This window comes from Saimiri boliviensis, chromosome 4, assembly GCF_048565385.1.
Source record: "Saimiri boliviensis isolate mSaiBol1 chromosome 4, mSaiBol1.pri, whole genome shotgun sequence".
NCBI lineage: Eukaryota > Metazoa > Chordata > Mammalia > Primates > Cebidae > Saimiri > Saimiri boliviensis.
Window position 1 is genome coordinate 17,331,819 of NC_133452.1, and position 72,089 is coordinate 17,403,907.

Below are 72,089 nucleotides of genomic sequence, written 5' to 3' on the forward strand. Positions count from 1 at the left end.
TAATGTCTTAACTTTAGTTCATCTTAAAGTTATGCACAAGAGCATCCATTCCTTGCATCTTTCATGTTCTGGTAGGGGCTGGCATTCCCTGGCTTGTGGCTGCTTCACTTCAATATTCAAGACCAGTATTTCAAAATTTCTTTCAGTTTTGCTTTTACATCACCTTCCTTTCTTTGTGTCAGTGCCAAATCTTCCTCTGCCTTTCTTATAAGGACACTTGCTATAGTAAATAAATACTACACACTTATAATAAATCCTAATTGTTTTGAATCTATATTTGAAAATTTTAGTTTTTAAAAAACTAACTTCAAATTTTTAAAAAAAACTGAAATCACATTTTCTAAAAACTAGCTTAGAAAAGTTTTTCTCATTAAATACTTTTAAATACTTATTTATTTTTATTGCATGTCATTATTTCATTTTTGTTTACATTATTTATTCATTTTGAACTTATTTTCTAAAATTTATTTATTATGCTTTAAGTTCTGGGGTACATATGCATATTACACAGGTTTGTTACATAGGTATACGCATGCCATGGTGGTGGTTTGCTGCATCCATCACCTCATCATCTACATTATGTATTTCTCCTAATGCTATCCTTCCCCAATCTCCCCAACCCCTGCTATTCTTCCCCTAGCCCCTCACTCCGCAGGCCCCAATGTGTGATGTTCCCCTCCCTGTGTCCATATGTTCTCATTGTTCAACACCCACTTATGAGTGAGAACATGTGGTGTTTGGTTTTCTGTTCTTGTGTCAGTTTGCTGAGAATGATGGTTTCTAGTTTCATCCATGTCCCTGCAAAGGACATTAACTCATACTTTCTTATGACTGCATAGTATTCCATAGTGCATATGTGCCACATTTTCCCTGTCCAGTCTATCACTGATGGGCATTTGGGTTGGTTCCAAGTCTTTGCTATTGTGAACAGTACTGCAATAAAAATATGTGTGCAGGTGCCTTTATAATAGAATGATTTATAATCCTTTGGTTATATACCCAGTAATGGGATTGCTGGGTCAAATGGTATTTCTATTTCCAGATCCTTAAGGAATCACCATACTGTCTTCCACAATGGTTGAATTAATTTGCACTCCCACCAATGGTGTAAAAGCGTTCTTATTTCTCCACATCCTCTCCAGCATCTGTTGTCTCCTGATTTTTTAATGATCGCCATTCTAAATGAGATGCCATTCTAATGAGATACCATTCTGGTATCTCAATGTAGTTTTGATTTGCATTTCTCTAATGACCGGTGATGATGAGCATTTGTTCGTATTTGTTGGCCACATAAATGTCTTCTTTTGAAAAGTGTCTGTTCATATCGTTTGCCTGCTTTTTGATGGGATTGTTTGTTTTTTTTTTTTTCTTGTAAATTTGTTTAAGTTCTCTGTAGATTCTGATTATTAGCCCTTTGTCAAATGGGTAGATTGCAAAAATTTTTTCCCATTCTGTTGATTGCCAGTTCACTCTATATTAATAGTTTCTTTTGCTGTGCAGAAGCTCTTACATTTAATTAGATCTGATTTGTCTATTTTGGCTTTTGCTACCATTGCTTTTGGTGTTTTAGTCATGAAGTCTTTGCCCATGCCTATGTACTGAATGGTATTGTCTGGGTTTTCTAGAGTTTTTATGAACTTATTTGAAATCAGTAACAAAGACACTTTTCTCTGCAGCTACTTTTCTCCCAAACATTAATTAATTGTTTGCATTTATTGAAAATACCACCCACATCAGAACTAATTTCCCATATATACCTAGTTTTATTTTAGTATTATTTTATTTTGTCGATTAGCATGACTTTTAAATTTTATTTTAGTTTTAAGACCAGTTTGATATCTGCTAGGACATGGACATTATGTTACCTTTCTTTGTCAGAATTTTTATGGCATTGTTTCTTAAGTTTTATTTTCACTTAAAACTTAAGTTTTAAGTGCATGTAAGTTAAAAGACAAACAAAAGCAAATACAGTAAACAAAATAAAAGTCTGTATGTTAGGATTCTGGCTGAAATAACACTGAATGTATAAATTAATTTAGATATAAATTATCTTAAAGTGTTAGACTTCTTATCCACAAATAAGACAAGCCTTCCAAACTTACTTGGATATTCTTTTGCATCCTTCACTCTGTATTTTGTTTTAAAAAGACATTTCTGCAGCCTAGGCTACATATTGAAACTCCATCTCTACAAAAAACATAAAAATTTGCCAGGTGTGGTGGTGTGTGCCTATAGCCACAGCCATTTGGGAGGCTAAGGTGGGAGGATGGCTTGAGCCTGGGAGGCAGAGACAGCAGTGAGCTGATATTGCACCACTGCATTCCAGCCTGAACAACATGGCAATATTCTGTCTTCAAAACAAAAAAGACATTTTCTTGTGCTTTGATGTTTTAAGTTTCATGGGGAATATGCTCTTCAATACTGTAAAGTAATATTCTCTGTCCTATTTCACATATTTCATCTTAACCAACTTTTTTTTTTTTTTTTTAACTAGGTACACCCTAACATACCTTTGCCTGCCCTTTTACTTTCAGCTTCTCTGAGCCACTTCATTTTAGGCAAGATTTATTGATTTGCAGTTGGAATTTTTTGATTCAAAAGAAGTTTGCTGTTTTGTGTATGCATGTCACCTCCTTGAATTTATTTCTATAAAGAATGTAATCTATTTTATTTTAATGCTGTTTTATGCTTTCAATTTTTGTTTACATTATTATTTTCTGTTTCTACCATTTGCTACATAACCTGTGCTTTATTTGTCTACATACTTATTTTCCCCAAAAAGATCATCTATATTCAATTTTACCAGCAGTTGCTAATATAATTTCAGATAATTTGCTTAGATACATATTTCTCAATTTATCAGCTTCAGAAATAAAGCAGTATCTATTGAATCCCTGTATTAGTTAGAAGTCTTTTGGCAAGTTATTGTAACCTAATCTAATGTTGTTTATATAAAAATGAAAATTTGATAAAATGTGATTGTGGTATCTAGTGGGTTCCAATAAAATTTCATTACCAATGAAGGAGAGAGATATATTTAATAGCTAGGCTTCAGGAACTGCAGGGACCAATGTAACCAAATGCAAGTCTGGATGCTTCCCCCTTGCAAAGTCCTATTAACAAGAGTGTGGTCTGGTAGAAAGTGATTTTATTAAACAAAACAAAGTCACGTGTGATTTTATTAAACAAAAGGAGATATGGCTAGACTCCCATGCAAAGCGACCACTTCAACTTTGGGGGGCAAGGCAAAGGCTTATAAAGGGAAAACTTGACATGGATTGTATGCAAGAATTGTGCAGATTACAATGTCTGTGTGTCTTGTTCCAGTGGCTATATTGGGTTTCAGTCCACTGGGGAGCATGGGCTGATGTCATTTCAACAATGGCCACGTTGACTAGCCACTTTGAAGTAATCTCTGGAATTTTGCACCTGGGTCTGGGTTTGGACTTTCTGTCTCAAGATGAGTCGCTGGAATTTCTACGATGGCACATAATTAGATGCTAGCATACATGCTAGATAAATGTGAAGGGAGTATATATGGTGAGAAAGGAAGGAACATGGAACCTGTTTTAAGGCTAAGGAAAATGCATCTGCAGTTTGCTGCAAGGTTATGTCTTGAAATCCAAGAGAAAGAAAAACACAAATTTTAAAATGTATTTTGAGGTTAAGCTGCCTGGTTACACTAAGAATTTCAATGTGATTGGCACATCTAGTTTTTTCTGCCTCTCTCTCAGGGTTAGTTTAATTCCCTTCTTTCCATGTTGAAGAAAGGGGCTTTTAAGTTTTACTTTTTATGGTTTTAGCCATCTGGAAGATATTTGTCTGATTCTGTCTGCATCCCTACACTTTGCAAAGGCTACTGGATCTACTCAAGTCTACTATTTGCCCAATTATAATGTGGTGGAATCTCTTGTGTACTGAAGACTATTTTGGTCTGCTGAGTACCTACTAGGAAATTTTCCTGAGTTGTGTGGCCACTGTGCCTTGGATTTCAGCTTGGTTCTCTGCTTGATACTTTGATGATTTGGTTATAAGATATTCAGTAAGCTACTTTAGTGATAAGACATTCATATTTAAGAGCAATCATTTAACTTCTGAAATTTTTCATACATACACATAGACATATACAGACTTAGGTGTTTATGTTTTTGCTATAACACTATATATGTATTCCTCAGGTTGTAAAAAACCAAGAGCTAAAAATAGCAGGGCTTCTAGAAAAATAATGTTAAAGACAAACAAACAAACAAAAAACCTGTGGAAATTTGTAACCAAAGCACTAACCAAAACAATAGCAATCCTAGTAATAATATTATCGTGGTTAAATTTCCAAAGAACATTTGGGCCTAGCATCAGACTAAGTCAATCCCTATAGCTTTGCATAGCATTCTTTAAAGCAGTTTTCAGATATTGTTAGAGTTCTTTTTCTTAATTTGAAAAATTCTATTCCTAATTGCTTTAAAACATGAGTGTCTCTCCAAACTGGATATTCAGAGATATGACAGTTTTCTCCACTTAACTCATTCTCCACAGATCACACTGGGTCCCTGAGCTGGAAAGCACATGTTCTCAATTCTTGATATCCCAGTTGATCATCAGAATTCTACTGTACTTCGTTGCTATTCTTTGTGCATACTTTTAAATTAATTTATTATTTATCTATTTATTTGAGACAGGGTGCCACTCTGTCACCTAGGCTGGACTACAGTGGCACAATCACAGCTCACCTCAACCCCCTGGGCTTAAGCTCTTCTCCCACCTCAGCCTCCCGAGTAGTTGGGAATACGGCCTCCCTAGTATCTGGGATTATAAGCCTGGCTGGTTTTTTTATTTGTAGTAGAGATGAGGTCTTGCTATGTTACCCAGCTGGTCTCGAACTCCAGAGCTCAAATGATCCTCTTGCCTCACCCTCCCAAAGTGCTAGATTAAAAGAATGAGCCACCACGCCCTGCCTGTCTGTGAAATTTTAATGAGTTTTTAGTTTTTCCTACTTTCAGTTTCGTTGAGGGGATTTTTTTTTTTTTCGACATAGGATTCCTTGTGTTCCTTTTCACCAGTGAATTTCTTAATTTCTTTCTCATAATGATTTTTCCCATTGACCTTGTGAGCACTTTATGTAAAAACATTAACTCCTTGTCATGCATTTTGTCAATATTTTTCCTCAACTTGCTCCTCAGCTTTGAACAAACACCTTAGGCTATTCCCATCATAAACTACCATCTTTTACTCTTAGATTCCCATTGATCTTTGGCTGTTTGACGTCTCTTACTTAATGTCACCTACTCCCCATTCCTTCTGCCCAACTGTAGTCAATAATCTGATTTAAGTTTCAGACCTCTTGCTCTCTATTTTAGCTAAGAAGAGGCTTACCTATGAATCCTGGTTTTCTTTTCTTTTCTTTTCTTTTTTTCTTTTTCTTTTTCTTTTTTTTTTTTTTTTTGAGATGGAGTCTCACTCTGTTGCCCAGGCTGGAGTGCAGTGGATCAGTCTCGGCTCACTGCAATCTCCATCTTCTGGGTTCAAGTGATTCTCCTGCCTCAGTCTCCCAAGTAACTGGGATTACAGGCTCATGCCACCATGCCCACCTAATTTTTTTATTTTGAGTAGAGATGGTATTTCACCATGTTGGCCAGGCTGTTCTCAAAATCCTTACCTCAAGTGATCCACCCACCTTGGCCTCCCAAAGTTCTGAGATCACAGGTGTGAACCATTGTGCCCAGTCTGAAGCCTGGTTTTTCCATAAAAACTCTTCCTAGTCTTGGGGTCTCTGAGTCCCTGGCACTCTGAGAATCCCACAGTTCATAAACATGCCCATTTCTGCTGTAGCTTTTCAGTAGTGTCAGAGTGACGGCCATTGGCATCAGGGATTTGTCACTGGCTGTGGTGACACCTGCTGGTCCTGCAGCTCTAGCTCCTGGTCAGCATCTATCCTTTCCACAACATACCTTACAAAAACAGTATATATGCTCGTGCATTTCATGGCCATTCTTTATTTTACCTTCAGCACAATGAGATTTCATTAAATATGTTCTTCCAGCATGGCTTCAACTCTTAGAACCACTGTCAAGCTATAGCTACAATGTTCTAGCTCTTCTATGGTTACAGACACAATGCCTGTACTACAAGTAAGAGAGATGACATTTTACCAAAACAAAGCATGAACAGCTCACTTTTCAAATCAGATTAGGCTCATACTTTGTGTTTTCCCACATCATCTCCACACAGGGACAGAACTACAGTGTGTAAGGCCCTGGACAAATGTTTTTTGTACATCCCTATCCTGTATTTTAAAAATTGGTTAAAAATGTTTTACAAAATTCATGGGCACATATGAGGTATAGTGATCTTTCCATAAATATTTTAGGTGAACTGAGTAGTCCTTAGGTAGTTATCATCCAGAGAGCACACATGAAGATTCTTCATTCTGAGTGAAAGTCACCCCAGAGCAGCACATAAGTACCATTCTAACTGTACAGTATCATGTGATTCCATGAAAAGAATACATTCCCATCAGCAACAGTGACCTGATGGCCAGACTGTCCTCCAGAAACTTGGGTTCAACCATGGAGACCCCATGGATAAAAGATCTGGAGCGCCTGAGGCATCTGGTTGACCTGTCATGTTAGATAGAGGGTCAAAGATCACCTGCTGAAAGGGAAAGAATAAAAAAAGACTAGCATCCACGCAGGTTTTGGTCTAGGCTCATGTGCCCTGTCCAGATGGCATTGTCAGTCCTGGCCAGTTCTACACACTGAACTGTGATTTAGAAAATTTCAAAGAATGTATTCTGACGTGTGGGGCCCCACGCCACATGGGGCCCTGATCATGGGTCCCACTTGCCTGGGTGAGGGTAGAACTATTCCAGTGTCTAAACCGTAAGGGTCTATTTCTCATCACCCATTCTTTGAACTGGTATGAGGGTGCAATTTATTTATTTCAAGTTGTAATGTCATAAAAAGATATGAATAATCTTAAGTAATGGAAAGTATTTTTTGTTTTTTTGCTTTTTGTTTTTTTTTTTGAGACCGAGTCTTGCTCTGTTTCCCAGGCTAAGCAATGGCGTAATCTCGGCTCATTGCAACCTAGGCCTCCCATGTTCAAGAGATTCTCTTTAAAATTTTTCTCTTTGGTGAATTGCTTGTTTTGGTCCATTACTAATTTATCTAGTTGCAACTGAGTATTTTCCATATCTGTTTATGTGTGCTAATCCTAACTTCAAGATATTGGCCATTTTTGCCATATTTATATGAATTAACTTTTTTCTTCTTTTTTGTTTTTGCTTGTTTTTAGACTTTGGATAAATTTATCTTTCATGAACAGAATCTTAGAATTTTTTAAATAATCAAAACTGTTAATATTTTCCTTTGTAACTTATTTCATTCCTTTGGTCCTTAAATGTGCCCCTTTTCTATTTCATAGATTTGCTAAACATTTATTTCAAACTTCCTCTATTTTTTACATAATCATTATTTAAAATGTTTATTCTCTAAATAAGTGAAGTAATTATGTAATTATATATTTAGATAGTGAGATAAGAATCTAAGTTCATGTTTTAAATAAATAATTTTCTAATTATTCCATCTGTGTTAATTTAAAAAACATATAATATTCATTTATGATGTTACCCTTTCTTCACTATACATTTTTATATGAAAAAGAATTTGTGTCTCAGTCCATTCATTTACAAATAGTCCGGATTAGGTTTAAATATCAAAGTAGAAAAGAGACTTCCTTATTCAATAAATTTTAATCAGCTCAAATTCTATAGTATAATTTTTCATCTAACATGTTCAACTGATTTAATCTGAATTTTATAATTTCTTGACTTGTTTTTTGGAACAGTGTTTGCATTATTTCATAAGTGAACTTTGAATAAAAATTGACATCAATTTATTTTTATTTTATAATCCACAAAACATTTCAAATTAAAGAAATACAATGTTAAAGTCTCTAGTTTTTGCTTTCATTTCACATTTCATGTACTGCACAATATTTAGAAAGAGTCATTCTGACTGTTTTATATCTGGGATGGGGTGCAGCAACAATTCTGCCAGGTCGTTAAGCGCCCAGAGGATTTCTGCTCTTCTTTTACTAATATGGGAGATATAAAGCAGCTTTTACTCCCAACATAAATTGTCAATAACAATTATAACTGTTGATTTTTCATGGTGGGCATTAAAGATGCCATGCAAGTAAAAAAAAATAAAAAATAAAAAAGCCTCATTACCAAGTTAATTTTTTCTTGAAATCTTACTTGGCTGCTAAATTTCTTTGTTGCAAACCAACTTACAACAAATTTGTTATTCTGTTAGCTGTTTTCCCTTTATGTTTTCTTTCTTCTGTCTTCTCCTTTCCCCCTCTTTCCCTCACTCTTTCTTTCTGGCATGTTTAATTAGAGAACATCTTCTATAAACATTATTAAGAATAATTGTCCTTGAGGAATGATATGTGAAATGAAAATAATAAAGAAAATGCCACATGGAATCTCTTAGTCTTGAACCATGTTCAGACACTATTTAGCTCTGACCACTGCAATAGGAAATGAAAAAGAGAGTACTTTTTCGCTGAAAATTTCAACGTTCAAAGAAACAAAGAAATGGCCACATTTCCCATATTCATAATACTGGAAATGAACCACAGGCTTTTTGAGTAATACTCCAGTGAACTCATGTCCTTAAATAAAAAGGGCAGCCAGAGACATCTGCCCACTGGAGTTCTCCTGTGCCCACATTTAGGGATGCATCCTCCCTTACAAGGGCAGCCACCTGTGGAAATGGCTTCTTAAATAACTGTCTGCATCAAAGACCATATGGCATGGCTTAATCACTGTACAAAGACTGCAGAGAAGTTGGAACTGAAATCCATAGAGAAACAAATGAGGGATGATGCTTGATGACTAAGAGTCAATCCAGGAAAGAGAATTCTTCATGGGTATAACATCTATTTCAATAACAAACACTCCCCCAGTGACTCATATCTATTTATCTGTGAAGTTACAAAAGAAGATCCCCAGAGAAAGTACTTTCCAAGTTGCTAGATGTAAGTTTAAGAAAGAAAACTTTTCCCTTAAGAAAAATGTAAGTTTTGTTTTAAACTTGAGGCTTATTTTTAGGTTAAATGAGTTGGATTTTTTTCCTGTTGCTTTTCTAATAACATAATGACAACAATGAAGAAAAGGTAAATCATCATGTTAGCAAATCCAAGAATTTTGCTTCAAGGAAGTGGATAACTATTCTTGGAAAAAGTACATAAAGAGTTTGTCCAGAAAATATCGTGGCAGAAATGAAGCATCCAGTGACACCAAAAGAGTTCAGTTTCCTGTGCTTGAGTCTCATACTTCTCATAATGAGTAAAATCAAGGAACTTAGAATGTCCTCTGTTCTGTCATTTTGTGCCCATATATTCCACTAAAAATTCAAGATTGGCCAGGCATGGTGGCTAATACCTATAATTCCAGCACTTTGGGATTTGGGAGGCCAAGGTGGGAGGATCACTTGAGCTCAGGAGTTTGAGACCAGTGTGGGCAACATAGTCAGGCTTCATCTCTAGTAAAATTCAAAAACATTTAGCTGGGTAAGGTAGTGCAACCCTGTAGTTCCAGCTACTTGGGGCACTGAGATGGGAGGATTACTTAAGCCTGGGATATAGAGGCTGCAGTGAGTTCTGATCATGTCACGGGACTCCAGCCTGGGTGACAGAGCAAGACCCTGTCTAAAAAAAAAAAAAAAAAAAATCCAAGATTGTAAAACGTCAGTATGATTCACTTGCCGTTCTGAAGAAAGTAAAATCCAAATTCCTTAGATCTTTTTTTAAAGTGACCCAGTGATTTTTCTCTCTTTATAGTCACATTGGAAGTGAATGAGGATTGTAATCCACAAATACTTAAAGTTTTGATTTTAAAGTATATGTAATGCAGCTTAGCTGATTCTTATATTAGAATCACTATTTTTAATAAGCCTCACATTGAATACAAAATGCATAAATATAAAACTCTTGGGGGAAAATATTACATTTTTTTGAAACAAAAGGGAAAACGTGCTCAAAGAAAATGTGTTTTACATTGTAAGGTCCAACTTGCACAATCATGTTTCAACTTGGAACTTATTAGTTATTTGGGCCATGCCCTCAAAACTCTGTTTAGCCGATTTATGATTTCCTTTCAGTAAAAGACAAGAAAAGAAAGAAACACCAACCAAAAGCACCCCACTCAGGAATCTGGGAATGCCTTGATGATAGACTCATAGGCAGGTGGGGGCAGGGTTGAAAGGCCTACTCGAAGACTGTTACTGGACCAGTGGAAATCAGGATGGCTCAGACTGTGGGAAGTGCTGATGGTGGGAGAGATACTGGAAGAAGCGAGAGTCACCAGGTGACTCTCAGTTTCCACAGGAAGTGGTGGACATTGTAGAAAGGGATGGAAAGTAGAAGCTCTGAAACTTGATTTTCTTGGAAAGGAATTTGCTTGTTCCAGGGAAGCTTGTCGCTGGAAAGTGAGACTGGCCAGGCTGAGGTTGCTTCGACGTTCACAGCCACTGTGGCGGTAAAATCCAGTTCTGTTGAGGCCGTGGGTGTAAGAAGACCTAGGTCTCCTGCTTGAGCTCCACTGTGAGATGGGAGCACTGGCTCTTCTTCTTCGAGACAGAAAAATGAATACAGCCCAAATAAATCCTCCAAGTACCAGCCCGATTGCCATGGATACAGTGAAGGCCATGATAAGGTCCTCTGAAACAAAGAAAACAAATTGCTAAATCGATTTTTAATTAGGTTTTCAACTAAAAAGAAGGGGCAGCATATAAACTGTAATTCATAGAATTCATGATTAATCCAAATATACTTTGAAATAGGGAAATAGAAGATAGTGTTAGGTGGATATGAACAAATGGAAGCTGATAATGCTTCCATTTATTCAAGCCAAAAGATACAAAATAACACTTTCAGCTGCAGCATTTCAGGTCACTTAAGCTGTTTTATCACCTTTAAGAAATAAAAGAGAAAAATAGTCTCACTTGATGTCATTAAATTACGGTGTTTAGTTCATACATTTTTATAGAGTTGCAAATGTAGCCCAAAGTTGATTTCCTTTTGAGTTACAGTAGTAACTAATGTGCCAGAATTTTGTCATCACTTTAACTTTGCCTTTTCCTCTGTCTGCTTTCATCAATCACATTGATTTCTTCCACCTGCAGTCTTCATGATGCCTCACTTCCTTTGCTCTTTCTGAGATAGGAAGTGCTGGGGTAGAACCATCTGGCCAGCTGACTGATTTGTGTCATATTTCCTGAACTCCCAGACAGTCACCTATATCTCTGACTCTTTGATAACTTGACCTGTGCAGACTACTGGGCTTTTTCTTATTTCCCAGATTCCAGCTCATGCATCTATTATGCCCTTGTGATGATGAAATTCCTGTCACCTGGACCTCCATAGAGTCTCTGCTACACACCAGTATTCTTCTGTAATTCACAGAACTTGTAATTTGTTCAGATTTCCCTTTCCGGGGACAAAAATGGCTTTTCCTAATGGAAATGCTACCTTACTGCATCTTGTAAACTAAAAACATATTCTTGAGTGAAACTGGGTAACGGAGTCTCACCCTGCCACACTGCTTTGCATAGAAAAACTCTGGATATTAGAAGATTCCTCCAGCCTCATGGCCCCGACATTTCCCCACCATGATCTCACCCATTGTCCCCCACATTTCCCCTCCATGATCTAATCCACTAGTCATGTTGTTTTCTCAGTGTCCAAAAGCCTGTCATTCTGTCTAAAACTCTGTGCTTTTCCACATTTTTTTTCCTTATATCTGAATTCGATTTTCTAATCTTCTGTCTGTAAAGTTCATTCTTCAAGATCTACTTCAAGTATCACATCTTCAGTGAAGACGCCTACATTTCCTAGACAAAAATGAGTAAGTAGAAAGGTAGGCTACCTTATCTAATTGCTTATCTAGGTATTCTGTATTGAGATAGCCATAGCCTAGAGATTAGCTGATGGGTGTTGTGAGACTCAGGAACAGGAGAAGAAAAGAAGAAAATAGCCACAAATGTTTCGCTGTTCTTCCCATCAAGAGATAAGAGTCCGTTTCCCCACTCCTTGAATCTGGACAGGCTTCATGACTTGCTTTCATGAGTAAGATGCAATGGAATTGAAGCTATACAAGTTCAAGGCAAAGCTACAAGAGGCTCAGCTTCCATCCTTCCTGCTCTTGGGAGCCTTGCCACTGCCAGCATATAAGTAAGGCGAGACTAGCCTGCCAGATGACGAGAGACACATAGCCCAGGAACCCCTATTGCCCTAGCCAAGAGCCTGCTAACCTGGACATATAAATGGCATCATCCTAGATAATGCAAGTCAACTCACCAAATGATTGTGGCACATGAGCAAAGACCAGCAGAAAACCCCACTAAGCTGATTCCATCCCAAATTGCCAATCCACAGAATTATGAACTAAGATAATTATTATTATTTTAAGCTACTAAGTTTGGAGGTGGATTGTTACATTCCAAAAGCTCCCTGATGCAGGGTTCCAAACTCAGCTCTATTCTTAATATGTTGTATGATTTTTAGGGAATTTGTTTAGACCCACTGATTTCATTATACACACACACACACACACACACACACACACACACAAAGGGAGTTAGATTTTATGATTGCCAAGGTTCTTTTAGACATATTGTTGTAATCTATGATAATATATACACTACCTAGAACACAGAAATAACAAAAAAAATCTAATGTTAATAACTATAAAGGAATAATCACTGTTGCCTAATTTTAGTATATATCTCAGTGTCTTTCCACCATATATTGTCACATTTATTTCCTGTGGAAAAGCTGTATTTATTGTGTTCTATTTTCACAATTATCCGTACAATTAGTTATGTCGAAATTCTCTAAAATTTGGTTTTAGGCAAAGGACCCAGGCACCTTTTTTAGTGTATTATATCTCTTACTCCTCAAACACCCCAATAAAGGAAATGCTAGTGTTATTCCCATTTAATAGTTGTGGCTACTGAGAGGTACGTAACAAGCCTATAGTCTCACAGCTGGTGAAGGTCAAGTAAGGATTAAAGACCAAAGCATCTTAATAGCTAAATTGCTTTTTTGTTTCTTAAGTGTAAGGCAAGAAAATATTAAAATAAAATAAAAATGAAAATAAGCAACATAAAGTGGACAAAAATTGTGTTGATTCAACACCAGAGTGTCTTGTAGCCTGTTATGAACAGAAATATTTGAGAGAATGATGGTTAAATAATATTGTGTTTTCTACAGATATATTTTCATGAATCAATAGCCTTTCATGGAGACTGTTAAATATCAACAAGTTTAGCTATGAACTCATAGAAATGGAGTTTCAGCTAAAACAAGCTCTTAAAAATGTATTGCACACAAATTCCTCCTTTTATACATATTGAAACAGAAGCTAAGGTTTATGTAGTAGAATTAACACTTGATTTATTTTAATAATTGATTAACAAGTATCACTGGTTAGGGAACTACTGATTACACTCATGTGTGATATAAATGAGAAGACAAATACTCAAATTTACAAACTATACATACTTGCTCTTGTGTGTAAATGTACCTAACCACTACGAGAGTCTGACTGAAGATTCTAAATATCTCAGTATACAAGCAGGCATAATAGATAGAATTTAAAAAGAGATATTTCCACAATGGTTGCACTAATTTACACTCCCACCAACAGTGTAAAAGCACTCCTGTTTCTCCACATCCTTTCCAGCATCTGTTGTCTCCAGATTTTTTAATGTTCACCATTCTAACTGGCATGAGATGGCATCTCAAAGTGGTTTTGATTTGCATTTCTCTAATTACCAGTGATGATGAGCATATTTTCATAAGTTTGTTGGCTGCATAAATGTCTTCTTCTGAAAAGTGCCTGTTCATATCCTTTGCTCACTTTTTGATGGGGTTGTTTTTTTCTTGTAAATTTGTTTTTGTTCTTTGTAGATTCTGGATATTTGCCCTTTGTCAGATGGGTAGTTTACAAAATGTTTTCCCATTCTGTTGGTTGCCAGTTCACTCTAATGATTGTTTCTTTTGCTGTGCAGAAGCTGTTAAGTTTAGTTAGATTCCATTTGTCTATTTTGGCTTTTGTTGCCATTTCTTTTGGTGTTTTAGTCGTGAAGTACTTGCCTCTGCCTATGTCCTGAATGGTATTAACTAGATTTCTTCTAGGGTTTTTATGGTGTTCGGTCTTATATTTAAATCTTTAATCAATATGGAATTAATTTTTGTATGAGGTGTAAGGAAGGAGTCCAGTTTCAGCTTTCTGCACATGGCTAGCCAGTTTTCCCCAATACCATTTATTAAACAGGGAATCCTTTCCCCATGCTTGTTTTTGTCAGGTTTGCCAAAGAACAGATGGTTGTGGATGTGTGGAGTTATGTCCAAGGCCTCTGTTTTGGAAGACAATGTGGCTATTCCTCAAGGATCTAGAAATAGAAATACAATTTGACTTAGCAATCCCATTATTGGGTATATACCCAAAGGACTATAAATCATTCTATTATAAAGACACATGTACACATATGTTCATTGCAGCACTGTTTACAATAGTAAAGACTTGGAACCAACTCAAATGCCCATTAAGGATAGATTGGATAGAGAAAATGTGGCACATATACACTATGGAATACTATGCAGCCATAAGAAAGTATGAGTTAATGTCCTTTGCAGGGACATGGATGAATCTGGAAACCATGATTCTCAGCAAACTGACACAAGAACAGAAAACCAAACACTGCATGTTTTCACTCATAAGGGGATGTTGAACAATGAGAACGTGTGGACACAGGGAGGGGACCATCACACACTGGGGTCTGTTGGGGCATGGGGGGCTAGGGGAGGGATAGCAGGGGGTGGGTAGATTGGAGAAGGATAACATTAGGAGAAATACCTAATGTAGGTGATGGGGAGATGGAGGCAGCAAACCACCATGGCACGTGTATACCTATGTAACAATCCTGCAAGATCTGCACATGTACCCCAAACTTAAAGTATAATAGTAATAATAATAATATAGCCAACTAGCAGCCCTTGGAACTGCTCTACCTATAGAGTAGCCATTCTTTTATTACTTTACTTTTTAAATAAACTTGCTTTCACTTAAAAAAAAAAAAAAAAAAAGAAAAGAAAAGAAAGAGATTTCCTTGATTTCAGCAAAATAAAGTTAAAACCAGAATCTGAAAGGAGAACATGTATTCATTTACCTAATGAAAGCTTTAAAGATTCCAAGAGTCCTTATACCTGGTCTCTGTGTATGCCCTTTGAGTCTCTCATCTGACAAATCAGATATTCCCAATATAAATATTATTTATGGTGAAATAATAGCAAACTTTAGATTCAAGAAAAAAATAGAAACTATTTAAGTACATAATCAATGAAGAATAATTTCTTGACTATTAAAGTGACTTGAGGCCAGGCGCAGTGTCTCATGCCTGTAACCCCAGAGTTTGGTAGGAGGTGAGAGGACCGCTTGAGACTAGACCAGCCTGGGCAATGTAGTGGGACCTGTCTCTACAAAAAATAAAAATAAATTAATTAAATAAAATACAGTAATTGAGTATATTAGCAAAGATGACAATAATACATGAAGTGAGAAATATATTTATATTTCAGATGACTGTTTTATTTACAAAATACATTACTGCTCTGATGTAAGAAAACTAGAATAATATCCAAACTCTAATGGACAAGTTATTATAGAATATATTAGACCATCACAATCTTCTTAAACGACAAGTTTCAGTTTGAGAAATAAAAGGATTATTTTTGTGGCACTAAAACTAGGACAACATCTGCATGACAGCAATTTGACAACAAACCTATGTAAAATGATTAAAAAGCACATTATCTGTGGCTTGGTAACACTTCAATCTGATACTATAAACCTATTGCCTATGCCCAAAATTTGGGGAAATGACTTAAAATGTCATCAAATATTTGGTTATACAAATATCCAAAAAGGATTAAATAATGTATTTAAAATGTACATGAGAATCATAAAAATAATATATACACATAATAATAGGTTATTTAAAATTTGAATATAAAGTAGGATAAGATGGAGGTGCAACAGAAATTATAAACATTACAGAAAAATTGCTTTTGATATGCATTTGTTTAATTTTTGCTCAGTTGCCTATACATATCATGAAAATGACTTTTTAATCCATAAAGTCAGTAAAATACATACTTCAGAAATTGTATTAGTCTGTCTTCACACTACTGATAAAGACATACCTGAGACTGGGCAATTTACAAAAGAAAGTAGTTTAATTGAACTTACATTTCCACATGGCTGAGGAAGCCTCACAATCATGGTGGAAGGCAAACAGGAGCAAGCCACATCTTACATGGATGGCAGCAGGGAAAGAGAGCCTGTGCAAGAAAACTTCCCCTTATAATAACTATCAGATCTCGTGAAACTTATTATCATGAGAACAGCATGGGAAATTCCTGCCCCCGTGATTCAACTACCTCCCACTGGGTTCCTCCCACAACATGTGGGAATTCAAAATGAGATTTGGGTGGGGACACAGCCAAACTATATCAGAAATCATTGCAAAAATTCTTATACATTGTAGAATATTAAAACAGCTACAAATAATACTGCTGACAGAAGAATTTCTAAGACTTCCTGAGATATATGGTAAAATGCTTAGTTTCTTAAGCTCCCTTAAGTCCAAACACAAAGGCAAACGTAGAAATGCAGAAAGGCAATGAGAAAGAGACGTTGAGTCAAACAGCGGGGTGGTTTTTCATACACATTTTTTTCATTTAATTATAGTTAATAATTTTTCTGACCCACCCACACTGTAGAACTTAAAAGCTATGTGATGAAAGCAGCACCTACTAGTCATACACTTTAAATTTCCATATATGTAATTCCATTCTGGCAGGCTTTTGACAATGTATTTTGGGAGTCTTTTTTAAAACCTAGTGTAGAAGAAAATGTAACTGAAAAAAAAAGACACTGGCACAGATACTGCTTTTCAAAAAACAATATGCCTTCTTAGTTCTCAACAATTTTAGGAGAAGAAAAATGAGCCATATTTATTCTTATAATTGCAATATAATAGAATTAATAAGACCAAACAATTACTTTTTAAAATGTAGCTCTCCTTTTGAAAGCAGAAAGAAAAAATTCTAACATTGGTAAGGCATGCCATATAAATTAAATATGTGTTATCCCAATTTGTAATATATACCTACAAAACTAGCAAGTAGATGGCCCAATGAACACTGGCTTTTACTGCTAATAGTTGTGTAATTTACTTAAGTAATTTAAACTTTATTGGCCTAATAATAACAGCCACATTCATGTCTTTCAATTTAAGACTGTAATATTGAGTATGATTTTCAGTAAATATAATCAATACCTCAAATTCCATCCGCTGGTATTAAAATTTAGTAGAGGTCACCATCTAGTGGTGGCCTTGAGTTGAATCATTCTAACTCTGAAAGTGATTTAATCAGTGACAGCAGAATGGGACATTGTTTAAAACATTCAGAACCCTTTACAGTTGTTAAGAATCATTAAGTTCAACATTCACCAGAGCAGGCCATGAAGTCCTCAGTATCTTAGAGTGTATAGGAGAATGGTTCAGGCAACAGAAAGACTTTTGACAACAAGGATTTTTAGGGAGAATAATATTTAGGGCATAGAAATTTGATTAATTATAATAATTTAAGCAGCCAAGGAGTATTTTCCATTATATCTCATCTGCCAGAACATCTTATTGGGTCTGTTTTCACAAACAAACAAAAAAATCCAGAATTCAACTTCTTCTCACTACCCACTCTGTGACTTCACTGATCCAAGTGATCGCGTTTTCACAGATGTTGATCTGTGACCTGGACTATGGCAGTCGTCTTCTAACTGGTCCTCCTGGTTCTGTCCTTGCCCTATCCCTCACCCCCAAACAATGTGCCCAAAATGCAGTAGTTAGAAAGAACATTTTAAAATGTAAGTCAAATCGAATCACTCTTCTGTTTTAAATCCTCCACTTCTCCCAGAGTGAAAACTCCTAAGAATGTACTAGAAGTTCCTACTTGATAGGCTCCCAATTATCTGAGACCATTTCCTCTACTCTTCCTCTGGGTCACTCAGCTCTGCCTGTACTTCCCTCCTTAGCATTCTGTAAGCACATCAGATGAGCTCCAACTTAGGGCCCATTACTGGTTGTAATGTACTCCTAAAATTCTTTCCTCAGCTATCTGAATAGTTAAATTCACATCTTTTGCTTATACGTAACTTTCTCATTGAGGCCTTCCATGGCTGCTATACCTAAAATGACACCCAGTTCCACCTCTGAAGCCTAACTGGAACTCTTGATTTTCTTTTTTCCTTCCTGGTTAATGGAAACTAAACTCATTAACTTATACTCTTTAAAAAGTGTGAATGAGTTGCATAAGCATTACGAGCTGAAAGTGCAATTGTGTTTGAAAGCTAGGAGGATAACGTATATCTGGAATGTTTAAAAAAGCTTCATGGAAAAAATAAATTTTAGATGCCTTTTTTGTGAATGGTAGTGGTCAAATATGCAAAAGTTTTGGAGATGTAAAAATAGTTTTGATCAAAAGCATAAGGCACAAGCCATATTCTGAATATAATTCATCAACAGTATTGTTAGAGGAGAGGGTAAATTCAAAAGGATCAAGGTAGCACACCCCTTTCTGTATATGATAGACTAACATGTATCAAACCACTGAGAGCAAGCATACAGTACAGAATAAAATATTCTCTTAAATTTGTTTGAAGCCGTCAGAAACTTATCAAAACTGTTAAATCAAAGGAGCAAATTCCAGGAGAAAAGAAAATCTCTCATCACAATCTGTAAAGAGAAACAAAAATAATTGAGTAGAATGCTGTGCAATATCAGTAAGTTTAGAAAACGTAAGCTGCTGTTCAGGAGCTGCCAAGGAAGTTGGACCCTAGGAAACATCCCAGACTCTGGAATTAGGCCCCCTAGGATCTACTCCCTAAGATTAACCATAAACAGGAAAAAAATCAGACCTCACAGAGATAAAAATATAGATCAATCCCATGTTGGACTGAGGTGATCTACCCCTAACTAAATGCCAGCAGGAAAGTTTTATATATACATATATAGAATAGAGAGAAAGTTATATATTTAAATAAATTTATATATCTAATAATGTTATCATATATATATATATATATATATGTGTGTGTGTGTGTGTGTGTTATAAATAATAAATTACAAGTCATCCTACAAGGCAAGACCAAGTAAATGAAAACTAAAAGAACAAATAGATAATGGGAAAAATCTGTAAGTTATGAAGATATTAGAATTATGAGACAAAATTATTAATATGTTTAAAGAAAATGTCAATTGAGAATGCAATTATTGTGGAAAGTAGTATGAAGGTTCCTCAGAAATTAAAAATAGAACTGCCATAGAATTCGGGAATCCCTTAATTCAGGAATACATTAAAAGGAAATTAGATCAGAATCTCTACGAGATATCTGCACTTCCATGTTCATTGCAGCATTGCCACAATAGCCAAAATACGTAATCAGCCTAAGTGTTCATTATCACATGAACAGATAAAAACAATATGATGACATATATATGTACATACCCACACATACACACACACACACACACACACACACACACCACGGTTTCTATAATGGAATGTTATATTTCAGATACTCTGACTTATGATGAAGTTATATTCAGATAAACCCATCCTACATTGAAAATACCGTAAGCCGAACATGCGTTTAATACCCCTAACTTACCATACTCCATAGCTTAGCTTAGCCTGCCTTAAACATGCACAGGACACTTAAATTAGCCTAAAATTAGGCAAAATCATCTAATGAAATCCAGCTTTATAATAATAAAAGGTAGTATTTTATAATCATAATAAAAATAATAAACCATGATCAAAATTCAAAGTACAGTTTCTACTGAATGTGTATCACTTTCATATCATCATAAAGTCAAAAAATTGGAAGTTGAGCTATCATAAGTCAGGGACCATCTGTATATAATAAGGGAATATTATTATTCAGCATTAAAAAAAATCCTGTCATTTACAGCAACGTAGATGAACTTGGAGGACATTATGCTAAGTGAAATAAACCAGGCACAGAAGAACAAATACAGCCAGGCTCCAACTTAACCATGATTGGATTTGGGATTTTTTGGCTACGATGGTGCAAAAGCCATATGCATTCAGTAGAAACTGTACTTCAAGTAACCATATGACCATTTTGTTTTTCACTTTCAGTATAGTGGTCAATAAACTACATGAGCTATTCAACATTTTATAATAAAATAGGCTTGGTGTTAGATGATTTTGCCCTACTGTAGGCTAATGTAAGTGTTCTGAGCACATTAAAGGTAGACTAAGCTAAGCTATGATGTTTAGTAGTTTGCCTCTAGTAAACACATTTTCAACCTGATATTTTCAACTTACAATGAGTTTATCTGGATATAACCCCATCGTAAGTGGACGAGCATCTGTACTGCATGATTGCGCTTACTTGTGGAATGTAAAAAAGTTGAAGTTACAAAAGCAGAGAAGAGAATGATAATTGCCAGTGATTCTGGGGTGGGGGAAAAAGAGAGATGCTGAGCAAAAAAAAAAAAATGCAAAGTTTCAGTTGTACAGGGACAGTAACTTCTGGAGCCCTATCATACAGCATAGTTACTGTAGTTATGAAATTCTTTCTTTCTTTCTTTTTTTTTTTTTGAGACAGAGTTTCACATTTGAGATGGAGTTTCTCCTGCCTCAGTCTCCCAAGTAGCTGGGATTACAGGCATGCACTATAAAGCCCGGCTAATTTTGTATTTTTAGTAGAGGTGGAGTTTCTCCATGTTGGTCAGGCTGGTCTCAAAGTCCCAACCTCAGGTGATCTGCCGAGCTCGGCTTCCCAAAATGCTGGGATACAAGCATGAGCCACCACACACAGCCTCAAAATCATTTCTTATTCTTGAAATTGGCTAAAAAAAGTAGATCTTAGGTCTTCTTAACTACCTGAGGTGATGGTTGTTTTAATGAGCTTGATTGTGGCAATTATTTTACAATATATATGTATGTCAAAATATCATGTTGTGCACCTTAACTATATTGTTTTTATTTGCCAATTATACCTCGATAAAGCCTGGGAGTGAGAAAATACAAAAGGTCAAGAAAAGCCAAAGTGATCTTGAAAGATAAACAGTGAATAATGTATTGTATAGTTTCAAATAGCTAGAAGATAGTTTGAATGTTATTGCACAAAGAAATAATAAATGTTTGCAGTGATGGATGTGCTGATTTCCCTGATTTGATCATTATACATTGTATACTTGTTTTGAAGTTTCGCTTTGCACCCCATAAGTATGAACAATTATTAAGTGACAAATTGTTTAAAAAAATAAGGCCAGGTGCTGTGGTTTGCACCTGTAACCTCAGCACTTTGGGAGGCCAATGTGGGCCGATCACAAGGTCAGGAAATCGAGACCAACATGGACCATATGGTGAAACCCCATCTCTACTAAAAATACAAAAATTAGCCAGTCGTGGTGGCAGGAGCCTGTAGTTCCAGCTACTTAGGAGGCTGAGGCAAAAGAATCGTTTGAACCCAGAAGGCAGAGGTCGCAGTGAGCCAAGATCACACCACTACACTCCAGCCTGGGCGACAGAGTGAGACACTGACTCAAAAATAAATAAATAAATAAATAAATAAATAAATAAATAAAAAGAAGAACTATGTTGGAATATTTATGTAACTTCAAGATTTACTATAAATATCAACAAATGAAACAGAATGGATATCCCAGCAATAGGCCTTCACTTACATGGTCATTTGATTTTCAACAAAGGTGCCAAAGGACTTGAATAGAGAAAGTCTTGGCTGGACGCAATGGCTCAGGCCTGTAATCCCAGCACTCTGGGAGGACAAGGTGGACAGATCACTTGAGCCCAGGAGTTTGAGACCAATCTGGGCAACATGGCAAAGCCTTGTCTCTACAAATACAAAAACAAAAAAATTAGCCTGTTGTGGTAGTGTATGCCTGTAGTCTCAGCTACGTGGGAGGCTGAGGTGGGAGGATCATTTGAGCCTGGGAAGTAGAGGCTGCAGTGAGCTGTGATTGCACCACTGCACTCCACCCTGCATGACAGAGTGAGACCCTGTCTCAAAAATAAAATAAAATAAAAAACAAAATATTTTAAGAAATTGTGCCAAAAAAGCTGGATATCAATATGACAATTCCTCAATTTCCACACTATGTGCAAAAATTTAGTTTGAAGTGGATAATTATGGATCCTAAATATGAAACCTAAAATTTTAAAGTCTTAAAGCCTTCAGACTGGGAGGGGGGATTTGAAAACTTTTTGGGCTAGTGATTACGTATATTGATTGGACTTTGGGTTACTCAAGTGTGTGTGTCAAAATTCAACAATGTCCTGTTATGATTTGTACACTTCATTTTTATTTACCTTATACATTTCATTGTATGTCAATTTGACTTTAAAAGGAAAAGAGTTGTAAAAAATAATTGAATTCCTGTTAAGGATATGCATACTAAAGTAATTAGGGGAAACTCTATTGATGACTTCAATTTACTTGAAAATATATTGACTAATAGAATGATAGAGAAAATGAATATTATAAAAACGTTAAAGATATAATTCAGATGGTAAGGTATATGGGTGTTCACTGTAAAATTCTTCAAATGTTTATGTATGTTTGAACATTTTCTTAATAAAATATTGAAAAACTAATGAGAATGGCATAAACAACATTTAAGCAATATATTTTGAAATTTAATTAAAGTGGGCCAGTTCCTGGAAAAACACAAACTCCCTTAACTAACAGAATTGATAGAAAAGCTGAGTAGTTCACCATTGTTAAAGAAATGAAATGTGCCATTTAAAACCCTCCAATTGAAAATACTACATATAGTTACAATAGTGAATTTTCCAAGCACTTAAACAATAAACAATGCCATCTTAACAAACTTTTCCAAGTAATAGAAAAGTAGGGAACATGTCCCAATTTGTTTTAGAAGGCTTGCATAACACTGATACCTGACAAAGCTATCAGAGAAAGGACAATTACAGGCCACTTTCTCTTACGAATTTAGATGTAGAAGTCTGAGGTCAGGGATGTATTAAAAAGTACAGTCTTATGGGTTCCATCTCACACGTATTGAATTATAATCTCTGAGACTAGAGTCCAGTGAGAGATGAGTTTTAATTATTCTAAGTAATTCAGATGCAGTTAAAGACAAGCGTGTGTAAATGTTTTTCAAACTTTCTAGGTAACTCAGCTAAGGCAAAAAATTAATATGCAACATAGATGTTTCTTTCTAAACTACAAATTGAAAAAAAAATGAATCTGAGAAATAGCCTTTGTTTCCAAATTTGGGGAAGATAGCGGAAATTCTCGGGACAGATGTCCAGCCCATAAACCTGTTCCCCTCTGAACTTCTTTGGGAACTTCCTGTGCCCATCTGCTGGGATGGCCCCTAAGAGCCATATTTTTCTACAGGCCAAGGAACAGTATTTTCTGCTAGTAGCCAGGGATTCCTCCTTTTGACAGCACTTGATTCCCAATCAATCATTTGGGGATCAAGTGCTGCATCTCATCAGTTACCTTAGAGATAATTAAGTCTGTAACCCTGCATCTCATCAATTACCTAAGAGATAATTAAGTCTGTTAGCAAGGATGCATAGAAAAAAGAAGACAATGCTTCACATTTAAATTACTAAATATGTTTTTAAACACACAGAATAAATAATAGTTTGAAAACCAGCATTTTTACTGCAATAGCTGGGCATTTTGAAAGAGAAATGAGTGCTTTGGTTCTTTTTTGTTTGGTTCAGTTTCTAAATGCTAAGAGCCTAAAGGAGTTAAGAACGTAACTTTTTATCATAAACCGTATTGGAAAGAATAAACCATGGTCTATGAGTCAATTTCCACACATCTAAAGAGGAGGAGTTTGGGAGAGACAAGGAGAAGAGATACATAGAATATAACCTGTAAGGGTTTTGGAGAAGGGAACCATCACCGCTCTCCATTCCTCCCTGTAATGAGCTACAGATTGGCTAGGAAATCCCAGAGAAACTGGTACTCATTTCCAGCTTCCTGGGGTAGATGGCAAGTCACTCTGAGAACCCCTGGGTGTCAGAAGGGCAGAAAAGGAAGCAAGGTGCAGAGTGGGGGACATGTTGTTACTGTATCCAGGCCAAGGACACCTGATGTAGCCCAACCTCCTAAGGCTCCTGCAGCTCTAGGGTTATGGGACAATATTGAAAATTGTTCTGTGCCATTGAGACAGATGGAAAAGTACCTGAATAAGGGCCAGTAGACCAGAGGGACTTACAGAAAGGAAAAGCCATGCTGTTAGCTAATATTACACAGATCATATGAGCCATATGATCTCCTCTTTTATAGTAGGAGATTTCAGCAGTGAAAATCAGAGAAAGGCCAATGTCCCAAAAGCAGATGAGAAATACATGTCAGTAGATGTCAGCAGAGGCCAGAACTTGATCAAGCACCAACGGTCCCCTCTCTCCAATACATACAGTAGAATATAACCCCTCCACCCCTCCACACATCCTTTTCAACCTTAAAGTAAATTCCCAGAGGGAGGAATGTGGAAAGATTATAAAACACTAGGTTGCAAGCGATCAGGTTAAATTAGATCAAACGTTTATGCTGACATTCGAAATCTTGCAGAAATCTGCCTCCAACCTGCCTTTCCAACTATGTCCCTGAAATGACCATACACAGACCTTCTAGTCAAGCCATTCCTTTCTCCACAAACATGCCTGGGTGTTTTTACTTCTGCATGTTTCCTGGTAACATTTTTCCTGTGCTCCCCAAACCTCTTGAAGTTCTAATGCTTCTGATTGAACTAATAATGAACGGAATGAGACTGAGCTGTTGAGGGAAAAAACTGAATGACCAGAAGGTCCTTCTTAGAATTATCTCCCTGTCTGAAATTTATTTCTAGGAACACGTAGCACCTCATTTTTTTTTTTCTGCAAAAGATTTAGGGATTACTTTTGCCATATATTTATTTAACTCATATTATCAGTCACTGCTTTTTTTAATCATATTATCTTTTATTATGCCACAACTATATAGGCTTGTATTTGCCTATGTCTAGACGCATAATTGCCTCCAAGAGTGAAATCCTCTTGAGACAGATATTGTACTTTTGATGAGAAATGAATTAAGTGAATAAATCCAAACTCCTGCAACCTGACTTTTCACAATTCTAGCCATAAGGAAAAAAAATGCAAAGTAAGACAGCAGAAACAACCAAAACTATGTTTTCTACAGGACTTTCAAGTACTAAGAGAATAACTGAGTTCAATATTTGTGTCCTATTGCCTTAGAGGAGGACAAATTTTCATGGACCATGTTTTCTGCAGCTTTTATGGGGAATTTTTATAAAGAAAGGAAGTGCATTAAAGACAGCAAACATGGGAAGTGGAAGGTGGTAGCTGCATCTGTGCTGTCACTTTCTGGCCAACTCTGTTGCCAAACTTTGTGCTAATCACCTTAGACGCTTGCATACTTTTAGGACGTTTTAGTGGGTGATAGCTATAAAAATGCAAGCTGTTGTTTTTGGTAATAACCAGATATTATTATCCCATCATTTAGTGCTTATTAAAGTAAACCAGAAGAGTTATATTGGGAAAATAACTTTTTATGTACCTTAAAGTGTGCTACATCTGAGCAATTTATACAGTTCAATGTACAAGTTTTCCTTTTCTAATCTACTTTTTCTTTATTTGCCAAATTCGATGTGCCAGGCAGATGACTGATTCGGGAGCAATAACAAGGCATTGCACTGCACTGTACAAGATTATCAAAATAATATTTTTTGAGGAGTCACTGGTCAAAATAGACATCAATTTAGATACAAAAAAGCGATGTAAATTCTAAAAAATTAACATTTGTATTTCAGGAAATGTATATATTCTATATGTTTATATTTTATTCACATTTTATACTTTATATTTTTACCCCAGAAGCAATAATACAACTTTTATATATTTTTCTAAAATCATCAAACATTATATCTGGTCTCCATATTTCCACTGGCTTTGTTAATGTTTATTAATGTAACACTCCCCTTTCTGGTTTTCATTATTTTCATCTATTTTTCATTAGAGTCACATAACAAGAGAAAAGAAAACTAGTAATTGTCTCTGAAATAATAAGTTTTAATTCCCTGAAACACAGATTTCCATATTAAAAATATCTAAATTTTTAGAATCAATAAGTGGACTCCAACTAAACATTCTCTTATTAACATCCAGTTTATTTTAATGATTATCTTTATTGATAATCATATTTTAATTATTATTACCTTTTAGCCGGTGAATAATTATTTGGGTTTTTTTAAGTAAACCTGAAATTTAATTTTGAATGGTTTGAAAAAAATAGATTGGCTTCTACATATTAATTTTTGCAAAAAAAGCCACTTTACTTTTGAATAATTCATGCAGATAACTTATTTTTATAATGACGAATTTGATTTAGACAGACTCCAGCTCTTTTTCAGTGTGTATTTAGTGCTTATTTTCTCTATAAGTGAGGACAGCAAATAATGTTTTAACAAGCATATAATTAGATACCCACAATTCAAAGGCTTCAGTATAGTGCTAGCATCTAAAATAACCTGTTACCAAAGCCTTTCTTTACAATGTACTAGCATAATCTATTTTCTTCTTCTTAATTTTGATACATAAATTTATTAGGAACCCACCAATATCCCTCCTTTCCAGGCTTCCAGCAAACATAAAAGTTGGTGAAAAAAAAGGAGTTAATTCATTTTTTTCCTTAGGCTGTTATGATGTTTAATATCTTTAAAATCAATAAGTCTTTGTCCCCACATTTTTCATCTAAGAAAGTACGTAGGTCAAAGGATTGGAGTTAATTCTTTTCATGCAAATTTCTGTGACGGTAGACATAGAGACTGCTGGGAAAAGTGAGCCACTACTGCTCACTGTTTATGTGAAAGTTCCCAAAACCCCACCTTGAATCACAGCAGAGAATCTGAAATCGTTCACTGAGAGGATTAAAAACGTGTTCTGGGCATATAAACAGATCTGTTCGTATATACTATTTTCTTCTTTAAAGTGTTTTTTTTTCTGAATTTAATTTAAACTGCCTCCTTTAATATAAAAATTTCTCTGAACCCAAGAGTACATGTCAACTCCTTATGTTAGCCCTTCTTCTTTGTACCTCTAGCCAGGAGTAGCTGACTTTTGCCCTCAGCACAGTCCCACTGTCAACAACAGGGAACACTGGCCTATTAGCTGTGGCTGGACTCAGACAAAAAATGCTCCCGAAAATACTTCGTATTGTTCCTTCCCCCCACCCCAGTGATACACTTCCACTGAACGTTACATGTGACGTTATTTCCACTAATCTTTTCTACTATAGTTTTCTCAAATTTCATATTATTCCATGTTTCATTTGTTATCACCTTCTAAAGTCATTCATTTATTTTATCTATGTTATCATACTCTAAATTCATTCATTTTACCTATGTTATCGCACTTTAAATTCACTCATTTAAGCACAGATGTTATTAGGATTCACTTTGGAAATTAAAGAGAATAACAATCACAACATAAGTGAAAATAGTCTCTATGGAAAATCTTGGCTTCATAAAAGAAAATATATAATCTATAACCTTAAAACAAATGAAAGATAATTTTTCCAAGACCATCTACAAGCCATATTCTAAGCAGCAATTGCCTCCACCGTATGTTTCTTATTTTTATTCTCATTATTTCTGAATTATATTTGGTAACAACAGCCAAAATCTGTACTTAATACCCAGATTCTTCTTGAATATCTTCATAGCACATTTTAAAGACATGCATATTTCTGTTAATAAACTCATGAAAACTTTAAACACTTTACAGTAAACAAAATGACTCAGAGATTTTAATAAATCATCCAGTGCATTTCTTACATCCGAATTTTAAATTTAAAACAGCAAAAGAAAATACCTTACCCCAAAAGTTTTCTGGCCATGGACTCCCTAAACTTGTTGTGTTATTAGCCATAATATCCACAAGAAAGAGAAGAAAAAGAGAAAGAAAAACCAGTATGTCGAAAAAAAGGCAGTTTGATTCTATGTCTTTGTAGTACAGCAAGGGAAAAATAATTTTTACACAACCCCTCATATACTTGTGTTCGCATAAAAGGAAATAAGTGTATCATGTTTCCTGCTTTTATACTCAAATTAGCAACTGTTTTTCTTATCTTGGAATTCCACATGGTTCCTGAGACACAAAACAATGTCCTTTTCATCATTTCCTCAGCTAAGTTTCTGAGTTCTCTCCTCTCAGCCACCTCCAAAACTGCTTTTGCGATAAAAGTTTTTTCCTTTTCTTTTCTTTTTCTTTCTTTTTTCTTTCTCTCTCTCTCTCTTTTTTTTTTTTTTTTTTTTTTTTTTTTTTGGTGTTTCCTCATCCCCTACTGACATAGAAAGAAAGACTTCAAACTCTCAGCTACAGCACCTTCTGTATACATTGAATTAAATGTATACAGAATTGAGAAATAGACCATGTTCCAATGTTTGAAAATTAGATTTATATAGTAAGCTGGGGGGAAGGATTATTCAAAATTCCATATTGTATCAACTAATTTTACCAAATATGTTTTCTTTATAAGTCTCAGATACTTACTAAATTCTTTTTTTTTTTTTTTTTTGAGACTTTGTCACCTAGGCTGGAGCATAGTGGCAGGATCTTAGGATCTTGGCTCACTGCAACCTCCAACTACCAGGTTCAACCGATTCTCCTGCCTCAGTTTCCAGAGTAGCTGAGATTACAGGCATGCATCACCACACCTGGCTAATTTTTGTATTTTTAGTAGAGACGAAGTTTCACCATGTTAGTCAGACTGGTCACAAACTCCTGATCACAAATGATCTGCCCACCTCAGCCTCCCAAAGTGCTGGGATTACAGGCACAACCACCACGCCCGACCACTAAATTCTTAGCATGTCTGTTTTTCTGCTTGGTATACAAATTTTGAAAGTTATTTCTTTAATTCATTTCACAAGTATCTAAGTGTAATTTATATAAAATTTGTGTTACTCTTAGTATTTAGTATGAAAAAACAGTTTCTACATTGAAGAAATATATTTAAAATCAAGGAGGGGAAGCATAAATGCAAAACTTTTCATTACAAAGTTTGTTAAATGCTATAGCAAGGCATGTAGAATGTGGACTGCTACAGCAAAGGGTACAGTGATCTCAGGAATTTGTTTTTCATAAAGAAGTTTGAGAGCTGATATAGGAAAAATTTACATGAAACATTTTGGGAGACACAGGTTAGTTAAAATTTCAAGAGTTCTTCCGCAAGCTTTGCTTGTTTAGACTGGATCCTCTGAGGACTGGGAGCCACTGGAAATTGTGAATAACAGTGTCAAACTGCACTAAATTGCATTCCATTATCTGGCCTCATCGATCTTTGAGTAACTCTAACCTGAACTCTTGCATACATTTTGCATTAATCCTATTCTAACTTAATAGTCATTAGAATATGACTTAGTTTTAAGTAGTCTTCTTTGTGAAGTCTGTATTTCTGAGCAGTCCTAAAAAATCAGAAATAAACAACATGACAGTAATCTCATACTAATTTTTGCAATCCTGATTCTTCCAAAATGAGGTTGTTTCTGATCAGTCTCTTTTTTTGTAGCTTTAAGTATTAGTTTATTAGAAATTAAAATATAAATCACCTAAAACAATTATAAAGCATCATAGAAAATTTAGAGAATTCACTGATCAAATATAAAGACTCATCTCTGTAATACTCTTGCTAAAGTTTATTTTCAAATAATCTATAAATACTTATATTGTTACTTAACAGATGAAAAGGGTTTACATTTCAACAGTTGTCTTTACTTTTCAATGCTGTTAACAAAATTTATAAAAATAAAAAATTAAAAGAACATATTATTTCTGAAAAAACAATCTGGATGAAAGTATTTTGAAATACTAACCACTTTACTGTTCTGAAAGCATTGAGTATGATTTTTTTAATTACTAAATATATTTTTAAATACACATTTTGCATTATTAAAAGCTACAATAAATCCTAATTTCAAAGATGTATATAATTTCTTAAATATTGCATAGATTGAATTTTGCTTAAAATAAACCAAAATGAGTGGAATGGGTAACTGACATTGTTTCAACTGCCTTCTGTGCAGAAACAGAGCTCATTCCATTTCAGGGCTGGGATACAGGCTGGCACTTCCTTTCATTGTTTTATGCTTAACTATTTAGATTTTCTCCCAATAAGTTTTCATTTTTGCAGATGACCAGAACCCAGTCAAAGTCTAAAGAAAATGTGTTTTTTAAAAAATCAATTTATGACCTAGGCATAGATTGCTTGTGGATAGCATTGGCTCTCACCCCTGTATGTAATTTGCTTGGTAAGGATTCATACCTTTCCCTGGCAAGGATCCATCTAAATGAATGCTTATGTCTATGTGATGTTTGAGTCCCATGACTTGTCATGTCATAACAGGAAGTTGATTTTTATCTTTACAAAACTGTGAGGTTTGCTTTTCTGCTGCTCATTATTTCACAACCTGGGTCTTTAGGTCTGGGCTCTCCAGTGGTCATAAAATACATGGAGAAGTTTGTTCTTACCTCAGATATTCACAGGACTTCCTCGCTTCTCTCATTCAGGTCTCTGACCAGAAGTCACCTCTTCTACAGGCACTCACTAACCACCCTCTCTAAAGTGTTCCCACTTGAGCCATGCTCTCTCTCCTGACCCTATGTCATTTATCACTCCCTGATATTATGCTATATATGTGTCTCAGTCTGTTCCAGTTGCTTTAACAAAATATCCTAAACTGGGTGGCTTTATAATAACAGAAATTTATTTCTCATAATTCTAGAGGCTGGGAAGTTTAAGATCAAGATGTTGGCTGTTGAGGGCTCACTTTCCTATAGACAACCAGCTTCTCACTGTAACCCCACACTGTGCAAGGGGTGAAGGGTCACTTTCATCCCATTTTATAAGGACACTTATTCCATTCATGAGGGCCAGATAACCCAGTCACTCCCAAAGGTCTCACCTCCTCCTACCATCACCTTGGCGGGAGAATTTCCACATATTAATTTCAGGGGAACATAAACATCCAGGATATATAAAAATGTTTTGCTTTTTTGGTTGTGTTTTGTCTCTTCCACCAGAAATAAGTTTCATGAGGATAGGAGCTTTATTGATTTCATTCATAAACTGAATTCCAGTGGCTAAAATAGTGCCTGGCATGCAATAGGCTCTTCATAAATATTTATTAAATAGGAAAATGAAATTATATGAAGGGATCTCAGGATGAAAGTATTTTGGACACTCCAAATTAATAGAAGTGTCACTTAACACTTAAAAACAAGTTAAAAATCTTTATTCACATGCATTTTAATATTTTTAAATTTTAAGTTACAACTTCCTACAGAGTCAAATGATACAAAAGGACATCATCACATTTAAGAAAAGGTACACATTTGACATGGAATTTCATTTTTTAACTTTATCTTTTAAAACTGTAATAGGTTTCATTTTCCCAATATGAAATGAACCAAAACAACTTCACTAAACTGGGAGTTCTTTCAGAAACTGTAAGTATGCCTCACAGAAATTAAATTTTTAAATCTATTTTTTATTTCAATTTTTTAGAAAGTAACTGAGAGAATAAATAAAAATGTGAACATGTCATTTTAACAGAATTATACCTTTTTTATTTTTTGTTTACACAGTATAAATGTTGATCTTTTTTTTATTTCTCCTTAATTCATTCACTTTGATAGGAGAAATAATAAAGTTAAGAATAGAGGTGATGATGACAACATTAAAATTGACAACATTAAAACTGAGGTTAGGTAATAAATGTGAGAATCTAACTGTTAAGTTTTAAGATTTTACAAACTGCAGTGGAAATAAAGATAATTTCCCAAGGTCAGTGTCATTAATTTTTTTCTCAGTAAATAAGTCCATGAATGTCTGACTGTGGCTATGGAAAGTGATTATCAGATTTGAGAGAGAAATTGACTTAAATCTGAACAATGAGAGACAAAGCTAGACCCACAGGGAGAAAATGCTGAAATCAATTCTGATAGTTTTTTGGTTGAATCTTCAGGATTTTCTACATATATGGCTAAACTAAACCATCTGCAAATAAAAATATTTTCACTTCTGATACAGATGCTTTGATTACATTTTCTTCTCTAGTTTCTCTGGCTAGGACGTCCAGTACTATGCTGAATAGATGTGGCAAAAGTGGGCATTCTTGTTTTGTTCCTGGTCTTAAAGGAAAAGTTTTAAGTTTCTTTCCCATTGATTGTTATATTGGCTATGAGCTTTTCATATATGAGTTTTACTGTGTTGAGCAAATTTTTTCTATATTTATTTTTCTGAAGGTCTTTATAATGAATTGATGTTGAATTTTCTCAAATGCTTTTTCTGCATCTGTTGAGATAATTGTGTATGGTTTTTTGGCTTCATTCTGTTAATATAGTGTGTTGCATTGATTAATTTTCGTGTGTTGAATTCTGTTGCATCCCAAAGATAAATCCCACTTGATCATGATGTATAATTCCTTTAAAGTGCTCTTGAATTTGGTTTGCTAGCATTTACTGAGGATATTTGCATGTATTTTCATCAGGGATATTGGCCTATATTTTCCTTTTTTTGTGGTATGGTTTGTGTAGCTTTGGAATTTGAGTGATGGTCTCATAAAAGGAGTTTAGAAGTATTCTCTCTCTTCTGTTTTGTGTGTGTATGTGTGTGTGTGAGAGAGAATTTAAGACAATTGTTATTCTTTTTTGAATGTTTAAAATCAGTACATTTGCAGGCTACAAAATCAACATACAAAAATCAGTGGTATTATATATACAATGAAAACTCTGAAATGGAAATTAATAAAAGAATTCCATTTACAATAGCAATAAAAAGAATAAAATACTTAGGAATAAACTTAACCAAAGAAGTGAAACATTTTTACACTAAAAATTATAACACCCTGTGAAGGAAATTAAAGAAGACCCAGGTAAATGAAAAGACATTCTAATGTCATGAATTGGAATAATTAATATTGTGAAAATGCTCACTTGCCCAAAGTGATCTAAAGATTCAATGCAATCCCTATCAATATCTGAATGGTATTTGTCAAAGAAATAGAAAAAAAAATCCTAAAATTTATATGGAATCACAGAAGACCCTGTGTAGTCAAAACAATCTTAAGCAAGAAGAACAAAGCTGAAGGCATTCTACTACCTGATTTCAAAATATACTACAAAGAAACAGTAATCAGATCAGTATGGAATTAACATGAAAACAGAAAAATAGAACAAAAGAACATAATAGAGAGCCCAGCAATGTATCTACCCAACTACAATTAAGTGAGCTATAAAAATAATGCCAAGAAGACATGAAAAAGTATAGTTTCTTCAGCAAATGTCATTGGAAAAACTGGATATCCACATACAGAAGAATGAAATTGGACCTTTATCTCACACCATATACAAAAGTCAACAAACACTTAAATATAAAACCTAAACTCATCAAATGACTAAAAAGAAAACACAGGGGAATATCTTCTTGACACTGGTCTGGGCAACACATTTTTGGGCTATGACATCAAGAGTGCAGGCAATAAAAGCAAAACTATACAAATGGAATTGCATCAAACTGAAAGCTTTTGCACAGCAAAGGAAACCAACAACAGTCTGAAAAGATAACCTACAGACTGGGAGAAAATATTTACAAACCATGTATCTGAGAAGGGGTTAATATCCAAAACATGTAAGGAACTGAAACAACAGCAACAACAGAAACCAAATAACATGGGCATTTTAAAAATGGGCAAAGGATCTGAATAGACAGCTTTAAAAAGGAGGCATAGAAATGGACAACAAGTATATGTAAAGGTGCTCAAGATGATGAATCATCAGGGAAGTGCAAATCAAAACCACAAGGAGATATTACCTCACATCTGTTGGAGTGGCTATTATCACAAAGGCAAAAGAAAACAAGTATCAGTGAGGATTTGGAGAAATTAGGATCCTGTACACTGTTGGTGGAAATGTACATTGGTACAGTCACTATGGAAAATTGTACAAAATTTCCTGAAAAAATAAAAAAATTAAAAATTAAATTAAAAAACTACCATATAATCCAGCAACTCCTCTACCGAGTATGCAGCCAAAGGAAATGTAATTGGTATCTCAAAGACATACCTGCACTGCCATGTTTATTGCAGCATTATGCAAAACAGCCAAGATATGAAAAAAAATCTAAGTGTCCATTGACATATGAATGGATAATGAACATGTGGCACATATATACAAAAGAATATTACTCAACATTTTCTGAGAAGGAAGTGTTACCATTTGTGACAACATAGATGAACCTGGAAGATGTTATAAGTGAAATATGCTAAAGAAAGACAAATACTGTATTATGTCATTTATAGGTGGAATCTAAAATAGTCAAACTCAGCCAGGCATGGTGGCTTAGGCCTGTAATCCCAGCATTCTGCAAGGCTGAGACAGGAGGATCACCTGAGGTCAGGAGTTCGAGACCAGCCTGGCCAACATGATGAAAACCTATCTCTACTAAAAATACAAAAATTAGCCTGGCACGGTGGCACATACCTATAGTCCCAGCTACTCAGGAGGCTGAGGCAGGATAATTGCTTGAACCCAGGAGGGGGAGGTTGCAATGAGCTGAGATTGTGTCAATGCACTCTAGTTTGGGTGACAGAGTGAGAGTCTATCTCAAAAAACAACAATAAAAAATGATAAAGTACGATAAAATAGTCAACCTCATAGAAGCAGACAAAATGGTGATTACCAGGGGTTGAAGAAAGGGCAAATGGGGAGATGTTGGTCAAAGATTATCTGAGCCAGTAGAGGTTCAAGCTAATCATATAAACTCTTAAAAGCAAAGAACTTTCTCTACTTGTAGTCAGAGAGACGTGGTAAGAGATGAGACAAATGAGAAAGAGAGAGACAGAGAGAGAGAGAGAGAGAGAGAGACAGAGAGAGACTGCGCACCACATGGAAGGCAGAGAGATAATTCCCAGCATGCCCTGGCTGGTTCCAAAATGTGCAAAGACCAGAAAAAGGCTTCTAGGAGTCAAGGGCAGCCTCAACTGACAGCCAGCAAAGACATGGATATCTCAATCCTGCAATCACAAGGACCTGAACTTAGCCAACAACCTAAATGAACTTGGAAACAGAGTATTCTAAAGAATCTTGAGTAGTGGGTACAGCTCTACTGACCTCTTGATTTTAGTCTTAAGAGAGGTGGAGCAAAAAGTCAGCTAAGCCACACTGTGGCTTCTGAAAGCGTAATAGAATACAGTCATCTTAATGAGAAAAACTATCAAATGTTTAAGGATACATTTAATTTTTATTGTATAATACCTTTATCAAGAAAATGACAAAATTAAAATTGTTCATGAAAGAAAAATTTATTTTAAAAAAGACACTATGCTCTTGGAACAGGATGATCATATAAAGATACATTTCTTCCATATATTCAAAGTAATACTGAGGCAGGATAGGTCCATCAAGGAAGTGACCATATTCTCAGTTCACTGTAGTGACCGTACAGTTAATACAATAAGCCTCAGCATTCACATTGTAATTGAGCTCATTCAAGAAAAGTTATCTTCAGTAGGGACTTTCCCCTCTAGAGAGCACGCACATTTTGATTTTACCTGTCATCAAACTGACCTTTTGCTCATTTTTACAGCAAAAACACACCCTTGGATGGAGATTTGAGATGCTAATGGGACATGCCGCATATGAACAAACATGCACAGCTACTGCCAATGTGCACCCCGAGGAAAACCCAGAACGTGCTTTCTAGTAACACCTCATTCCACCTCCTTATGAATAAGCATGTCAGATTCCCGTAACGGGAGTCTCCCTAGCGCCAGTCTTTGCTGTCATGTACTTACGTGCACCTGCCCTGAATTCACTCTCTCTCAGGGTGTGCTGCCTATTCCACACCTAACTTTCAAAAAATTCTTTTTCTTTTGCAATAAATCATGCTACACTTCTTTTGCTGTGTGTCTCACAGTTTACTGTAACCCAGGTTGTGGTCATGAAATTCAATATCTTTGTGAAATAGATTTTTGAATTGCAAAAAATTTAGAAACAGCCTATATGTCTATTAACAGGGACCTGTTAAATCATTTATGGGATGAATACACTGTCAAATTTTACGCATCAACTTTAGAGATTTAGATAAAGTCACACAAAACAAAATAGAACAATCTCTAAGACATATAGTTACATGAAAAAAATCAGACTACGTAACAAAGATCGTAACATTTTTATTTGGTTAGAAAAGGCAGTTGAATAGATGTATAGTAAACATGATATGTTATTACATGAAAATACAAAGAAAGCATCAAAATGTTAACAGTGGTTAAGTCTGGAGGAAAATGGATATGGAGCGGAATGTTAAGGAGGACTTTTACTTTGTTCTCTATTTAACACCTTTTTACAAATAGATTTTAATGTGTACTTTGTGTTACTATCTTTAAAAAGAAAATGTGATGCCTTATTAGTTCATGAGGTTCAATTGCCCATTGTACCTCCAAAAAGCATTCTCTTCTTACCTTGGAAAATTTATTTAACTCTTATGTAGTCTCCCAGCTAAAGCTTCATGTTCCAGCCTCCCACAGAACCAGGCACAGTACAGGCAATTAAGTGCCAGCCAATCAGATATAAACAGAAGTGCCGAGGGCCACTTCCTGGTCCTGACTTAACATTAGGATAAATGACCCCTCTCCTTGCATTTTTCAATTCTTCTTGCTGGAACGCAAATGATGTGGAAGTTGCTGGGGCAGCCATCTAGGACCATGAAATGACAGCAACAAGTTGAGAATGGTAGAACCAAAAGAAGGGGGCTTGGGTTCCTGATAATTGGAGTTGCCATCCCATCTGGATCTCCTACCAATATCATTACATGAGTGAGAAATACTATTAACCTTTTTAAATCACTATTATTTTGGTTCTGTGTCACAGCAAGAAAAATTGTGTCTTCCCTACCACAATATTTGCTGGTGCTTAACAACGACTGGATAATACAGAATGTATAAAAGTAACTTATCTCAGCAAACCAAGCTTTTATATGATAAATATGATGATATCACCAGAATATTCAAAACTTTGATGTGTTGTATATCCAAAACAAGAGTCAAAGCCATACTGAACAAAAAAAGTATCTAATTGGGGAAATATTCAAAGGCTATTCAAATATACATGTGCACCTAGTTGTTTGCTGTCATTGATTTCCAATTTACAGTTACCTCAAATTTAAAGTATAATGGTCGTATGCTAAGTAAGTGATAAAGAATTTATTATAAAGTGCTTGGAAATGGAACTCTAGATACTTTTCTTTGGCTTAAAAATAAAAGTGTTACTTCATTGATTATCACTTGAAAGAAATGAAGACACATTCAAAACTGTTTAGAATAGATTTGAAAATTTGGGAGGAAATATCTAAAAATAAATTAAAATGTCTTTATACAAAAAAAAATTTGAAGATAAACTGATTTTGGAAATTAAATTTTTTATCTACTATGGTTGAAGAAAGCTTTTTTTTTTTCTTTTTTAAGTAACATGTTTTCCCAACCCATGGATACTATATTACAGATTTACTCTAGTGTAGCAGTTAAGAGGGTGTTCCCTATGTGGATTTGAATCACAGCCCTGCCGCTTCTTTTTGTATGACTTTGAACAAGTTAATTTTGTCTTTCTATACTTCTGTTCCCTTACCTTTAAGCAAGTATCTTTACTGATTATGATTAGATTGCTATAAGGGTTTAAATGAGTTATCACATATAAAAATACTTAGGTCTTGGGCTGGGTGTGGTGGCTCACGCCTGTAATCCCAGCACTTTGGGAGGCCGAGGCGGGTGGATCACGAGGTCAAGAGATCAAGACCATCCTGGTCAACACGGTGAAACCTCCGTCTCTACTAAAAATACAAAAAAATTAGCTGGGCGTAGTGGCACGTGCCTGTGGTCCCAGCTACTTGAGAGGCTGAGGTGGAAGAATCACTTGAAACCAGGAGGCAGAGGTTGCAGTGAGCCGAGATTGCACCACTGCACCCCAGCCTGGTGACAGAGCAAGATTCCGTCTCAAAAAAAAAAAAAAAAAAAAAAAAAAAAATACTTAGGTCTTGTCCACCATACATTGATCTGCCACACATGTGAGTTACAGGATTTTTAATTAAATAATTATAGAAAAATAAAACAAAATTTATCCTTAAATGAAATGCAAAGATAAATAAGTCAATAGCCAACTACGTGTCAACATTTTGATTCAAATATTAAAATGGAACTTGATACTCAAAGTCCTAAGTTATCCATGATGACCTCAGCATAACTCACCCTCAAAGTTTCCTCAATATGTCTGCATGAGTTTAGGAGTTCTTTCGTGATTGAATTCAAGAGTTAGTTCATTGCTTTGGTTGCCCAATCACTGCATCAGATAGACTGTCCCATATTTCTTCTGCATGTCCTCAAGGTCTCCTTAGGGGAGAGGAGATGATCTGGCATTCATGGTGATAGACAGGCATTGAGACTGTTGTAGTATGTTTTGTGCTGCTATAACAGAACACCCAAGCCTGGTAATTTATAATGAACAGAATTTTAATGGCTCAGAGTTCTTGAGGCTAAATCCAAGATCAAAGCATCACCATGTGGCAAAAGCTTTCTTCCTGTATAATCACATTGATATAGAACTGCTGAGCTCCCAGCTAAACCCCACACTTAAGCCTGGAACCATGGCCCTAAATGAAAACAGCTGACCCCATTATTCTGCCCAAATGTTGCCTTTTTGGCCTGCCACACCCCTATCCTGTGCCCATTGAAAGGCTTCAGCTGGCAAAGCAGCACAAGTGGCTGGGCGGTGGGGATACAAGTGGCTAATTCAGATGGTGCGGCTTCAGGGAAAGATCACCTTCTTCCTGCCCCATCTCCTTTCCAACTCCCATCCCGCTGATAGCCACTTCCATCACCCAATAAAATCTTCCGTACACACCACCCTTCAATCTGTTCATGTAACCTGATTCTTCCTGGATGCTAGACAGGAACCTGGGTATCTAGAGGGCAGGGGCTTGGATGCTCCTGCTAGGCCAGGACGGAGCCTGCTTCTGCCAGAGTGAAGCTACCAGCAGGTTCCACAGTTCCCTGCAATTCCTCCCTAGCTTGCTTTCAACTCCCTCTAGAGGGGCGTGGTCAGCCAGCTGCCAGCTGAGTGAAATGAGCCACTCCAGTTCCTGCCCGTGAAGGCGGTCAAAGGTCAAGGAAATAATCCAGTCTCAACATGGCAGATGGTAGAGGGTAAGAGTGAAAGACGGGACTGAACTTGCCCATTTATAACATTATTAATCCCATTCATGCAGGCAGAACCCTCATGACTTCATTAATGCTTAAAGATTCCATTTCTTGATACTGTTACAATGACAATTAAATTTCAACATGAGTTTTGAATGGGGCAAACATTCAAGCCACAGCAGGAAGCCACCTAGTAGGGCCTGAAGGATTTAGTACTGCTCAAAAGTAAGTGATGCTTCACTGATTTTCCCTCACCCATAAGAATATTTGATTTTGGTTCAAATGATTAGTTTATGGTAAGGGTCCTACAGCCTAGGCATATTTTAATAAGAAAATTGCTTTAGCATGACATGATTTGCTATATTGAAATAATACAGGTTTCCAAAATAAATTTGAAAAATAGTGGTTCATTCTTGAGTATCCCATAAGTCATTTATTTAAAAACTCATTCTAAAACCTATTAGGATTGATGGTGAATATTCATACTAAATTTTAGAAATCAATTTCATTTTTTAAATAAATTTCCTATTCTCTCTGATTTTCTAAACATTTATTTGATGGATTGATATTCAAATTCTCATTAGGCTAGAATCCCAGTTGCTCAAACCCAGAATATGTTACTCATTTTAGAGCAGCTAAATATTAATATATAGTCTTTTGAGACACCAAGGACTTCAGTTCTTTCTTTTCTATCTTCAGTTTCCCCTTTCAGTCTAAAGATCATTACCCTTAACTAGAAAAAAGAAAAAGAAGAGCTGAATATTTCAGTTTCTTCACTTCATCATTGGCTTTTATTTCCTTTTGACCTGGCTCTGATCACAAAATTTTTTAAATTATGTTCTTAGATTTGCAAATCTCACTTTGTGTTTTTTACATTTCTGTAAATGCATAGCATATTCTTGTGTATATTTTTCTATTTTTCCTTGCTTTTTCACATATTGCTTTTTTTTTTTTTTCCTAAGAGATAAGGCCTTGCTCTGTCACATAGGCTGGAGTACAGTGGCATGATCACAGCGCACTGCAACCTTGACCTCCTCCACTCAGGCAATCCTCCCACCTCAGCTTCCCAAGTAACTGGGACTACAGGTGCAAGGCTATCACATCCAGGTTTTGGTTTGTTTGTATTTTGGTAGAGATGGGGTCTCACTTTGTTACCCAGACTGGTTTCAAACTCCTGGACTCAAGTGATCCACCCACCTTGACTTCTCTAATTGCTGGGATTACAGGGATGAGCCACCATGCCTGCCCACATATTGCCTTTTTCCTGAGTTAGCTTCAGCTCCATTTTTCATAAAACCTTTTCTTATCCTTTTCTGAATTCCTGTTGAAATTTTAGTTAATTATGAAATTGTCTTATTTTCTAACTGCCTTCCATATGTTGAGTTTTTCTCCAGATCATGATACATGTTGTGTGTCTCCTTTATATTTTAAAAATCTTACACTGTCTCTCTGATGTAAAATAGTTATTATCATATTTACCTTGTTTACTCAATAACTGATGTGATGTATGACAACTATTTTGATTACTAAATATTAATTAACTTAATAAAATTAAGTATTTAAGTTAAAATAGTAGTAATCTTCTATCATACATTTATATAAATATAACAAAACAATGTACATTTAATGATGCATGATAAAGTTTGTTGATTCTTGGGAGTATGGAGTATATCCTGATTGAATATTTGAAGGCTTTTGAATCAAATATTAGAGAAAACTTGGAAAGTGTCTTCACCTGAGAATAAAATGTTCATTAAAAATCATTTTATTTCACAATCTATTATACTTACTCCATATTTCCCTAAATGGGATTCATCAGCTAAGGATTGTTTCTGTGACCTGTTTCTTTAGGAAATTGCATGTTTTTCATAGAATGAGAGCCAGTGAATTAGTGGGTTGTACGGAACTTCTAGGGATGTCCTTTAATTTTGCTGATATTTTTGTGCAGAGGTCCTTAGGCTTAGAGGATTGGGTTGGCTGTGTCATCCCTTCATGACCTGCTTCATCATCAGTCCATGTGTTCTAACATTCTTTTGTGTTTATTTTCACCTGTCATTTATTATTTATCTTAATTTATTTACTCCTTTTATCCCCATTCACCACTTCTGTTTCCCTTGCTCCAACAATTATTCTAATGTGTGACCTATGTATCATTTGTTTGGATGGATCCTCTAAAACCTATAGAGGATTTGAGTGCATACATTTTTAATAGGCCTCATTGTGCTTTCAACTTCATTTTGTCTCTTATCTTTTTTCACATGGCACTGTGTTTTTCAGGTCCATCCGTTTTGCTGTGTGAACATCTGGTCTGCTGTACAGCAGTTATTCATCATAGCTTTCTGTGGTGAGTGCCAACACTTTTTAATTATTAATGAGGAACAAATTTTAAAGTTACCTTTCACAGATACACCTTGGGTCATATTTAGAGTCATTTGTTCCCTGTTCATTTTTATTGTCTTTCGTTTCTTTAAACATTTTATGCATAATTTTTGGAGTTAATTTTGATTATGGTTCTAAGTTCTTAGAATGTAAATGTTTTTTTTTTTATCCTTATTATTGTGTTTCATTCATAGTTATTTACTTCCTCAGTGTTTGGTCCTTTTTCTATTTTAAGTTCATGTTTTGCTGAGGATTATGGGAATCTTGAGAGGCAGGATTGAGGCTGCTTTCCTCTAGAACAGATTTGCATTTTTCTGTCTACTGGCAGTGAGTGCCATAATAACCCTATGATTGACAATACCTGTGGAAAACCCTACACCATGATAACAATTAAGTCCCTTCCAACCAGGGACCACTTTAATTATCTTGGTGTAGGGTTTTCCACAGGTTCTTTAAATTTTAAGTCTGTACCACATGAGAGCAGATCAATGATTTCAAATTCTCTGGAAGCCTTGGAGCTATAGCTGAGCAGAGTAGTCATTTTTCTCATCATCTCTCTTTGCCTACAGGCAGATGTTTTTTTCAACTACTCTTTCACTAAGGTAGAATTCTATTAAGAATTGCAGCTTAATGCAAGGATTTCAGGTTTACCCCCTCTCGTCTTTCTTTCTCTCTCTCTCTAATTCTCTCTCTCTCTTTCTCTCTCCCTCCCTCCCTTCCTTCCCTACCTCTCTCCCTCCTTCTTTCTTTCTTTCCTTCTTTATTTTCTTTCTTCTTTCGTTCTTTCTCTTCTCAATCTTTCATTCTTTCTTTCTTCTCAATATTTCTTTCTCTCTTTCTCTTTCATTTTTTTCTTTCTTTGAGTCCCACTCTTTCACCCAGGCTGAAGTGCAGTAGCATGATCTTGGCTCACTGCAGTCTCCACTTCCCGGGTTCAAGTGATTCTTGTGCCTCAGGCTGCAGAGTAGCTGGGACTGCAGATAAGTCCCACCATGCCTGGCTAATTTTTGCATTTTTAGTAGAAATGGGGTTTCACCATGTTGGCCAGGCAGGTCTTCAATGCCTGACCTCATGTGAAGGTCCTTGAGGACCTTCCCAAAATGCTGGAATTACAGATATGAGCCACTACACCCAGCCCAAGACCTATCTTTCTTTTCTCCTATTAAATCAAAATTTCCAAAACTGTGAATTCCTGCTTTTGTTCCTAAGCATTTGTTCCTAAGCAACCCTAACTTTAAAGCTTTCTTCCTTTTCCAGTTTCAGTTCCATATTGTTGGTTATCATTGTTTTTTTCTATTTGTTTGCCTTTGGACATGTCTCTTATTTTCCAGAGAGCTCAAAAATTCATTTAAAAATATTGATTTTATTTTTATTCTAAGAGAAATGCTCATTGAGTTGGAGAAATACAGGAGTGAAGAGAATGTGTGTGAGGGGAGGAGAGATGAAAGTTTCATTTCAAAATTTTTTTGTCTGCAGAATGAAAAATAGATTGAAGGAAGTGTAGCTGAGGAAAACAAGTAAATAAATATAGATGACTGCTATTGTAGTCACTTAGAGAAAGTATTTATGGTAATGTATTCTAACCTTGTGGCAATAGAGCTGTAGAAAACTCTCATATTCAATAAATATTTAGGAGATAAAAATGAATAGATGTTGTTGAGAATTGGGTGGGATTAATAAAACAGGATTGCTGGCATATGTAAATGACAGTTAAGGAAACCCAAATGAGGGTAGATTTGTGAGAAGGTCAATGGTTTACTTTGGGGCAAGTTGATTTTAAGGTATCTCTGAGATTTTTCAAGCAGAAATTTCAGTTAGGCAAATTTGGTATAATGTCCAGGGTTCTGAAGAGAAGTAACTTGTGGACATAAACTTGAGTGAGTCTTTGTGTGTGTCATTGTTTTTGCTTTGATGGTCATTGAAGAGATGGGTGTTGATGTGTTTGGTCTGAGAGCACATGGAAAGGGAAAAGAGATTCTAGGATTGAACTTTAAGAAACTGTGACACTTAAAATCTAGGCAGAGAAAGATGAGGCAGAAAAGTCAGATAAAGGTAGCAGCAAAAGAGAGAAACCCAGATGAGTGTACTGGTATGGACACTAAGGAGAAAGTTTATTTTTTAAAAAAGTGAAACTCAGTATAGTTAGAATGTCAATTTTTCCCATTAATCTATAGATTTAATAAAATTCCTGTCAAAATTTCAGCAAAAGATACACATAGACGAGTTTATCCTAAAATTTATGTGAAAAGGCAGAGGTGATAGACTAGCTGAAACAATCTGAAAAATAATAATGAAGTTGGAGGAATCACTCTACTCAATATTAAGGTTAACCACATAGTTTCAGTAACTCAGAAAATGTGGTATTGGTGAGCAGTAGACACACAAATTAATGGAACAGAATACAGACCCAAAAGTAGAAGCAAACACATACGCCCAAGTGATTTTTTATAAATGTGCAAAAGCAGTTCAGTGTAAGATCATCTTCCAACAAGCAGTGCTGGAGCAACTGGACATCCGCAGAAAAACAACAACAAAACTTCAGCCCAAGTCTCAGGCCTTGTGCAAAAATGACAAAAATAAATCACAGACTTTAATGTAAAACTATAAGAATGTAAAATATGTCTCCAAAAGATGTGGATTTTTTTTTTTAAACATAGGAGTAAACATTTGGAATCTAGGGCTAAGTGAGGAATTCTTAGATTAGACACCAAAAGGACAATCATAAAAGGAAAAATTTATAAATTAGACCTCATCAAAATTTAAAATATTGCTCTCTAAGAAAAACAGTAAGAGGATAAAAAAGAAAAACTACAGAGTTGAAGGAAATATTTGCAAACTATATATCTGACAAAGGATGAGTACAAGAGTATCGATAGCAGCTTTACTCATAATAGATCCAAACCAGAAACAATTTGCATGTCCTTCAGTCAATAGGTAAATGGTCAAACAAACTGTGATAAGTCCATACCATGGAATATTACTCTGCAATATAAAGGAACAAATTGTAGCTCCATGCAACAGCTTGGATGGATCTTGGGGGAACTCTATTGAGTGACAAAAATCCAATTCCAAAAGATTATAGAATGTATGATTCTGTTTATAAGATATTCTTAAAATGACAAAATTTTAGAGATAGAAAACTGATTTGTGGTTGTCAGTTGTTAGGAATGGAGGGTGGGGGTGGAAGTAAATGTGATTATACAAGAGCAATAGGAGAAAATCTTTGTGGTGATGGACCTGTTTTGTATCTTTGCTGGTGGATACGTGAACTTACACATGTGACAAAATTGCAGAGAAATGAGCACATGTATGCACACACACATGCACACAGATGCATGCAAAGTGGAAAAATCTAAAGATCAATGGATTGTATCCATGTCAACATCACGGTTGTAATGTTGTACATTACAAAACTATAGTGTTTCTATAGGGAGAAACTGGCTGAATGATTCCAGGGATTCCTCCGTATTATTTCTTAGAACTGCATGGACTTTTATAATTATCTCAAAATGAAAAGCTTAATTTAAAAAAAGAATGGAAGTATAGAAATTCACTACAATGAATACACAGTTGGATTTAGTAAGCAATTTCAATGCTTCTTGAAGACTGACATGAATGATGGCTTGGCGAATAGAAGAAGACAGAGAGAAACTCACTAGGAATCAAATCCATCTGCCTTGCCGACACTCAAAGAACCTTGGGACATGAATATGCCTGGTTTGAGTAAAAATATGTGTGAGATATGGAAATGCAAATAGATTAATTGTGAATATGTTCATTGTGCCAACTACTGCTCCTTTCACCCCCCTAAGTACCTAGCCTAAGAAGAGCATCTGACAGCCAGGTATCCAGGCATTACCCCATACCATCTCCCCAAAGCCCCCTCCTCTACTGCCACTCTCCACTTCTCTCCCTCCTCAACCCTCCTCACCCACCCCTTCCCCACCCCAGGTAAAAAGTGATGTCCTTTCCAGAAAGTTTCTGTGACCGTTTTAGGGAAAATCAGGGCACCTACTTTAGGGGGTCCATGCTCCAGAGTAAAGCCCATGAACCCTAGCATTCGTGGGATTTCATAAGCAGCAGCAATCTCCCCATCCACTCATAGTATAGGAAAGGTCATCTCTGTAAAATGAAGATTCTAGCAATATTTGGTGTGTATGGGAATGGCAAGAATTAAATAACAGAGTAGATATGAACCCAGATTCGAAACATGTGGCAGGCTATGCCAAGTTTGGTTAGTGGAAATAGAACAACAACAACAGTGTTAATCTAAGGAGGAAACAGCACAATGGAGAGCAGAGCTGCCAAGACTGCAGGTGGGAATGGGGAGACACTACTGAGGGCTGAAGTGCGAGTGCAGTGGCTACCGCAGCGTGCAGTCCTCTTCTCAATGCAGCCACTCCTGCTACGCCCCTTCCGCCCTCATTCAGGTTTTCACTTGGCCAGAGGTTGCTCCATGATTTTGTTTTTCATGAGGACTTACAGTTAGATCACCTGCCCAAACTCTTTCTGTGCCTGTCTGCCATGACATCAAGACAGCTGGTAGAGTTGGAATCAGGAACTCTTTCCTCCTCTCAAATAATTGGAATGTTAAAAATTACTCTAAGGAGTGAGGGAGGTAAGCATCTCTTTGCTTTTCTCCTCCCATAATGTCCTCCTCTGAGACTCCAGCCCCTGGGCTAGACTTTCTTGTCGACATTCAGATACTAAAGGAGTCACTGTCGGTCACTGAACTCCGGTGAGCCTTTTTCCTAACCAGTAAAATAGGCTCTAACAATTTAATCTAAAGCCAGTATCACTAAATTCTGTTTGCCTTAAAAACTCATTTTACATAATAATTAATTACTCAGTGCCAAAGGACTTACAGTATAACGTTTCTATGGGAAACCACGAGAGCTTCATTTTTATCCTTAAAGTCAGTTCTAATTTGTTTTTCTTCTTAAATATAACAATTTAGACTCCCACCAAAAGATTATTTTAATCTAATTTTATGATCATTATTATCTAATTATAATGAGTTCTTATGTATTTTTTTAATGTCAGGCTACTGAGAAGATAGTTATTTAAAATGAAACAATGGTAGTAGACTTTTAACAGAGACAAAATGGGTTTATCAATCAGTATATTTGTAGAAATTATATATATGCAATAGAATTGAAAATTAAATGACTAGTAGAAACAGAGAAAAGGAAAACAGTAAAACAATGGTAGAAAATATTTTTCAGTAAATATTACATTTTGAACATAAATTACTAATTTTTACATTGGAATAGTAGCATGATTTTGTACTTTTGAATAATTTAAAATAATTTTACCTTGAAAAAATGTGGGTAAACAATGAAAAAGATAGTTTGAGTTTTCTCATGCATAGAAAAAAATATTTTTAATTAAAAAAAACTCTGATGTGAGCTTTTATTTTAATATATCTATCCTTATGGAGGTACAACAAATGAAAGTCACTATAGTTTTCATTTGCTTTTTTACTTGATTCTCTAATATTTCCTTCTTTCTTTTATTTGCCTATAAAAGTCTTAGGCAGCTATTCTATAAAAATCAGCAGCCAATAGAATTCTCTTCATACAGTGTAGTAAAGAAAAAAATATATCTTTATTGTACCAATCTGTCTCAAAGGAATTCATGACATGCAGAAGCTTATGGCTAGCTGGCTCAGATAAATTGTCCAGATACAAAATATTCCCAATAGTATTCTCTATAGAACATACTTTTTTGTCATCAGTAAAAATGCTGTCTGGGCTTTCGAAAGGTATTATTATAGTAAGATAAATAAAATAATCAATATTTTTTCTCTGGTTTTTGCTTCTATCAGTCTTTTCTCTGTCTCTTACTGGTCACTGAAATTTTGAAAGCAAAAAGCAAGCTAGTGCTGAAGTAGTTGTTTTTATGTATTTTAAAGACTCATTTCCTCTCACTTGGTTCACACCCTGATGAGAATTCCAGGGGAGGACACAGTACAGAAATGTCCTTGAAAGTATGTGTATAATCAGTGGAATTGTATTCCACTGGGTGTGATTTTTTTTTTATCACACAGTTTGCATTAGTAGATAATGAACCCCCGTAAATGCAAAGTTCTCAATGCCCAAATACTTTTCATCTTGTAACTGAGATTGTGTTAAACACTCTGAAGTGCAAACTTTTGCTTGAAACAACTCTGATTTGTTTATTATAACCTGAATTAACCCTCATCAAACTAATTTTAGGTGTATCATAAGGCCAATAGATATGCTTCCTTAAAAATAATAGTAATCTTTTAATAAAACATGGGAGTTCATGACTTAAAGGAGCCTTTAGAAGATCATTTTTGTAAAATAATGACTAATTTCATAATAGAAAAGAAAAAACAATAAGTGACCCTTTAAAATAAAAGAGATGTACTGTGTAGATCTATATTTTTAAAAAGCTTTAAATTTTATTTCAAACAGATTTTATTGTATGTCTTAGCTTGTTAAAAAATGTATTTTGTGAATAACATCTTTTTAAAAAACAATTATGAATAATAGCTTTACCCCAATTCACTAGAAGGTCTCTTTAAAAAAAAAAAGTTTTTGTGCATAAATTATAGATGGTTCCTGACTTATGACAGTTTGACTTATAATTTCTTGACTTTACCATGGTGCGGGCTGCCATTTGTTTTGCTTTTCAGAAAAAAAATGGCAATGACTTTGTCTTAAAATAATAAGAATTGCATTCTGCTTTCATTTTCAGTATGATATTCAGTGAACTACAGGAGATATTCAACATTTTAGTATACAATAAGCCTTGTATTAGATGATTTTGAGCAACCGTAGGCTAACTTAAGTGTTCTGAGCACTTTTAATGTATGTTAGGCTAAGCTATGATGTTATGTAAGTGAGGTGTATTAAATGCATCTTGACTTACAATATTTTCAACTTATGATAGGTTTATTGGAATAAGTCCAAGAGCATCTGTACATGTAACATGTAATTTTTGAGATGGAGATAATAACCCAGGGTGTAGAAGGCACAATCTCAGCCTCTTTGTACCTTAAATTGAATTTTTAACTATGAAACATACAGAGAGTGAAAAAATGATGCTATGCAACAACAAAAATAAGCCGTGAAGTAGTGGTGTTAAAGGAAACCCTTTACATTACATGTTGACGCTAATTGGTTCAATTAAAGATAAAAGTGTTACCTTTTTAACATTAAGTGAAAAGAAGCTAGGCAAGAACAAAGATACATTGCAATGCCATAATATGGCTCTTAGAAATTGACATTTAAAAGTAATTGCCATTAACACTCATTACTATGGTTACAGTCAAGAATTCAAATTTTTTTTTGTCCTTCTCACAGTTGTTTCAAAATGGTTGAAAGGAACAGAAGATCTAAAAATAGGCAGATGATGCTATAATACTGGAATAATATAAAACAATCACAAGAAAGCTTATGTATTCTATAAACACATTATCTAATATGGTGGCCATATTTGTCCATTTAAATTTAAGTTAATTAAGACTAAATTAAACTAAAATTCAGTTTTTTAGTAATGTTAGTCGTGTTTCATATGCTCAATATTCACTTGTAGCTAGCAGCTGCCATATGGACATCATAGACACAGATTTCCATCATTACAGAAAATTCTATTGGACAGTGCTGTTATATAATCACCAAATTTTTTAAAAGTTACCCATGAATCCTGCTTCTCAGCACTACTGCCTGGATACGGAGGGAACAACAACAACAAAAAGTTACCCATGAAATACTATATTATTTATTGGGGGTTATCCATATTGTATAAAGTAGTGATGACATCATAGAAATGTGCTTCTACAGTATTAAAATGCTATGTAATCTCATAAGAGGAACACGAAACTTAGACCCACATAATTCTAGATTCTAATCTTAACTCTGCTGAGTGATCTTGGACATATTACTTGTTTCTTTTTTTTTTTTTTTTTTTTTGAGACAGAGTTTCGCTCTTGTTAACCCAGGCTGGAGTGCAATGGCACGATCTCGGCTCACCGCAACCTCCGCCTCCTGGGTTCAGGCAATCCTCCTGCCTCAGCCTCTTGAGTAGCTGGGATTACAGGCACACGCCACCATGCCCAGCTAATTTTTTGTATTTTTAGTAGAGACAGGGTTTCACCATGTTGACCTGGATGGTCTCGATCTCTTGACCTCGTGATCCACCCGCCTTGGCCTGCCAAAGTGCTGGGATTACAGGCTTGAGCCACCGCGCCCGGCCACTTGTTGTTTCTAAGCCTTTGTCCCTTTATTTGCAAAATGAGGTAACAAAATGCTTGCCTCATATGAAGTTTGTGAATATTAGAAATAATGTATATAAAGGTGTTTCCTACAGTGCCTGAACATATAGTTGGTATTTACTTTTGATTGTTATTGCTTTTATTAATTAACAAAGGAGAAGACAGTAAAGCTGTTGGTGGTCATACAGGCAAGTCATGCTCTTGCATAAAAGGTGAATCTTTATTTTCTGGAAAAAAAATATAAGGCCTCAGCTCATTTTCATAGTATCACACCAAAAATGTTTATGATCATTGTAATCACCAGAATAGTGAGGAAATGACCAAGCTAGGATAGGAAAATGTATAACCACAAAGGAATCAGTGAGTCAGGAAGAGGATAATGAGAATTTTAAATGGTATGAAGCAGAAAAGACAGATCACAAAGAAGGATACTTATATGCAAGAATAGAAAGGAAGAACTAATCTCAGATACAGTTCCTCCTGGAAATATACCAGAAACATATGTGAAAATATAATGACACAATTAAATAGGGAAGGGAAAATGATTTCTCACTATAAGACTGTGAGGAAACAGGTTTTCTATACAATTATTTTTTCTGCCTGAGAGAAACACACAGATCTAAAAGATTAAAGCAAAAAAAAAAAAAAAAAAAAAAAAAAAAAAAAAAAAAAAAAAAAGAAGGCAAAACTGCAGCAGAACACCTACTCCTGGTGTGCTTCCTAACCTTACCCATGTTCTTCTGAACTGATGTGCCATTGCTTTTCATACATCAAATAAATAGGATGAATTATCTATTTAATCCCTTCAGATTTAGTACATACTGTTCATGGTTAAGACATTTGGGCTCTGATAACCAAAATGTGCACCCTCTGAGAAGTTTCATCACAAAAAGGCACTCTTGTAAAGTCATGTGGCTTAGTTGCCTGGAGGGGTATATATGAAGGATAACACAGTAATGGAGAACAGAAGAGTCACATGTCACTGTGGCTAAAGCTTTCATAACTGAGAATTAAGGAGTCAATGTGAGAAAACTGCAGGATAAGGAGGGATCTCAGGCATTGCCTGTACATTCCATGGGGAAAACCAGCTGCTTGAAATTAACCTGGACACTGGAAGAGATAAGGTGTTTGGAAAGGAAAGCAAAGCATCCCTTTTATGTAAGACTGAGGCTCTTTAACATCCAGAATTTGGATAAAATAAGAAGCAGAGTGAAAAATCTGGGCAGAAAATGTTGAGACAGCGCAGTCTTAAAACTCAGGAATAAATTTCCATTTGATCTGGAGACGTAAAGAAAATATCAAATAAAGATAGAAATAAGACTTATTAGTATAACCCAACACATGTGTATTGAATCACCACATTTGCCATAAAAGTATAAGGTACTGAGGATGCAATGATGACCAAAGCTATCACAATCCCAGCCTTTTGAAACTTAACAGCCATCTCTGTCTAAAAACAGGTAACTTTATTTCAGTCACTGTTAATATTGTTCCTTTAATAAACACATATATGTATACAATACTCTTATTAATAAAGGCATTTGTTTGGAAAAATCAGTTATGTAAACAGTCTGTTGTAAACCTTATCTACCATCTGATTAAGTACAGCAAGGAGTTAATGAAACTCACCAGAAGATGGCAATACATAACTTCCTACCTCTGCTGCTATAATTGCTAAGGCCAAAAAAGTATTATCAGATTTACAGAATTTTATTGATAAGTAGGTGGCTAAAAAGTACAATGTTATAAAAATCTCAAATCTGAAGGCACATAACAAGACATCTCTTTGATCTCCTTGCTTTCTTTATCCTTTTCTTATTTTCAACAATGTAGAAGATTCAACAATGGCAAAATTTATAATAAAATATTAATACAATTGTTCTATCAAAATTAGTTGTTTTCACATTTGAAACTTCAGCCTGAATATGTATTTATTGTATTATAAAAATATTCAAGTGCTTTTTATTTATCTTAAAAGGCAATTCACAATTTTAGCCTTAATTAGTTATGCAAGGTAGGTTTTATTTTTTGGTTTAAACTCAAAATAAAAATACTTCGGTTATTTGGTCAGTTTTTTTTAATGGAACCAGCTAAACATTCAATTATTTAAGTCAACTCATATCCTTAATATGAATAATAGCAATAATAATCTAAAACTATGAGTGAGTCTGTCACATTCATTAAAATGTGGAAAAAACCTATTATCTATTCAAGCAGAAAAGTATTATTACCCTAGGCATCTAAAAGTGGTTGAGTAATAAGGATTTATGTTTAATTTCAGCTGATGTTGTGGTTGCCTAGAGTTAAACCTTTTGAAAAAAAAAAAGGAGATATAATAAAGACTGTAACTTTTTGCTTTTCTCTTTATGGAAGTAAAAAATACATTATATTCCCCATAGAGATGGGTTGAATATGCTGTTTGTCAGAAATAAATGCACCAAAGTTCTGGTGTAGTATGTAGAAAATGACAAAAAACTCAAGCAGTGTTTGTTACATCTTTTCCAAACTTAACACTAAAATACATTAGACCAGGCAAAATTGTGGGAATGAAACTAAAACAACATCCATAATTTAGGAGGAATTTTACTCACTATAAAATGATGGAACTGGATAAGAAATGAAATCAGTTACTTATCCTTGTCTGACATACTAAACACAAAGAGAACTGTCTTTCCTTTGTGGTGAATCCAGAAAACCAAGTACGCCTTAGTAACAATAGTAATAATAACAAAAAGATTTTTTACAGGTTTGAAGAAAGATTTAACTAAGTAGATCAAAAGTATATATTTTTACAGGCAAATCAATTTGTAATCCAGATGTTCTGGTTTTTATTAATGCTATATCTACCCTTGGTTCATTAAGAGTAATATTCTATATCTTGAAGGTGTACCATCTCTAATGAACAAAAATTCCTAACTCTTCCACAGTTTCCCTCTCCATATATTTCCAGGAATTCTTTGAAATGTTATCAGTTATAATATGAACTTATAAATCTTACCAAATTTGATGAGTAGCCTCTGCCAAACTTTAAGAGTTATTAAGCAAATTAATTTAAATATATTAAATATATAAGCATAAGCAGTAAGAAAATATATCACTGTAAGTACACTAGATAATAGAAGGAAAAAGAAAAAATACACTAAATCCGCATTGCTCATATATAAGATTCAATAGATACTATCTAAACATATAGCAAATATGAAAATCCTAAATAAAGTTAGGTAGAAGTAACATCAGCAAGATTTTGGAGTAGACAATCTCAGTCCTTGTTGCTCTACAAAAACAATGACTTAGCCATTATCTGTAGGCCCAAAATTGCTCTGGGAGAGCTCCAGAGTCTAATAAAGAAGCTGTACCAAGCCCATGGAGCACGAAAACTAAGGATAGCCTTATTGAAAAGAGTAGGAAGCATTTTACTGTGTCACCTCATATCTCAGGCCTGCAAGCTCAACATCAAGATAAATCTTCTTGGTTGCAACTTCTCCCCCTGGTAAAAAAGGAGGATAGAAAGATACTATAATCCTTACCACTGCCACAGATACCCACAGCCTTCACCACAGAAAACCCCCACAGCCTTTACCAGTGCAAATCTCAGCTAATGGAGCTACATAAAGTCCATGCCATTGTGCCCTGTCCTCCTGCCCTGGCACCATCACATGCACACCCATCCTCCAAATCTGTTGCCATCCACCCTGGATCTGATGCTGACCATACCCTTTTAACCCAATGGGGTGCACCCCAAATCAAATTCATCACTACTATGTGCCCCCAGAACCAGCGTCCCTATAGATCCCTGAAACTGGTGCCTACACATGTCCCCAGAATTTATGTATCCCACCCACCTAGCACCCTTGTACTCACCAGCAGGTGAAGATCATTCATAGAAGTCAGTTCATAAAGTCTGGAAAAGGTGAGTGTTTCATCAAATACACAGATGTCATTTCAAGGCTTTAAATAACAAGAAATATCAGGAAAATATAACATTTCCAAAAGAGCATAGTAAATTTTCAGTAACCAACACCAAAGAAATTGAGACCTATGAATTATAAGACAAAGAGGAATTCAAAATAGTTGTTTTTTGGTTTTTTTTTTTTTTTTTTTTTTTTTTTTTTTTTTTTTTTTGAGATGGGGTCTCACTCCTTCACCCAGGCTGGAGTGCAGTGGCATGATCTCAGCTCACTGCAACCTCTGCCTCCCAGGCTCAGGTGATACTCCCACCTCAGCCTCCTTAGTAGCTGGAACTACAGGCATGCACCACCATGCATAGCTAATTTTCGTATGTTTTAGTAGAGACAGGGTTTCATCACATTACCCAGGCTGATCTCAAACTTCTGAGCTCAAGAAATTCACCTACCTTGGCTTCTCAAAGTGCTGGATTGCAGGAGTGAGACACCATGCCCAGCCTTCAAAATAATTGTTTTAAAGAGGCTTAGTGAGCTACAAGAGAATACAGATAAGCAGCTCAACAAAATCAAGAAGGGCCAGGCACGGTGGCTCATGCCTGTAATCCCAGCACTTTGGGATGCTGAGGTGGGTGGATTACGAGGTCAAGAGATCGAGACCATCCTGGTCAACATGGCGAAACCCCGTCTCTACTAAAAATACAAAAAATCAGCTGGGCATGGTGGCACATGCCTGTAATCGCAGCTACTCAGGAGGCCGAGGCAGGAGAATTGCCTGAACCGAGGAGGCATAGGTTGCAGTGAGCCAAGATGATGCCATTGCACTCCAGCCTGGGTAACAAGAGTGAAACTCCATCTCAAAAAAAAAAAAAAATAAAATAAAATAAAAGAGAAATTCAAAAAGAGACATTAATCATAAAAAAGAACCAAACAAGTTGTGGAGTTCAAAAATACAATGAGAGGAGTTTTTAAAAATAAAACAAAGAGCCTCAATAGTAGACCCAATCAAGGAGAAGACAGAATCAGTGAACTCAAAGACAGATCACTTAAGTCAGAGAAGAAAAAAATAATGAAAAAAAGTGAAGAAACCCTGCAGTACTTATGGGACACCAGCAAGCAAACTAACTTATGCCTACGATACCCAGAAGGAGAAGAGAGAAAATAGTGAAGGAAGGTTATTTGAAGACATAATGAACAAAAAGATTCCAAATCTGGGGAAGAAAATAGACATCTAGATTTATGAAGCTCAACATTTTCAAAGAGGATTAACCTAAAGAAGACTCTTCAAACACGTTATAATCAAATCATTATAATAAAAATCAAGGACAAAGAGAATTTTTAAAGCAGCAAGAGAAAAACAACTCATCACCTATAAGGAAATCACTACAAGACTATCAATGGATTTCTCAGCAAAAACAAAAATTGCAAGCCAGAAGAGAGTATGAAGATATATGTAAAATACCAAAAGATAAATGAAACTTCCAACCAGGAAAATTATCATTTAAAATAAAGGAGAAATAAAGTATTTCCCAGAAAAACAAAAACTGGGGGTGCTCATTGCCACTAGACTTATATTACAAAAAATAATTGAAGGAGTTCTTTAAATTGAAACAAAAACACTCTGCAAGCAACATTATAGCACACCAAAGCATAAATTTTACTGGTAAAGATAAATGCAGACAAATACAGAATAATATAACACTGTCATGGCGGTACATAAGTTATTTTTAACCCAAATATAGAAACTAAAAGATAAAAATTTGTTAAGAGACACAGTATAAAAATAAATTAACTATGACTACAAAAATACAAAGTGTGAATGTGGGCAGTAAAAGTGTAGAGTTTTGTATGTGATTGAAGTTAAGTGCTCATCAACTTAAAATAGATGGTTAGAACTATAAGAGATTTTATGTGAACATTGAAGTAATCACAAAGGAAAAAATACCTATAATAGATACACAAAGTATAAAGAGAAAAGAATCAAAGCAAATCACTCACTCCAAAAGTATGAAATAATAAAGGAAAAACAAAAGAGGACGAGGGAAACAACAGAAATGCAAGGCACACAAAAAACAATTAATGAACTAGTAATAGTAACTCCTCACTTATAAATAGTTACTTAAAATGTTAAACTTTAAACTTCCCAATCAAAAGGCACAGAATGGCTGAATAGATTTAAAATGCAAGATCCAGTAAAGTGCTGTTTCCTAAAGATTCACTACAGACTTAATGAAAAATATAGAATGAAAGTAAAAGGATGAAAAAATGCACATGGAACATTCTCCAGAATATATAATGTTAGATTATAAAACAAGTCTCAACAAATTAAAGAAGGTTGACATCATGCTACTTAACTTTTCCAACCACAATGGAATAAAACTAGAAATTAATAACAGTTAGAAAATTAGAATATTCACAAATATGTACAGAACAAACAACAGAAATATGTGGAAATTGAGTCAAAGAGAAAATCAAAAGGGAATTTTAGAAATACCTCAAGACAAATGAAAATGAAAACACAACACATCAGAACCTATGGGATGCACCAAAAGTAACTCTAAAAGGGAAATACATAGCCATAAACACCTACAATGACAAAGAAGAAAAGTTTCAAGTAGCCAACCTAATTTTATACCTCAAGGAATTAGAAAAAGAAGATCTAAGCCCAAAGGTAGCAGAAGGAAGGAAATAATAAAGACACACACACACACACACACACACACACATACACACACACACACACACAAAATTAACAAATTATCATGATAAAATGAAGATGAACTACATCATTTACATGAAGAAATGCAAATAGTCTAAACACGTCTGTTAATAAAAAGTAATTTCAGATTGACTCTCAAAACAAAATGTGAGTCTGTTGTATACAAGAGATATGTTTAAAATAGAATGAAAGTTTGAAGTATTTTTAAATAAGCAAAAAAGTACCAAGCAAATATTAACAACAAAAATGACAAATTCATACTCTTGGTATCAGACAGGGTAATTAAAGTAAGAAACATCATTAAACAAGACAGAAAAGTACCTTATAGAGTGAGAAATGCACAATTAAATTCTAATAGCTATGTTATATTTACCAACTAATATCATATCAAAACTCATTAAGCAAAATGCAAACTACAGGAAATAAAAAGAAAATAGAAACACATTAGGAATTAAGTCTTTTTTTTTTTAGTTAATTTATTTATTATACCTTAAGTTCTGGGGTACATGTGTAGATCATGCAGGTTTGTTACATAGGTATGCACAGGCCATGGTGGTGGTTTGCTGCATCCATTGCTCTGTCATCTATATTAGGTATTTCTCCTACTGCTATCCCTCCCCAAACCCCTGACTCCCTGCTAATCCTCCCCTAGCCCCCCACCCACCAAGCACCAGTATGTGATGTTCCCTTCCCTGAGTCCATGTGTTCTCATTGTTCAACACCCAGTTATGAGTGAGAACATGCAGTGTTTGGTTTTCTGTTCTTGTGTCAGTTTGCTGAGATTGATGGTATCTAATTTCATCCATGTCCCTGCAAAGGACATGAACTCATTTTTTTATGGCTGCATTAGATATTCCATGGTGTATATGTGCCACATTTTCTTTATCCAGTCTATCATTGATGGACATTTGGGTTGGTTCCAAGTCTTTGCTATTGTGAACAGTGCCACAATAAACATATGTGCACGTGTCTTTATAATAGAATGATGTATAATCCTTTGGGTGTATACCCAGCAATGAGATTGCTGGGTCAAATAGTATTTCTATTTCTAGATCCTTGAGGAATCACGCTGTCTTCCACAATGGTTGAACTAATTTACACTCCCACCAACGGTGTAAAAGCAGTCCTATTTCTCCACATCCTCTCCAGCATCTGTTATCTTCTGATGTTTTAATGATTGCCATTCTAACTGGCATGAGGTGGTATCTCAATGTGGTTTTGATTTGCCTTTCTCTAATTACCAGTGATGATGAGCTTTTTTTTCCACTTGTTTGTTGGTCTCATAAATATCTTCCTTTGAAAAGTGTCTGTTTATATCCTTTGCCCACTTTTTGTTGGGGTTGTTTTTTTTCTTGTAAATTTGTTTAAGTTTTCTGTAGATTCTGGATACTAGCTCTTTGTCAGATGGGCAGCTTGCAAAAACTTTTTCCCATTCTGTTGGTTACCAGTTCACTCTATTGATAGCTTCTTTTGCTGTGCAGAAGCTCTTAAGTTTAATTGGATCCCATTTGTCTGTTTTGGCTTTTGTTGCCATTGCTTTTGGTGTTTTAGTCATGAAGTCCTTGCCCATGCCTATGTCCTGAATTACCATTCTAGGTTTTCTTCTAGAGCTTTTATGGAGTTAGGTCTCATATTTAAATCTTTAATACATCTAGAGTTAATTTTTGTATAAAGTATAAGGAAGGGATCCAGTTTCAGTTGTCTCCATATGGCTATCCAGCTTTCCCAACACCAAGAAATTTCAGGCCAATGTCCATGATGAACATTGATACAAAAATCTGAATCCAACAGCATATCAAAAAGCTTATCCATCACAATCAAGTGAGCTTCATCCTGGGGATGCAAGGCTGGCTCAACATCTGCAAATCTATATAAACATAATTCATCATATAAACAGAACTAAAGACAAAAACTACATGATTATCTCAGAAGATGCAGAGAAGGCCTTCAGCAAAATTCATTAGCCCTTTATGCTAAAAACTCTCAATAAACTAGGTATCGATGGATCGTATCTCAAAATAGTAAGAGCTATTTATGACAAACCCATAGCCAGTATCATACTGAATGGGCAAAAACTGGAAGCATTCCCTTTGAAAACTGTCAAAGACAAGGATGCCCTCTCTCACCACTCCTGTTCCACATAGTATTGAAAGTTCTGGCTAAGGCCATCAAACAAGAGAAAGAAATAAAGGGTATTTGAATAAGAAGAGAGGACATCAAATTGTCCCAGTTTGCAGATGACATGATTATCTATTTAGAAAACCCCATTGTCTCAGCCCCAAATCTCCTTAAGCTGATAAGCAACTTCAGCAAAGTCTCAGGATACAAAATTGATGTGAAAAATTTGTAAGCATTCCTATACACCAAAAACAGACAAATGGAGAGCCAAATCATGAGCAAACTAGCATTCACAGTTACTACAAAGAGAATAAAATACCTAGGACTACAATTAACAAAGGATGTGAAGGACCTCTTTAAGGAGAACTACAAACCACTGCTTAAGGAAATAAGAGAGGACACAAACAGATGGAAAAACATTCCATGCTCATGGTTAGGAAGAATCAATATTGTGAAAATGGCCATAATGCCCAAAACAATTTATAGATTTAGTGCTATCCCCTTCAAGCTATCAATGACTTTCTTCACAGAATTTGGAAAAACCACCTTAAACTTCATATGGAACCACAAAAGAGCCCGCATAGTCAAGACAATCCTAAGGAAAAAAAAAAAAAAAAAAAAAAGCTGGAGGCATCATGCTCCCTGACTTCAAACTATATTAGAAGGCTACGGTAATCAAAACAGCATGGTACTGGTACCAAAACAGAGATATAGACCAATGGAACAGAACAGAGGCCTCAGAAAGAAGTCACACAACTACCACCGTCAGATCTTTAACAAACCTACAAAAACAAGCAATGGTGAAAGGATTCCCTATTTAATACAAGGAATTGAAAGTCTTTAATTCACCTAGTATGTCAGTTTGCAGCCAGTCAAGAAGAAGGAACCCACAATTATTTTAAGAGATAATTTAAAAGAAGAAAATTTTAATTAGGTATGTGTTGTGGTTATTTCTCAGAAACAGGAGGGACCCCCAACCAAAATTCTGTTTAGATGTCCAGAAATGCCTCTCACACACCAAGAAGGTATGGAAAAGTTTAGCATCACATCATGAGGTTTTCTAGGAACAGCAGGGCAAACTTCCCAGAAAGATCAAAAAGTCTTTAGAAAACAGAGAAAGAAGACAACTAGATGTTTTTATGATGTTTAGAGGGTTGAGTGGGGCAAAGGTGAGAATTTCGGTATGGGTAGAGTTTGTATAGTTTGAATTTCCCTCTAGAACCAAAGGAGGGAGCACCGAGGGCTTCTCATCAGCTTGCCCATAGGTGAGCAGAAAGGGAAGAAGGAAAAGTGACAAATGTCAATATATATTGAATAAGGCCCTTTATTATTGTATTAAAGAACTGAAAGGCCAAAAGGAACAACACCAAGGAATCACAGAGAGTGCAACTTCAGGAAGCAGCTACCACTCCAAAAGCTGAGGAAACAAAGGAAAGAGGTTGGAGTTATCAAACTTATAAGTTTCAAAGAACATCTCCATAGAGCTAAAACTCAAGCCCTGAGCAAGGAGCCCTGCTTGGCTGGTGCTGATATCTCCAAGCTTGGTGGAGGGTCTCCATGGGCATAGAACCACGATCTCTGAAAAAATTAATGGAGATGTGCTAAGTTTCAGCATGCTTGGATTTCTCAAGTCTGATGGCACAATCCAAAGCAGGTCCAGGGCTTACTATTTTGAAGAAGACAAAGTTTCAGTGGCTTCCACTTGGTCCTTCCCACCATAAAGGTCATGCCTTCATAGGTCAGAGAGCCAAAGAGGGATTCTGAAAGTGGCTGCATATGTCTATTCCAACTATGCATTTCAGAAATGGAGAACTAACCACAGATGAATCAATGAACCACTGTACTTCAAATTTGGGACAAAACTCCATTCATCATCTGTCCACTATAGACCTCATGTTGACTGGTGAAACAAAACGGCATTTTTAATCCTTAGGCATTTACATCAATTTGGAACTAACGTCCACAATCTGTATAAAGTTCAAATAGTTCCTTTTTCCTCTGGTACACAACGACTGCAGAAAATGTCTTGGAAAGAAGGTCTGCAGTATAATCTTGTGTTAGTTCTGCAGCATTCTTCCTCAAAAGAGTCTGATATTCCCTTCTTAAGAGGCTGTAAGTAAAGTAATTCTTATATTTAGAATCCAGACTTAGAAATGGTTTTCTATTATTTGGATCAAGAACATTTAAGTAAGCTATCAATCTATTTCAACCCTAGGGATACTGTGATCAAATAAATAGCACCCACCAAAGATTTTTTTCAGGACAAAATATGCTGACATTTTCAACCTGTTATTTATTAAGCTAAGTGTACTCATCTTGTCTTTGGTAACTAGAAGCTGCCATAACCTCTGCCACACCATTATCCTGAGCAAAACCAATAAGCCCACCTCTCACCATCATATATAGGTGTCAAAGGACAGCCAACACAGAGCTTTCAAAGGATACCACTAATCACCTTACCAGGTATTTCTCCATGCCTCAGTGATAGGACCTCTTATGTCAGGGGCATTCAGGCATCTCAACCTCATTCAGTGTAAGCCACAATTGAATCTAAATTTTAGTCAACCAACTAAATAAAACATTTAAAGTTTAAGGAAAAGTGGGTTAAAGAGTTAATATTTATATTAACTATCTCAAATAATGTTAAAGAAACTTTTAAAAAACAATAAAATGTCTTTTCCAAAACACCACTAGAAGTCAAATAGGTCACTGTAATCCAGCCTCAAAAATATTTTGAAGATCATCTTATTTTTCCCCTTTGTGTTTTTAATATGCTGAATTCAAAAAGTAATTACTGCACTTTCCTCACATATAATTACCTCATATATAAGCAACAACAAAAATATAGTACTAACAGGGAATACAATGCTCCTACATCATCTAAGAGGTTACAGATCAAAAATCAGGGTATGCAATAGTAGGTCTGAAGTGTAACTAAAGACCCTTGGGTTTCCTTGTAGTTGTGTTACTTTGACCTTTGCCTCCTTCCTCAGTCACCTTCTTTGTGGTTTCATGTTTTCTCCCCTTCTTAGAGGGACACTTGTAGTTGGATTTAGAGCCCACCCCAATAATCCAGGATGCTCTCATTTCAAGATCCTAAATTAATTACATCTGAAAAAAAAAAAAACCACCTTTTTTCTCTCCCAAATCTGGTTACATTCACAGAGTTCTAAGTGTACATGTTTTTGTGGAGGGAGAAGGGTGGTTCACTATTCAACCCACTACATAGGTGTATTAATCCATTTTCAAAGTACTATAAAGATACTCCCTGAGTCTGGGTAATTTATAAAGAAAGAGGTTTAATTGGCTCACAATTCTGCATGACTGGAGAGACCTGAGGAAACTTAACAATCGTGCCAGAATGCAAAGGGGAAGCAAGGCACATCTTACCTGGCAGCAGGAAAGGGGGAGTGTAGCGTAAACTGACAATTCATGAAAGCAGCATGAGGGAAACTTCCTCTGTAATCCAACCACCTCCTACCAGGTGACTCCCTTCACACATAGGGATAAAAATTCCACATGGAATTTCAGCTGGGACACAGAATCAAACCATATCAACAGGACAATAGAGTTCTGTGTTAGCTAGGATAAGAAACTACACCTATTTTACTAACTACCTTCAAATCTCAGCTTACTGATCACTCGAATTGCAGTCCAATGCACATTAGTGGGGAGAGGAAGACTGCTCCACGCAGTCACTCAGGGATACATGCTCCATCATCATGTTGTGTCACCATCATCTGGAACCTTGTCATCTTCACTCAAATGGCAAAGGGGAAAGAGATCATGGATGGTTGTATAGGAGGTGTTATGGTCCAGGCCAGGAAGTGGGGTACATCATTTTTGCCAATATTCCATTGGTTCAAACTCAATCACATTACAATGAAGGTTTCTTGTTGAGTGCTCAGAATAAGAGGAAATAGGTTTGAAGGGTGGTTTCTGCCATCAGCCATATGTAAAAAAATCAATATTATATATCTAGTTCCTATATACATCAAAAACTAGACCTTTAAAATAGAGAATTATCTTACTTTTTAAACTCCTATGGAACATTAAAGGCAATTGGCCTTACATTAAATCATAACGAAAATCTCAGTAAATTAAAATAATTAAAAGTAGAACTAGCAGTATCTTTACTTTCAAATGTAATTAGACTAGTTTCAGTTCTCTTATGGGGATGTAATCCCACTGCAGCAACTCGTTTCTGCTAGTTACAACTAAGAACCCTGGGAAAATCCACTCCCCAATCCACCAAAGAAAACTCTACCTGAGGACTATGAAAAATACTGAAGTGAGAATTTAAAAACAGAGGGGAATAAGTAGAAAACAAATAATAAAATGGTAGACTTAAGTTACTCTATGTAAGTAATTGCATTAAGGGTTAATGCTGTAAAATAGTACTTCTAATAGAAATATAGTCATTTTACCATTTAAAAAATTTTAGCAGCCACATTAAACAAATAAAAAGAAGCTCATTTATTTAAACAAATAAAAAAAAGCCACATTAAACAAATAAAAGAAGCCAGTCCAGATATTGTTTAAACATGCAATCAATCCAAAAATTTTTAATGAAAAATATTGCATTCTTTCTTTTGGAACATCTTTGAAATCCAGTATGTATTTTACAAGTATATAGCAATTTGGACTAAGCACATTTCAAGTAGCTAATAGTTACTGTATTGGATAGCAAAGCTCTAAACTTTCCACTTAATGGTTGACATTCAGAGAGTGGGCAAAAATAAGACCCTGCTGATTGACTATTGGTTCAGTTTCTGTGAAGAGACACGACTGATGCCTTCAGACATTATGCAAGACAACTGACCCCATTTCAGTAAGAAATCAATGGCAGGAAAAATAGGAGGGCAGTGGGCAACTGCTCTGTACCAAAGAGATTTCTAATGCATAATTCAACCAAATACATAATTCAACCATGTTTGATCCCAAGTTAAAATCATGGTAAAAAGTATTTTTGAACAATCACGAGCATTTACTTATGATCAATATTAGACGCATCAAAATGCTACTGCCAATTTTGTTACTGATAATAGTACTGTAGTTATGTAAGAATGTTATTTTTAGAGGGACATACTGATCTATGTAAGGATGAAATGTCTACAATTCGCCTTAAAATAATTTACCAAAGGAAAAAACTTTAAGTATGGATGAAACAAAGATAGCAAAATCTTGACGATTGTTAAAATTAGGTAATGGGCATATGGAAGTTCTCTCTACTTCTGTATTTGTTTAAAATGTTTTATTATAAAAATGTAGAATGCCACAAATAGAATCTTGTTAATATAAAGGAAAAGAAGTACTTGCTTTAAGAGAGCATATCCATGAGCCCCATCCTTTCTGATATCACAGTGAAATCAAAGAATAGAAGCACAAAAAAGAAATAACCACTAGAAGCACTTTTCCTTTGGGAGATCCAGGTATTCTTCTTGCTCCTACTTCATAAGCTCCAACTCCTCTGAGATTTTTTTCTTCTCCAGCCAAGGTAGGAGGATTAAGTTGAAACCTTCAAATAAAGCTTCCGGAAGACATGATTCAGAGACAGTTATCTATTGTGAGTAGTACAATAGAATATTAGTTATTCTTCAAAAAGGAAGAAATCCTGTCATCTGTGACAACATGGATGGAAGTAGAGAACATTACACTGATTGAAATCAGCCAAACACAGAAAGACAAATACTGCGTGCTCTCACTTATGTGTGGGATCTAAAACAATTGAACTCATAGAAGTACAGAGTAGAATGGTGGTTATCAAAGTCTAGGATGTAACAGATAAAGGGTAAAAATCTTTAGTTAGATAGGAAGAATAGTCTAAGTTTTCTGAAGATACATTGCACAGTATAGTGAATATAGCTCATAATTGAGTAGTGTACACTTCAACATTGCTAAGAGTAAATTTCAAATGTTCTCATCACATAAAGTGTTAAATATTTGTGGGGATGGATATGTTAATTAGCTTGATTTAATCATCTCACTTTTTATGAAAAATCATAACCTTACTTTTTACCCCACAATCATATACAACTAGAATTTGTCCATATAACAACACCACATTTTGTTCATTGATTTACCTGTTGACAGATGCTTTGATTGATTCCGTAACTTGACCATGGTGAACAGTGTTACAATAAACATGGGAATGCAGACATTTTTTAAACATATAGATTTCAAGTCTTTAGGGTGAATACCCAAAAGTGGGTTATTGGATAATATAATTCTGCTTTTAGTTTTTTGAAGAGCCTCCATACCTTTTTCCATAACGATTGTACTAATTTACATCTCCACCAACAGTGTACATGGGTTCCCTCTTCTCCACATCTTTGACAACACTTGTTATCTTTTGTCCTTTTGAAATAGCTATTCTAACAGGTGTGAGGTGATATCTCATTGTGGTTATAATTTGCATCTCTGTCACAATTAGTGATGTGGAACATTTTTTCATATATCTGTTGGCTTTTGTATGTCTTCTTTTCAAAAATGTCTATTCAGGTCCCTTTTTGGTTTCTTAATTTTATTTTCTGTTTTCCTCAGATAATTTAGATATAACATTTGATAAAGCAGTGCTAATATGTAAGTCTCAGAAATGTAAAAGAAAATGCCTTCAAATAATATAATTTCCATTATAATCAGTTTTCTTTTTTTTTATTTTAAGTTCTGGAATATATGTGCAGAACATGCAGATTTTTTTGTAAAGGTATACATATGCCATAGTAGTTTGCTGCACCCATCAACCCATCATCTAGGTTTTAAGCCCTAAATGCATTAGGTAGTTGTCCTAATGCTCTCTCTCCCTTTGCCCCCCACCCCCTGACAGGCCCCAGTGTATGATGTTCCCCTCCCTGTGTCCATGAGTTCTCATTGTTCAACTCCTACTTACGAATGAGAACATGCAGTGTTTGCTTTTCTGTTCCTGTGTTAGTTTGCTGAGAATGATGGCTTACAGTTTCATTCATGTCCCTGCAAAGGACACGAACTCATTTTCTTTATGGCTGCATAGTATTCCATGGTATATATGTGCCACATTTTCTTTATCCAGTCTATGATTGATACGCATTTGTGTTGGTTCCAAGTTTTTGCTATTGTAAATCGTACTTCAGTAAACATACATGTGCATGTGTCTTTGTAGTAGAATGCTTTATAATCCTTTGTGTATATACCCAGTAATGGGATTGCTGGGTCAAATGGTATTTCTGGTTCTAGATCCTTGAGGAATTGCCACATTGTCTTCCATAATAGTTGAACTAATTTACACTCCCACCATCAGTGTAAAAGTGTTTCTATTTCTCCACATCGTCTCCAGCATCTGTTGTCTCCAGATTTTTTAATGATCACCATTCTAACTGGCATGAGGTGCTATCTCAATGTGGTTTTGATTTGTAGTTATCTAATGACCAGTGATGATGAGCTTTTTTTCATGTTTGTTGGTCTCATAAATGTCTTCTTTTGAGAAGTGCCTGTTCATATCCTTTGCCCACTTTTTGATGAAGTTGTTTGTTTTTTTCTTGTAAATTTATTGAAGTTCCTTGTAGATTCTGGATATCAGATCTTTGTCAGATGGGTAGATTGCAAAAATTTTCTTTCATTCCATAGATTGCCTGTTTACTCTGATGATAGTTTCTTACGCTGTGCAGAAGCTAGTTCGTTTGATTAGATTCCATTTGTCACTTTTGGTTTTTGTTGCAATTGCTTTTGGTGTTTTAGTCATGAAGTCTTTGCCCATGACTATGTCCTGAATGGTATTGCCCAAATTTTGTTCTAGGATTTATATGGTTTTGGGTTTTATATCTAAGTCTTCAATCCATTTTGAATTATTTTTTGTATAAAGTGTAAGGAAAGGGTCTAGTTTCTGTTTTCTGCATATGGCTAGCCAGTTTCCCAGCATCATTTATTAAGTAAGTAATTTTTTCCCCATTGCTTGTTTTTGTCAGGTTTGTCAAAGATCAGATGTTTATAGATGTGTGGTGTTATTTCTGAGATCTCTGCTTTGTTTCATTGTTCTACATTATAATCTATTTTCTAACAACTGTCCATAAATTTATCTAAGCTGCCTCTTTCATAATTTCCTATGTGGATTCCCTCATTTCTGAGTTTGTATAACCTACCATATTTTAGTCAGTACCACTTCAGGAGATTGAGTTCCAAAAGTACATCAGATCATTTATAAAGTGGTTCTTTTTATTTGTATTGCGTTTCCTTCCATAATAAATTGTCTTGAAAATGGTCTCTTTACATGTAAATCATCAAGTAATAACTTGAACATGATGGTTTTGGCAATAGCTGATACTGAATAAAAAATGACAACAGAAATAGAAGGGAGGAAGATCAACCAAGAGCAACAGAGGAACTAGTAAACAGATAAAGTAATCAAAAAGAAACAACTGCACTGCCCGAGAATGTAGGAAGAAGGACAGAGCAGGGCACAGTCGAAATATGTTGGATTTGTTTATAGGGAGGATTTATTTCCTGGAATTGTTTTAAGGAAGATTAACTGAGTAGAGAATGTCAGAATTTCTGCAGCAGCAGCAATTTGGAGGAGATGGAAATAGAGAAAGAAATGAGGGTGGAAGTGTTGTATCTAGAGAAAATAAATGGACAAAGTGAAAGATGCAAATACACATAGAAGAAGAACTCATTTTTGTTTATGGTCAATATCTTTCTCCTTGCTACCCAGATTGAATACTTATGATTTATCATTGATTTCTGTCTCTTGACTTCTACATTCAGTCAACTGCTGAGTTATTATAGCTTTTACCTATGAAATACCTTTCAGAGCTGTCTTCTTTTCCTTTCCACTATGATCAGCTTAGTTCCAATCTCAATTTTCTCCCAGCAGCAAACAGGTAACAATGTTCTTGGCTTTGCTTTCATTACCCCCTATTTTGGGGATTGATTCCATCCCCCCAAAAATCATATGTTGAAGTCCTAACTTTCAGTGCAAATATATTTGGAGATAGTGTCTTCACAAAAGTAATGAAGCTTCAATGAAGTTGTAAGGATGGGAACATTAATCCAAAATGACTGGTGTCCTTCTGAGGAGACATAGAGACACCAGGGATGCTCAGGCACAGAGAAAAGGCCATGTAAGGACACAGTGAGAAGGCTACCAGCCATCTGCAAAGCCAATGAGAGAGGCCTTAGTAGAAACCAACAGTGCTGGTTCCTCAGTCTCAGACTTCCAGTCTCCAGAATGGTGAGACAATAAATTTCTGTTGTTTTAGCCACTCTGTGTTAGGTATTTTGCTCTGGCAGCCCTAGCAGACAACTACATCCTTTCCTTGAGGTTGCATAAAGCTTTTTTAAATGCAGCACTCATGCTGTTACTTACCTCCTCACAAATTGTTAATGACTCCACATGGAGATGAATCACCCTGGTCTTAATTGGCATTCTTCCTGGATTCAGCTTTTGCTAGTCCCCTACTTCAACAAAATATGACTCCTCATATTTCTACACCCGCCAAATAATTTCTTGCTTTCATGCCTTTCACAATCTATATATCTCTATCTGGAAATATACTTCTTTTCTTTAACCTAGTTAACAGTCAGGAGTAGCAGGAACCCAGCCTAAAAAGTCCCAGGAGCCACCTCTAGTATACGCAGAGTGAACGGACTGATGCACCATCAGAAAGTCCTTGGGGCAGCAGCTGAAGCAGTAGAAGTTGTAGGAGCCCCAGAGGGGTTGAAATACCTCTGTCATTATTACTGATCTTCCTGTTCTGTTAGCATTTGAGTCTTCAAAAGAGAAAAGACTTTCAGTTGCATTGCTTCTGGCTCTTCACTTGCCTGGCTTCCTGTCATTTAACCTGCTGTACTTTCCATTAAGTTGCTTTAGCTAATCCAGGTCTGATATCAGAGGACAGGGCTGGGCTGCAACTTAATGGATGGTAGGACTGCAGCTCAGTAGCAAAGCAGCATGTTGGTTATGCTGCCAGCCCAGCTCTAGCCTTGATTCTCTGTAAATGATATTCTCTGTAACTGGATCCTTCTCTGAACCAGAGTGGCCGGCTTTTTCCACAATGATCAAACTACTACCTAATACCGCAAATTCATCATAGTCAAAATTACAATCATGCATGTTCTTAGACACCCCGGATGCCTTCCTGCCTAGAGATGTGCTGATCATCTGGTATAGAACTGCCAATCACTTTCTCAGCCATTCTTTTTTTTTTTTTTTTTTGAGACAGAGTCTTGCTCTGTCACCCAGGCTGGAGAGCAGTGACGCAACCTCAGCTCACTGCAACCTCTGCCTCCTGGGTTCAAGTGATTCTCCTGCCTCAGCCTCCCGAGTAGCTGGGACCACAGGTGCGTGCCACCACGCCCGTCTCAGCCATTCTTACATCACCTTGATTCATTCTGAATCTTATCCTGGGTTTAGAATCTTTGTTATTCCTTCCATTCTGATTGGCCCAGAATTTCACTTGGAACTTACCCTCTGAGGATGATGCACTTTTAATTTCAGACCTGTTACAACACCAATGTTTTCATGAGAAATCTTTGGAAACATTCCACTGATCTTAACGTCCTGATGATTTTTCTATCTTTATTCACATCCAGTCTGTGAATAAATCTTACAAGTTTCCAAATGTATTCAGAATTTGATCACTTCTCACCACCTTTATCACTACCACCCTCGAGGTCCAAGCCACCATCTCCTCTCTCCGTGCTGTAGCCATGGACTCCTAATTGGTCTCTGCTTCTGACTTCAATCTGCAGGTCTATTCTCAACACAGTAGTCAGTTATTTCCTGAAAATGTAAGTCACTTCATGCCATTCTTGTGTTTGGGGCTCTCCAGGGGATCCCACCTCTCCTGGAAAAATAGCAAATTCCCTATCATGTCCTACTGGGCTGGTATAATCCATGCTTCACCACCACCGTCATTTCTATGACCTCATCTTCCCCTCATCCACTCCATTCTGGCTACTCTAGCTTCCTTCTTATTCCTTAAATAGAACAGGGAGTTTTTAACCTCAGGGCCTTTACTCTTGCTCCTTGCTCTCCCCAGAATGTTTTTCCCAGCTATCCTTCTTATGACATCCTCATTTACCTCTTTCAGGACTGTTTTCAGAAATTACACTAGAATTTCAGCCATTGACTTGACACGTCTTTTGTTTCTTCTCTGCTATATTTTCTCTCCTTAGCAGCCATCAATATCCACTGTGGTATATATTTGTATGAACATTGTTTACTGTCTACATTCTCCACTACATTCATAAACTTTATGAAAGCTAGGATTTTTGTTTTTGTTTTATTTTTTTTCCTGTGCACTGCTCTAGTAAGCACAAAAACCATTGCCTGGCACGTATGTAGTAGGTACTCAATAAATATTGGGTGACTGAAAGAATCTTCTATGCCCTAACCCAGCATATCTGCTTGGATTTTGAGACTTGCCTTTGCTGGTCTACCCTGTCATTTTATGTTTTTGTCCCTATGATGACACATTAAGTGAATGAAGGAGGACCCTGCTTTGCAGTGTGATGGCTTGGCCATCTGAGTTGCCCAAGGGTAGCTCTAGATGGAGATGGAATGCAGTCCACTTCCCCTACAACCACAGCAGCTGTCACAGCGGCGCCACTTTGGGATACATAGCAATTCTGTGCTTGGGGACTCAAAATTAATTATATTCATTTTAGGCCCTGTTGGTTGCCAGATTGATTTTAGAACATAGGCAGAGAAATCGAAAAATGGTGCTCAAAGATAATCAGGAGAAAAAAAATATTTCAGGGTTTAACAAATCCTATTATGCAAAATGTCTACCTCTATTTAATCAAAATGTTTCCTGCTTAGTGAACCCATTTTTCTCTTATTTTATCTTCAAGAAAGAGAGAATAGGAATTCCCTATCATCCACATGATCACCTTTCACATGTGGAACATACTCAGCCATGAAGCTGTCCTAGAAGTTAAGCAGTATGTCCCATCAATTAGCTAATATGCTTTCTGTAACTGGTGATATAGCTGGTGACAATCAATATCGTTGGTTAATTAAGATAAATAGTTGGTTTATGCTTCTTGTCATTGAGATAGGAGAATATTTAGATAGATAGATAGATAGATAGATAGTTAGATAGATAGATAGACAGATAGATAGGGTGATATTATAAGTATATTTAAGAGGCTTTTTGTTTTGTTTTGATTTTTAGAATACTAGATGTTGTCCTAAGTGTCTGAAGGTATCTTGTTAAGACTAGTAAGTAAAACACTTCTGGCCTGTAGGGAGCATTGATTGGCTGTCTCTACAGCATTTACTGTCCTCTCCTATCTTCTTTGCAGTACCCACATTTTGATTCAGACACTGCACAGAATACTTCCCGTTTGTTCTCACAACTTCATTCTGTCCTTTGGACACTCTGGAACACTCTTGGTGAGAATCCAGTCTGCTCTATCCTGGAAGGATGACCAGTATGGGCAACATCACACTGTTTAAAACAATGGTAAATCCCAGTGGAAACAGGAGAAAACAAGAATATCAGAGTACTAGTTTCCCTAGCTCTCTCCCTAAACTCCTCTGAGGTTACCTGTGTTTTCCCAGGGTCATTGTTGCTGTCAACATGTTATTCTCTACAGGGCTCTTCCTTGGCATTCCAGTAAGCTCTCCCTCCCTGTTTTCCTCTGGGCTTGGAATTAGTAGCAGCTCTGCTTTGCTCACTACAAGTTCTCTGGCTATGTCTTATGGTTCCACTATGCCCCATTCACACTTTGTAATTTGGTCCTTTGAATAAAACAAAACAAAATAAAACATGCTTCACCTCAAATTACCCTCATCTAGTGTGTGTGACTTCTAACTTCTCTTCCCTTTTGAGGCCAAATGCAGGTATCTACACTTTTGCTATGCAGACCATTTGCTTCAGGAAGATGTTATGCCAGTGATAGTTCCAATTGGGTGAAAGGCAATCAGAACAGTTTATTTTTCTTGGCCACAGTGATTGGGAGGAGGCTATTAGGCACATAAAGTAAGCTAGCCTAATTAGAGCAATATTCAAGACATTTGCCTGGAACTTTTAGATACAAATACTTTCTCTTTCAGTGGGTGGATCAAGAAACATGTACTAGTCTAATTGTTGCTGGTACGCATCCCACAAACATAAGCATTAGCCTTAAAATGAACTTAACATGTGAATACAGAAGAGAAGAAAAGAAACCAGACCATTGATGTAAACTTGGAGGAATCCTGAAACTTATCCTTTTGGATTTTTGCAAGCTAATAAATCTTTATTTTATTTATTTATTTTTATTTTTGCCCGTGTCCCCTGGCTTTTCTTTTTCTAGCATCACAATGACATATTGTGATGTGAACTGACACATGTTCACCC

The 72,089-nt window shown here is 35.8% G+C and overlaps 1 protein-coding gene across 1 annotated transcript; it reads right to left on the bottom strand.

The window, feature by feature from the left end:
* Nucleotides 1–8,012: 8,012 nt before the first annotated feature.
* MYCT1 (MYC target 1) lies at nt 8,013–28,234 on the bottom strand. Its single transcript, XM_003933745.4, has 2 exons — nt 28,041–28,234; nt 8,013–10,722 (listed from the first exon to the last, which is right to left on the bottom strand). Exons 1-2 carry the CDS (start codon nt 28,210–28,212, stop codon nt 10,208–10,210), a joined length of 687 nt encoding a protein of 228 aa, XP_003933794.1. The 5' UTR covers nt 28,213–28,234; the 3' UTR covers nt 8,013–10,207.
* Between the last annotated feature and the right edge of the window lie 43,855 nt (nt 28,235–72,089).

Bases quoted from the DNA above. Each gene is read 5' to 3' on its own strand.
- MYCT1 (XM_003933745.4), bottom strand. From the start codon at position 28,212: ATGAGGGGTTGTGTAAAAATTATTTTTCCCTTGCTGTACTACAAAGAC. The intron at 10,723-28,040 runs GTAAGGTATTTT...TCTTTGTTTCAG, and splicing joins ATGGCCAGAAAACTTTTGGG to AGGACCTTATCATGGCCTTC.